Source organism: Coregonus lavaretus (genome assembly GCF_964263955.1).
Source record: "Coregonus lavaretus genome assembly, chromosome: 10".
Classification (NCBI taxonomy): domain Eukaryota; kingdom Metazoa; phylum Chordata; class Actinopteri; order Salmoniformes; family Salmonidae; genus Coregonus; species Coregonus lavaretus.
Window position 1 is genome coordinate 45619183 of NC_139997.1, and position 72089 is coordinate 45691271.

The 72089-nt window shown below is 43.7% G+C and overlaps 2 protein-coding genes across 2 annotated transcripts in view; one reads left to right on the plus strand and one right to left on the minus strand.

The window, feature by feature from the left end:
* Nucleotides 1-334: 334 nt before the first annotated feature.
* On the minus strand, nucleotides 335-41820 carry LOC311136022 (autism susceptibility gene 2 protein homolog). Its single transcript, XM_084170085.1, has 19 exons — nucleotides 40622-41820; nucleotides 24963-25169; nucleotides 22873-22965; nucleotides 22717-22743; nucleotides 21292-21321; nucleotides 17043-17091; nucleotides 15008-15332; nucleotides 14688-14905; nucleotides 14273-14526; nucleotides 13367-13417; nucleotides 13063-13167; nucleotides 3588-3650; nucleotides 3456-3485; nucleotides 3288-3359; nucleotides 2960-3095; nucleotides 2518-2589; nucleotides 2337-2420; nucleotides 1997-2225; nucleotides 335-1800 (listed from the first exon to the last, which is right to left on the minus strand). The coding sequence occupies exons 1-19, from the start codon at nucleotides 41057-41059 to the stop codon at nucleotides 771-773; spliced, it is 3513 nt and encodes a 1170-aa protein (XP_084026211.1). The 5' UTR covers nucleotides 41060-41820; the 3' UTR covers nucleotides 335-770.
* A 25130-nt stretch (nucleotides 41821-66950) lies between these two features.
* LOC311135697 (polypeptide N-acetylgalactosaminyltransferase 9-like) overlaps nucleotides 66951-72089 on the plus strand; it is a gene marked incomplete at both ends in the record, with an annotated part of 21566 nt that continues 16427 nt past the window's right edge. The window contains 2 exons of the mRNA XM_084169716.1: nucleotides 66951-67191; nucleotides 70400-70589. Coding sequence (XP_084025842.1) covers nucleotides 66951-67191; nucleotides 70400-70589 — 431 coding nt within the window. The remainder of the gene's footprint in view (nucleotides 67192-70399; nucleotides 70590-72089) is intronic.

Consider the following 72089-nt stretch of genomic DNA (forward strand, 5'->3'; position numbering starts at 1 on the left):
TAAAATACTAAACTATATTGCATGCTTAAACAAAATGGAAATTATATTATTTTATACTAATGCAATTGCTCAGAGAAAGAGATTGTTTAGCAAGTTATTTTCTTAAAAAAAGGTAGGTCAAATTGATTGACACCCGTTTTTAATACCTTTCAATACCTCACCTAGCGAGGATAATGGCACTGAGCTTTTTTCTAAAATGTTTTATGAGTTGAGGAACACATTGAGGGGGTTCTTAGACCATTCCTCCATACAAAATCCTTGAACAATTATGATAAATTAAGATTACAAGGAGTACTGCTGATGCAAGTGAAAATAAAACAATGACTTTTCGTTTAAATAGACATTCTTTATAGAAACAAATGACAGGTTATGTGAATATTTACAGAAGGTAAAAGTCAATAACATTTTCAGGTAAGAAACATTGTTACATTAACCTAAAAACTATCAATCAAGAGGAGAACATATTTTTTCAGATGTACCTATTGATAAATAATGTGTAATAAAGGTGTAACAAACAAATGTACAAATTCATAAAATCTACTTCTGTACACAGAAAGGGAATATAAATCTTACAAACATAAAAAATACTCATATATTACTATCAAATAACATTATCCAACATAAGTTATTCAACAGTTTCTATGCAGACTCACTACTTAAACTTGTTATTTATTAACATATAATCTACAATACACAATTTTTACTTAATGTCATCAAATTGAGTGTGTACTGTATAGAGTCTTGTCACTTATTTCTGAGAGACTTCCATGCTACTGTGCCTCCACCTCTTTGGGATTGCAGGATGGGGTGGGGTCCCCAGAGGGTGGGGCACTTGTGGGCGTGGTCTTTCGAGGAGTGGCAGGTATGCCAGGGGCTGTGGTGGTGGAGATGGGCACCAGAGGGGGTGGGGCACTGACAGTGGCAGTGGGAGGAGTCCTGTTCAGATGACCACTGTGTGGAGCTGAGGGGCTGAGCCTGGGGTACATCACCCCACCCAGGGAGGACATAAAGGTGGGTGTGTGGGCTAGGTGGCCCTCCATGGGAGAGCCCTGGAGCTGGTGCATCCTGGCCCTCTCCTCTGCCTGCCGGTGCCTGTCCTGTAGGTGCGGCTGTGGGTGGGGGTGTTGCTCCCGCTGCTCCCGCTGTCTGTGGCCTCTCTCAAGGTCATAGGTAATATGCACCTGCTGGCTCTGCAGGTACAGGCCTCTGTAGGGGTCTCGAAGTGGGTCCCAGGGGCCCGAGAGGTGAAGGGGCACACGGTGGTCTCGAACTGTGGCTAGTGGACTGACCCCCATGAAGGGCTGGACACGGGCTCGCTCCATTGCACTGAGGCTGCTCACTGGGTGCATGGGGCTCATGGAGAGGGGTAGAGAGTGAGGTAGATGGCTGCTCTGAAGCATGCCTGCAGTGCTTTGATTTGATGAGGGGTGTGGCGCCTGAGAGTGAGGGTGGCCTGGTGGGAGTAAAGGGGTAATCTCCAGTGGGCCACCCATAACCTCTGGCTCATCTCTGTGCTCCTGCTTTATGTTTAAAGGTCCCTTCAGGGTTTGTGTGCTCTCGCTGGATTGGTGGTTCTTCACTGTGTTGTAAGGGTTTGAGGATCCCCTATCCTGCACCTCCAGCGCTGGAGATGAGCTTTGCTTCACTTGGACCCTCCCCAGCGAGGTGCCGTCCCTCTCTGCCTGACGGCCCTGATCAGGGCTGCTCCTCTTCCTCCCTGGGCTGCTGCTGCCAATCAGATTACTAATCTGAAAGCCTGAGGATGTGTGGGTGGACTGATGGCTTCTTTCCAGATAATTTCTATGGAGAGGGGGGTGGGGGGGGGGGGGGGGGGGGGGGGTTAACAGCTGAGAAATATCATGACATCTAGCCTCTTTGTGGTTGGAAAACTAGGCAATTCTTTGAATATCAGATGCTGTTTCAAAATATAAAATCACAACTTTTGAAGGCCTTTCAAGATGGGAAATGCCATCTCTGCACCAGGGCTGTCACTGACCTGTCTCTCTCTGACTCCTCCTTCATAGCAGAGTGATCCCTTTTCTTAGCTTCCCTTTCCCTCTCGCTGCTCTGGACTGTGGGCTTGCGGGCCACATCAGCAGGCCTGGACAGTGCTGGAGGCGTGGGGAAGGAGGGGGGCATTCGGTTCAGGCGGTTCCAGGCTTCCTGAGGGTGGCTGACAAAACCTGGCACATGGCCCTGCCTGTCACCAAACTGGCTGCCTGGGCCTGAGCGATGAAGGATTGATGTAATTTCAATAAAATCAATCAATTCACCAATTTAGTTGAAACAGTAGGTTGCATTATGTTGAGGTCAACTATTTGAGAGCGAAAACCTACCAAGAGATGGGGCACCTAGGCCGCCAAATGCATTAGTTGCCAGTTGTCCAAGGTTTCCATAGTGACTGGCTCGACCAAATGGATCTGAGGAGCATCACAAGAGGAGCACCTCTTAATGGCTGTTGTCTTGTACTTCAAACATCATTATTTCGACGTTGCACCAGCAGCCTATGGCTCTTACCAGTAAGGTGGCTAGCAGGTAGATAGTGGGCGTGATGCGTGGGGGCACTGAATGGTGAGGCAGACAAATGACCTGTGGAGGGAGAAAGAACAGTAGTGAGCGAATCAACCACACTAACATGGACATACAGAAGCTAAGGAGTGGAGTAAACCAACAAAAGCAGTTCCTACCAAGACCGTAACAATATCATCATAACTGTACAATATCATAACCGTACAATATCACCATAACTGTACAATATCATCATAACTGTACAATATCAGCATAACTGTACAATATCATCATAACTGTACAATATCATAACCGTACAATATCATCATAACTGTACAATATCATCATAACTGTACAATATCATCATAACCGTACAATATCATCCTAACTGCACGTACATCCTCATTTAATATCCACAGTAATGAATAGGACATGGAGTGGGCAGGCTAACCTGAGGAGGACAGGAGAGGTTGGGCCAGGTCATGGCCATAGGACAGTCCAGGAGGAAGACCTGGTGCAGCTGGCCGACTAAACAGGTCCATCTTCACCCCACTCATATTCAGCTGATGTGGATCAAAGCGCATGTGCTGTTAAAGATAGATAGATAAAGTGGGGAGGAGAGTGATGGACAGAGAGAGAGTGAGATTAAAAGCTTAATAGAGATTGAGAGGTGAAGGGGTTGCTGAGACAGGGGAGGATACAGATAGCATTACTTCACTGATTATCGATTTTGGAACTTTCGCTCCAATGAGTGAAATTAATGAACACATCTCGTTCACCTTCATTCTCTGCTGGTGGTGATGAATCTGCCACGCGATCTGGCCATGCATTAGACACCATTTACCAGCCTTCTGCAAGAATAGAAGGAATATAATTTGATTAGTCTTAAACCCAAGGGCTGGAATGCTGTCAACAAGCTTACAGAACGGTGAATGTCATATTCTTACCCTAGCTGATGATCTGAATGGATCAGTTATCTGTGAACAGAGGGAGAACAGAAGGAGAACACAGGAAGGTTAATATCTGAACCTCTACTACTGTGTTTAATTAATAATTTAATGGATAGAGAAGAGGCCTACCCGTGGGTCCTTTGGTAGTAGATTGTGAGGGACTTCTCCTGGCCGTGTCACTGCATCCATAGGCTAGGGAGGGATGGTAAGTCACATGTTTAGATTGACAATTATGTGTGTGGGGTTGGTTAACACAGGGTAATGAAGGAGACAGACAGTCAGACAGTCAGACAGACACACAGACAGACAGACAGACAGACAGACAGACAGACAGACAGACAGACAGACTGAAAGACACACAGACTGAAAGACACACAGACAGACACACACACAGACAGACAGACACACACACAGACAGACAAACACATAGACAGACACACAGACAGAAAGACAGACAAACACAGACAGACAGACAGACAGACAGACAGACAGACAGACAGACAGACAGACAGACAGACAGACAGACAGACAAAAAGACACACAGACAGACACACACACAGACAGACACACACACAGACAGACACACAGTCAGACACACAGTCAGACAGACAGACACACAGACAGACACACAGACATAAAGACAGACAAACACAGACAGACAGACAGACAGACAGACAGACAGACAGACAGACAGACACACAGACAAAAAGACACACAGACAGACACACACACAGACAGACACACACACAGACAGACAGACACACAGTCAGACACACAGTCAGACAGACAGACACACAGACAGACACACAGACATAAAGACCCACAGACACACAGACAGACAGACAGACAGACAGACAGAAAGACACACAGACAGAAAGACACACAGACAGAAAGACACACACAGACACACACACAGTCAGACACACAGTCAGACACACAGTCAGACACAGACAGACACACAGAGACAGACAGACAGACAGACAGACACACAGACACACAGACACACAGACAGAAAGACACACATACAGAAAGACACACAGACAGACAGACAGACACAGACAGAAAGACACACAGACAGTCAGACACACAGACACACATACACACAGTCAGACAGACATAAAGACACACAGAGACAGACAGACAGACAGTCAGACACACAGTCAGACACAAAGTGAGACAGACAGACACACACACAGACATAAAGACACACAGACATAAAGACACACAGACAGACACAGACAGACAGACAGACAGACAGACACACAGACAGAAAGACACACAGACAGTCAGACACACAGACACACATGCACACAGTCAGACAGACAGTCAGACACACAGACAGACAGACCCACAGACAGAAAGACAGACAGACAGACACACAGACACACATACAGACAGACAGAAAGACAGACACACACAGACAGAAAGACACACAGACAGAAAGACACACAGACAGAAAGACACACAGACACACAAGACAGCTCAGACAGACACACAGTCAGACACAGACAGACACACAGACAAAAAGACCCACAGACCCACAGACAGACAGACAGACAGACAGACAGAAAGATACACAGACAGAAAGACACACAGACAGTCAGACACACAGACAGACACAAAGTGAGACAGACAGACAGACACACAGACAGACAGACACACATACATAAAGACCCACAGACAGACACACAGGCACAGACAGACAGACAGACAGACAGACAGACACACCGACACACATACAGAAAGACACACAGACAGTCAGACACACAGACACACAGACAGACACACAGACAGACACACAGACAGACAGACAGACACACACACAGTCAGACATACACACAGTCAGACACACACACAGTCAGACACACAGTGAGACACACAGACAGAAAGACACACAGAAAGACAGACACACACAGACAGACAGACAGACAGACACACAGACAGAAAGACACACAGACAGAAAGACAGACAGATAGAAAGACAGACAGACACACAGTCAGACACACAGTCAGACACAGACAGACACACAGAGACAGAAACACACACAGACAGAAAGACACACATACATAAAGACCCACAGACATAAAGACCCACAGACAGACACACATACACAGACAGACAGACAGACACACAGACAGTCAGACACACAGTCAGACACACACAGACAGAAAGACAGACACACTGACACACAGACAACAGACACACAGACACAGTCAGACACAGTCAGACACACAGACAGACACACAGTGAGACAGACAGACAGACAGACAGACAGACAGAAAGACACACAGACAGTCAGACACACATACACACAGTCAGACAGACATAAAGACACACAGACACACAGAGACAGACAGACAGACAGTCAGACACACAGTCAGACACAAAGTGAGACAGACAGACACACACACAGACATAAAGACACACAGACATAAAGACACACAGACAGACACAGACAGACAGACAGACACACAGACAGAAAGACACACAGACAGTCAGACACACAGTCAGACAGACAGTCAGACACACAGACAGACAGACACACAGACAGAAAGACAGACAGACAGACACACAGACACACAGACACACAAGACAGCTCAGACAGACACAGCAGACACAGACAGACACACAGACAAAAAGACCCACAGACACACAGACAGACAGACAGACAGAAAGACACACAGATAGAAAGACACACAGACATAAAGACACACAGACAGACACAGACAGACAGACAGACAGACAGACACACAGACACACAGATAGTCAGACACACATACACACAGTCAGACAGACAGTCAGACACACAGACAGACAGACAGAAAGACAGACAGACAGATACACAGACACACATACAGACAGACAGACAGACACACACAGACAGAAAGACACACAGACAGAAAGACACACAGACAGAAAGACACACAGACACACAAGACAGCTCAGACAGACACACAGTCAGACACAGACAGACACACAGACAAAAAGACCCACAGACACACAGACAGACAGACAGACAGAAAGATACACAGACAGAAAGACACACAGATAGAAAGACACACAGACAGAAAGACACACAGACAGTCAGACACACAGACAGTCAGACACACAGACAGACACAAAGTGAGACAGACAGACAGACACACAGACAGACAGACACACATACATAAAGACCCACAGACAGACACACAGGCACAGACAGACAGACAGACAGACAGACAGACAGACACACAGACACACAGACAGAAAGACACACAGACAGTCAGACACACAGACAGACACACAGACAGACAGACACACAGACAGACACACAGTGAGACACACAGACAGAAAGACACACAGAAAGACAGACACACACAGACAGACAGACAGACAGACACACAGACAAAAAGACACACAGACAGAAAGACAGACAGATAGAAAGACAGACAGACAGTCAGACACACAGACAGTCAGACACACAGACAGACACAAAGTGAGACAGACAGACAGACACACAGACAGAAAGACACACAGACAGTCAGACACACAGACAGACACACAGACAGACACACAGACAGACACACAGACAGACACACACACAGTCAGACATACACACAGTCAGACACACACACAGTCAGACACACAGTGAGACACACAGACAGAAAGACACACAGAAAGACAGACACACACAGACAGACAGACAGACACACAGACAGAAAGACACACAGACAGAAAGACAGACAGATAGAAAGACAGACAGACAGACACACAGTCAGACACAGACAGACACACAGAGACAGAAACACACACAGACAGAAAGACACACAGACATAAAGACCCACAGACATAAAGACCCACAGACAGACACACATACACAGACAGACAGACAGACAGACAGAGACAGACAGACAGACAGAAAGACACACAGACAGTCAGACACACAGTCAGACACACAGACAGACACACACACAGACAGAAAGACAGACACACTGACACACAGACACACAGACAACAGACACACAGACAGACAGTCAGACACAGTCAGACACACAGACAGACACACAGACAGACAGACACACAGACAGACACACAGTGAGACACACATACAGACAGACAGACAGACAGACAGACAGACAGACAGACAGACAGAAAGACACACAGATAGAAAGACACACAGATAGAAAGACACACAGATAGAAAGACACACAGACACACAGACAGACAGACACACAGACAAACAGACAGACAGACACACAGACAGACACACAGACAGACACACAGACAGACAGACACACACACAGTCAGACGTACACACAGTCAGACACACACACAGTCAGACACACAGTGAGACACACAGACAGAAAGACACACAGAAAGACAGACACACACAGACAGACAGACAGACAGACAGACAGACAGACACACAGACAGAAAGACACACAGACAGAAAGACAGACAGATAGAAAGACACAGACACACAGTCAGACACACAGTCAGACACAGACAGACACACAGAGACATAAACACACACAGACAGAAAGACACACAGACATAAAGACCCACAGACATAAAGACCCACAGACATAAAGACCCACAGACAGACACACATACACAGACAGACAGACAGACAGAGACAGACAGACAGACAGAAAGACACACAGACAGACACACAGACAGACACACACACAGACAGAAAGACAGACACACTGACACACAGACAACAGACACACAGACAGACACACAGTGAGACAGACACACAGTGAGACAGACAGACAGACAGACAGACAGAAAGACACACAGATAGAAAGACACACAGACAAACACATAGACAGACAGACAGACAGACAGACACAGACAGACAGACAGACAGAAAGACACACAGACAGTCAGACACACAGTCAGACACACACAGACAGAAAGACAGACACACTGACACACAGACAACAGACACACAGACACAGTCAGACACACAGACAGACACACAGACAGACACACAGTGAGACAGACAGACAGACAGACAGACAGACAGACAGACAGACAGACAGACAGAAAGACACACAGACAGTCAGACACACATACACACAGTCAGACAGACATAAAGACACACAGACACACAGAGACAGACAGACAGACAGTCAGACACACAGTCAGACACAAAGTGAGACAGACAGACACACACACAGACATAAAGACACACAGACATAAAGACACACAGACAGACACAGACAGACAGACAGACACACAGACAGAAAGACACACAGACAGTCAGACACACAGTCAGACACACAGTCAGACACACAGACAGACAGACACACAGACAGAAAGACAGACAGACAGACACACAGACACACAGACACACAAGACAGCTCAGACAGACACAGCAGACACAGACAGACACACAGACAAAAAGACCCACAGACACACAGACAGACAGACAGACAGACAGAAAGACACACAGATAGAAAGACACACAGACATAAAGACACACAGACAGACACAGACAGACAGACAGACAGACAGACACACAGACACACAGATAGTCAGACACACATACACACAGTCAGACAGACAGTCAGACACACAGACAGACAGACAGAAAGACAGACAGATACACAGACACACATACAGACAGACACACACAGACAGAAAGACACACAGACAGAAAGACACACAGACAGAAAGACACACAGACACACAAGACAGCTCAGACAGACACAGTCAGACACAGACAGACACACAGACAAAAAGACCCACAGACACACAGACAGACAGACAGACAGAAAGATACACAGACAGAAAGACACACAGATAGAAAGACACACAGACAGAAAGACACACAGACAGTCAGACACACAGACAGACACAAAGTGAGACAGACAGACAGACACACAGACAGACAGACACACATACATAAAGACCCACAGACAGACACACAGGCACAGACAGACAGACAGACAGACAGACACACAGACACACAGACAGAAAGACACACAGACAGTCAGACACACAGACAGACACACAGACAGACAGACACACAGACAGACACACAGTGAGACACACAGACAGAAAGACACACAGAAAGACAGACACACACAGACAGACAGACAGACAGACACACAGACAAAAAGACACACAGACAGAAAGACAGACAGATAGAAAGACAGACAGACAGTCAGACACACAGACAGTCAGACACACAGACAGACACAAAGTGAGACAGACAGACAGACACACAGACAGAAAGACACACAGACAGTCAGACACACAGACAGACACACAGATAGACACACAGACAGACACACAGACAGACACACACACAGTCAGACATACACACAGTCAGACACACACACAGTCAGACACACAGTGAGACACACAGACAGAAAGACACACAGAAAGACAGACACACACAGACAGACAGACAGACAGACAGACAGACACACAGACAGAAAGACACACAGACAGAAAGACAGACAGATAGAAAGACAGACAGACACACAGTCAGACACACAGTCAGACACAGACAGACACACAGAGACAGAAACACACACAGACAGAAAGACACACAGACATAAAGACCCACAGACATAAAGACCCACAGACATAAAGACCCACAGACAGACACACATACACAGACAGACAGACAGACAGAGACAGACAGACAGACAGAAAGACACACAGACAGACACACAGACAGACACACACACAGACAGAAAGACAGACACACTGACACACAGACAACAGACACACAGACAGACACACAGTGAGACAGACACACAGTGAGACAGACAGACAGACAGACAGACAGAAAGACACACAGATAGAAAGACACACAGACAAACACATAGACAGACAGACAGACAGACAGACAGACAGACACAGACAGACAGACAGACAGAAAGACACACAGACAGTCAGACACACAGTCAGACACACACAGACAGAAAGACAGACACACTGACACACAGACAACAGACACACAGACACAGTCAGACACACAGACAGACACACAGACAGACACACAGTGAGACAGACAGACAGACAGACAGACAGACAGACAGACAGACAGACAGAAAGACACACAGACAGTCAGACACACATACACACAGTCAGACAGACATAAAGACACACAGACACACAGAGACAGACAGACAGACAGTCAGACACACAGTCAGACACAAAGTGAGACAGACAGACACACACACAGACATAAAGACACACAGACATAAAGACACACAGACAGACACAGACAGACAGACAGACACACAGACAGAAAGACACACAGACAGTCAGACACACAGTCAGACACACAGTCAGACACACAGACAGACAGACACACAGACAGAAAGACAGACAGACAGACACACAGACACACAGACACACAAGACAGCTCAGACAGACACAGCAGACACAGACAGACACACAGACAAAAAGACCCACAGACACACAGACAGACAGACAGACAGACAGAAAGACACACAGATAGAAAGACACACAGACATAAAGACACACAGACAGACACAGACAGACAGACAGACAGACAGACACACAGACACACAGATAGTCAGACACACATACACACAGTCAGACAGACAGTCAGACACACAGACAGACAGACAGACAGATACACAGACACACATACAGACAGACACACACAGACAGAAAGACACACAGACAGAAAGACACACAGACAGAAAGACACACAGACACACAAGACAGCTCAGACAGACACAGTCAGACACAGACAGACACACAGACAAAAATACCCACAGACACACAGACAGACAGACAGACAGAAAGATACACAGACAGAAAGACACACAGATAGAAAGACACACAGACAGAAAGACACACAGACAGTCAGACACACAGACAGTCAGACACACAGACAGACACAAAGTGAGACAGACAGACAGACACACAGACAGACAGACACACATACATAAAGACCCACAGACAGACACACAGGCACAGACAGACAGACAGACAGACAGACAGACACACAGACACACAGACAGAAAGACACACAGACAGTCAGACACACAGACATACACACAGACAGACAGACACACAGACAGACACACAGTGAGACACACAGACAGAAAGACACACAGAAAGACAGACACACACAGACAGACAGACAGACAGACACACAGACAAAAAGACACACAGACAGAAAGACAGACAGATAGAAAGACAGACAGACAGTCAGACACACAGACAGTCAGACACACAGACAGACACAAAGTGAGACAGACAGACAGACACACAGACAGAAAGACACACAGACAGTCAGACACACAGACAGACACACAGATAGACACACAGACAGACACACAGACAGACACACACACAGTCAGACATACACACAGTCAGACACACACACAGTCAGACACACAGTGAGACACACAGACAGAAAGACACACAGAAAGACAGACACACACAGACAGACAGACAGACACACAGACAGAAAGACACACAGACAGAAAGACAGACAGATAGAAAGACAGACAGACAGACACACAGTCAGACACAGACAGACACACAGAGACAGAAACACACACAGACAGAAAGACACACAGACATAAAGACCCACAGACATAAAGACCCACAGACAGACACACATACACAGACAGACAGACAGACAGACAGACAGAGACAGACAGACAGACAGAAAGACACACAGACAGTCAGACACACAGTCAGACACACAGACAGACACACACACAGACAGAAAGACAGACACACTGACACACAGACACACAGACAACAGACACACAGACAGACAGTCAGACACAGTCAGACACACAGACAGACACACAGACAGACAGACACACAGACAGACACACAGTGAGACACACATACAGACAGACAGACAGACAGACAGACAGACAGAAAGACACACAGATAGAAAGACACACAGATAGAAAGACACACAGACACACAGACAGACAGACACACAGACAAACAGACAGACAGACACACAGACAGACACACAGACAGACACACAGACAGACAGACACACACACAGTCAGACGTACACACAGTCAGACACACACACAGTCAGACACACAGTGAGACACACAGACAGAAAGACACACAGAAAGACAGACACACACAGACAGACAGACAGACAGACAGACAGACAGACAGACAGACACACAGACAGAAAGACACACAGACAGAAAGACAGACAGATAGAAAGACAGACAGACACACAGTCAGACACACAGTCAGACACAGACAGACACACAGAGACAGAAACACACACAGACAGAAAGACACACAGACATAAAGACCCACAGACATAAAGACCCACAGACATAAAGACCCACAGACAGACACACATACACAGACAGACAGACAGACAGAGACAGACAGACAGACAGAAAGACACACAGACAGACACACAGACAGACACACACACAGACAGAAAGACAGACACACTGACACACAGACAACAGACACACAGACAGACACACAGTGAGACAGACACACAGTGAGACAGACAGACAGACAGACAGACAGACAGACAGACAGACAGACAGACAGACAGACAGACAGACAGACAGACAGACAGACAGACACACACACACACAGACAGAGGGAGTGATGTGGTATGGACCTTGGGCTGGAAGGCTCCTTGCAGAGAGCTGAAAGGTCCTGGGTCTCCTGAGTGGGGGTGCAGGGCTGGCATGCCTGGCATCGCTGGGGGATAGGAGGGGTAGAACTGGGCAAGACCAAACACAGGTTAAGATAAGAAGGAATGAAGTAGAACTTCAGGAGAAACAAAAGGGTAAACAAACACTTTGTACGGCCAGAGTAGATCTGTGACTGTACTGCTGATGCTGAGTAAATGGCATATAACTGAATTCATTGAGAACCATAATATGTTACAGAATAATGCCTTTCTGAAAGCAGTAACTTACATTTTGATGTCTTAGGTAAGGGTTTTCCAGTTTTGCTGAGTACTTTTCCAACTGAAAGACAATACTTTTGTGAGAACACATCAGTAATATTAACAACATTAGACAATAATATAAGCATTACACAAAGAAGAAAAAAATGTAAAAATGCTACAAATTATTGTTAAATTTTTAAAATAATAATAATGAACGTCCTGTTCTAGACCTCACATTACAGTGCCAGGAAGCTATGCATGCCAATGACTATGCACAGCACAGTACATTCTCCTCAGCTCATTGACTGTTTAACAGATGCATGTACACACTTCAGATGGCTATGTTCAGAGTTTCCATATCTTGGCTGCTTAATCCTTAACTTAAGCCCTGCCAATGCCGGCACAAGCATCCATGAGCAATTACCCACGATCAAAAGCACTCTAATGACCTCATTCCTTCTGCTGAGGCACAGTCATGTGTCCTGACAGCAGGGCTTTGAGTGTGTCAAAACAGCCATGAGATCCATTTACACTGCCTTTACCAACTGCCAGTGGAACAGCCAACCATTTCAGGGCTCACACATTTTATTTTCTCTATGATGAAATATATCAAAATGTTCCCTGGTGGGTGGAAAAAAGTTTCAAACGGCTGAAAGCAAAAATTTTGCTCTCTTGGGGACTGTATCTGATATTTCTGTTTGATATTTGAGATGTGAAAGTAACACACACAAGGTTTCCCCCAGAGTACAGGAGGCAGATGCTGAGCCTGAGGCTACTCTATTAAGAAGGCGAGTTTGGAAAGCAGCAAAAACAAAGCACACTGTAATCTCTCTGGTTTCTGGGTGACCTAAAATGTTCCCCACAATGAATGTGGGTTTTGATAATAACATTAACTCGTATGAAGCGGTTTGTAGTGGCCATGTGCTGGACTTACATTTAGGGCAGCTGTGCGACCCATATTTGGGGGTGTAGAGACTATGCCTGGTTGAGGAGGCAACCCGTTGGGGTAGGGTGAGAAGGTGAGCTGGTGTTGGTGCTGGTGTTGGTGCTGGTGTTGGTGCTGGTGCTGGTGCTGGTGTGTGTGTTGGTGGAACTCTGCCCTCAGTAGAGGTGGCCCAGAGCCTGCCCCTCTCTCTGCAGTCTGTGCCAGGAAACGGTTGTTCAGTTCCTGGCGAAGCAGGTTGTGCTCTGTTGTGGGGGAGAGGTGCGAGGTTAAAGGCCATACTCTATGATGACTACTGCTCTTTCTCACCCACAACCCCTATCACCACCTACACCTGTTGTACATTAAACACCAATGTATCCTATATTGCTCCTTCAATATCTCCTTTACTGTTCATGCCTCTTACCTGAGCAGCCTGCTCCAGTGGACCGTCCTACGGTGCCGTTGGTTGGTAATCCCACAGGGCTAGTGAACACGGCAGGGCGGCGATGCCCGTGACCTGGCAGGAAGAAGTGGGGTGTGGTCAGCTCTGAGACAGACAGGGGGAGGGCCGGCGAGGGAGAAGAATGGCGCCCGAGGTGGGGGGATGGGGGGAGGGTTCGCTTGCGGGACCCCTCTATGCTGCTGTGGAGAGGAGAAAGGAAAGGTTGTAAATAAATATCAACCTCCTCTAGGATATAGTATTATTACATGGTTTGAACAAGTCCAGTCAATGCCATGTCCTACCTGTTGTGGAGACCAATGTACAGGGGATGGCCCTGGTGATGTGACAATGGTTCTCTCTTGACCTGGGATAGGCCTGGCCCTGGCAGAGTTGGCGTGGTCGGGTTGTGAGGGGACGTCCTCTCCTTCTTTACATACACAGCAGGAGGTGGGGTGGTGGTGAGAGGGGCTGCAGGGGCAGGGCTGCCTGCAGGCTGAGAGCCAGGGGCGGGGCTGGCAGCGGGCAGATCAAGGGGTGAGTCGCTGCTCTGCTCTTGGCTGCGTTGTAGACCTGACACTCTGGCAGAGCTGCACACCTTCGCCTCATCTCTCTCATCAACACCTATGTCTATTACCAACAAGAGAACATAGGTTACTAACCACAGTTTGACAGAACTGACAGAGTCATTTAATATTCTTTCCCACTTCAGATAAATACTGACACTGATGTGTCCATGCTTAGCTGAAACAACCTTCAGTCAGAGTGGTGAATAGCTCCTAATCGCTGTTGTACTAGGCCTACTTCTAGAAACAACAAATGAAGCAACTAACGAGCAGCTTCATAACAGCCAGTGGGTTCATGTCTTTGGAAAATGAGCATGTTCATATTACAAAGTGCTTACAATTTGTTATTTGCACCATTAGATCTTCCATTCACTGCCAGAAAATGATCATTAAATTCAACAAACAGCCTATTTCCCAGCACCAAACACAACCCTAGTCTCTATTCCCTGCAGTCTTTGAGCTCTGACAAGAGCCGAGGGCCCTAGGGAGAGACTAGTGGTGTGTTTACCATTATTTGTAATCATAACGTTCAATAGGCTGAACTCCAGATGGCTTATTGGGAGACTGAAGAGACCTCCAAAGCAAACAACAAATGCCCTCTCCAAAGCCCACCACAAGCAGCTTGGAGGTAGGGAGAGTTAAATGGGGAGCTCCTAATCGCGTTCACACAAGGCATATTAAACCCCTGGCTCAGCTCTAAAAAGGTTCTCACCGCCAGCCAGCCGGTGGGATTAGAGCAGGCTTTATGCTGCCTGGCCCTGGATGTGCGTCTCCTCTTGGCTTTTACAAGCCAAATGAGTTTGAGAAATCGTGGGTTTTGAAGGGAACACAATCTATCAAGCTGCCCCTATAAGGCCAAAGACCTCAGTCGGGTAAAGAATACTGAATGGGAACAACACCATTCAGTGATGTTGCTTTCAGCACCATTCTTTTGGGTGAAAATTGCATTTAATTGTTGAATTTCAGCACAGGAGGCTGCAGAGTGGAAAATGGCTCATAATAATGGCCGGAACAGAGCCAATGGAATTGCATCAAACACCTGGAAACCATGTGTTTGATGTATTTGATACCATTTCATTAATTCCACTCCAGTCATTACCACAAGCCCGTTCTCCCCAATTAAGCTGCCACCAACCTCCTGTGAATTTCAGCTATAGTTAGATCACAATATGGAATTGATGGTAAGGATGATAATAGGGAACATTGCAGTAGATTACAAAATTGCTTGAGCCAATAGTCTCATTGAGCATGAAGTGTGACTAACCCGTTCCTAGCCCCAACAAAGCAGCTAAGCCACTGGGAGTGGAGGTTCAATCCAATTCATAGCTAAAATGTTGTGTAGAAAACATTTATCAACTATTTCACGCAACTCAACACATATACAAATGCACAAATATCTCTGACAAAACACTGCATCATTATTCGGTTTTACTTCCAATATAATAAATCCCTCTAGCGCAGAGACTTTCCACAGGGTAAAGTAACGTTCGATGTCATTCCCACATTGTGTAATTAAGAGCAAGTATGTGAGTATCCTAAAATGACAAAGGCCATAACACTTTGACAACAATTTGGTAATACTTGATAACTGTGTGGCTTGAAAGAGGATGTTTCCCTTAGTCGAGTGAACAGAAATGGAATGCCATAAAAAGCATGTCAAGTGCATGTCACTAAGAGAGACATATCTATTCTGTAAATAACAACAGCTAAACGAGGACAGAGAGTCAAAAGCATACATGCGAAGTACCAAAAAATCCAGAGGAAATATTCTTACCAGTAGTTTTCCTTAGTGTGAAGAGTTTATCAGACCCAATCCCTGAAACCTGAGTTAAAATGAGAAAAGAAAGAAAATAACAAAAATGTTAGCCTAATTAGAGGCTAAATGAGGATTTTGTAGGTGCCGGTAGTGGAACTGTCCAGAAAAGTGCTTGCTTTTCCATCTTTAACAGCACTCTATCAACAGGACTGTTCTGTATACTGGCTCTTGTTCCACTCCCAGACTCGATGTGCGCTTTGTCACTCAAGGTGGGTGTGTTCAATTTCCCAATGAATGTAAATGAGATCAGAGGGACAAAAGGTGAGCCATAACTCTTGGTGAACCCAGTCCAAAGTTTCGAAATGAACTGAATGAGATTAAATCGAAACCATTCTTAAATAATTTAATGTAGTACGTGACAGCTCAATGAAAGCATCTTGTTGACAGGAGAATAAAAAGCATCTCAACATAGATTACATATTAAGACGTAATTTATGTAATCATGTCATGGGCCTCTCACTCCACCGGGTTACCACCTTAATTTTCTTCCACTCTGCTCACCACTCTCTCTACTCAGCCTAACTAGCTCCACCTGTCCCTGCTCTGCTCTGCTCTAATTACTCTGCCAGCTGCGCTGCATTACCCACTACCTCTCCCAGTATTTAAGGCCCTGTCTTTCAGCTCTCCGGTGTCAGATCGTCTGCAAAGCTCACACCCGGAACCTGTTTGCTCGCGCTTCTGGCTCACCCTGGTTTTGTGACCCCGGACCTGCCTGTTTTTTGGATACTCTTCTGCCTCAGGAGATCCAGACCTGCTTCTGCCATTACGACTCCTGACTACTCTTCAATCCCGGTAACTCTGACCAGCCTTCTGCCTTGCTACTACGTATTTTGGATTTCCCTTGAACTGTACTGCTGCCTGGTTTCATTCCGCCCTGTTGTGTCTGTGTCTCCCCCCCCCAGGACTTCTGGACCACCCACCACCGGCTTCATAGGACGCATCGCTGCCACTGGGGGGGGCACAGACCCAGCGCATTGGACGGGATCCCTGTTACCCCTGGAGCCTTCATTCACTCCCTACTTCCCTTTTCCCTTAAGTTTAATAAACTTTCTGGTGTGACGCAATTGTGGTCCTCTGGTCGTCTGTCTGAACCGTGACAAATCAGTCATATCTTCCCTGTAAGAGCACTCACTAGAAATATACATAAATGCCCATGACATTTACCTTGTGAAAAACTAATTAGAAAATAGATGAGACAAATTAAGTTAGTGAGTATCTTTTTTTTATTGTATTTTTTTTATTTTAATTTAGGGGGTAGATCAGTTAGTGAGTATCTTATTACAATCAATAAATTACATTACCAACAGTCTGTTTCTGATTACATTGCTGAATATTGGCCAGATTATAATAACAGGCAGCAAAGGACACGCACACACACACGGACACGCACACACAAACTAGACTAATTAGCCATTTTCACTTGAATAATATATGTGGTGAGATCATCTTTAAACTTTATGTTCTTTGTAAAGTCATAGGGATGCTGTGAAACCACCTGATTATAAACTAATGGCATCAAATAAAGACGAATCAAACCGACCAGACTCAATTGCTAAATCAAATTGTTGATTTACTGGGTCTGAACTCAGCTGAAATTCAGCTGTGTTAAACCATCATGAGGTTCCTTTGGTGTTGCAAATGTAAGGACCTTTTTCCAGATATTCCTGGAATCCATCAGTCGATTAACAACCTTGCAAAATGCCACAATACTGTAATCTGGTTCATATGACCTCTATCATGAGTTCAATTTCAAGTTTTGGAGCCTCCAGATTTAATTTCAGGTTTCTGACAAAGTAAATAGATCATATGGAGGAAACAAGAGACAAGTTGTTATTATCAGAACGTCTTGACTTTCGTAAGAAGGCCTAATGATATTCACAGTGTAATCAAGTTATCTTCAGCAAATTCCTTAGATCAAATCCAATAATGAAATCAAAGAGAGCTGGTATTATTAACATGTAGACATTTATAACAAGGTTAAATGAGTATAATGTCCTCGGACACACAGACTGAACCTATCACTCACAAACCAGTAACAAAACACAAGTTAGAGTTATTTGTGGCCATTTACCCTACTTGACTTCGACTACAGTGAGGGAAACAAGTATTTGATCCCCTGCTGATTTTGTACCTTTGCCCACTGACAAAGACATGATCAGTCTAATTTTAATGGTAGGTTTATTTGAACAGTGAGAGACAGAATAACAACAAAACAATTCAGAAAAACGCATGTCAAAAATGTTATGAATTGATTTGCATTTAAATGAGGGAAATAAGTATTTGACCCCTCTGCATAACATGACTTAGTACTTGGTGGCAAAACCCTTGTTGGCAATCACAGAGGTCAGATGTTTCTTGTAGTTGGCCACCAGGTTTGCACACATCTCATGAGGGATTTTGTCCCACTCCTCTTTGCAGATCTTCTCCAAGTCATTAAGGTTTCGAGGCTGACGTTTGGCAACTCGAAACTTCAGCTCCCTCCACAGATTTTCTACGGGATTAAGGTCTGGAGACTGGCTAGGCCACTCCAGGACCTTAATGTGCTTCTTCTTGAGCCACTCCTTTGTTGCCTTGGCCGTGTGTTTTGGGTCATTGTCATGCCCATCCACGACCCATTTTCAATGCCCTGGCTGAGGGAAGGAGGTTCTCACCCAAGATTTGACGGTACATGGCCCCGTCCATCGTCCCTTTGATGCGGTGAAGTTGTCCTGTCCCCTTAGCAGAAAAACACCCCCAAAGCATAATGTTTCCACCTCCATGTTTGACGGTGGGGATGGTGTTCTTGGGGTCATAGGCAGCATTCCTCCTCCTCCAAACACGGCGAGTTGAGTTGATGCCAAAGAGCTCAATTTTGGTCTCATCTGACCACAACACTTTCACCCAGTTCTCCTCTGAATCATTCAGATGTTCATTGGCAAACTTCAGACGGGCATGTATATGTGCTTTCTTGAGCAGGGGAACCTTGCGGGCGCTGCAGGATTTCAGTCCTTCACGGCGTAGTGTGTTACCAATTGTTTTCTTGGTGACTATGGTCCCAGCTGCCTTGAGATCATTGACAAGATCCTCCCGTGTAGTTCTGGGCTGATTCCTCACCGTTCTCATGATCATTGCAACTCCACGAGGTGAGATCTTGCATGGAGCCCCAGGCCGAGGGAGATTGACAATTATTTTGTGTTTCTTCCATTTGCGAATAATCGCACCAACTGTTGTCACCTTCTCACCAAGCTGCTTGGCGATGGTCCTGTAGCCCATTCCAGCCTTGTGTAGGTCTACAATCTTGTCCCTGACATCCTTGGAGAGCTCTTTGTTCTTGGCCATGATGGAGAGTTTGGAATCTGATTGATTGATTGCTTCTGTGGACAGGTGTCTTTTATACAGGTAACAAACTGAGATTAGGAGCACTCCCTTTAAGAGTGTGCTCCTAATCTCAGCTCGTTACCTGTATAAAAGACACCTGGGAGCCAGAAATCTTTCTGATTGAGAGGGGGTCAAATACTTATTTCCCTCATTAAAATGCAAATCAATTTATAACATTTTTTACATGCGTTTTTCTGGATTTTTTTGTTGTTATTCTGTCTCTCACTGTTCAAATAAACCTACCATTAAAACAATTTTTTTTTTCTTTTTTTGGGGGGGGGGGGGTATATATATATATAGACTGATCATTTATTTGTCAGTGGGCAAACGTACAAAATCAGCAGGGGATCAAATACTTTTTTCCCTCACTGTATGTCCCCAAAATAGCTTGAGGACCAACACTGAGACTAAAGACATCCCACACACTGTTTACGCTGCCCTTATGTAAATAAAATGGTCAGCCAAAAGACCTGACCCCATCACAACCCTCTCTGGCATTTGGAGGACCCCCTTCCTCTCAGTGCAATACAGCCTGGCCAGTTGACAGCGCAGATGGGAATACATGTGTAACCGGTGTGAAATGACTAGCTAGTAAGCGGTGCGCGCTAGTAGCGTTTCAATCGGTGATGTCGCTTGCTCTGAGACCTTGAAGTAGTTGTGGAGCGATAAGTAACGATGCTTCGTGGGTGGCTGTTGTCTGTGTGCAGATGGTCCCTGGTTCAAGCCAGGTTGGGGCGAGGAGAGGGACGGAAGCAATACTGTTACACATGGTTGAATGACAGAACATGTAGAGCACTGATAACTTATTATCAGTGATAACAGTTGTGAAAAGTGAGAATGTTTATCTTGCCTTGTCATCGATGTCACTCTCACTGTCACACTGCGTGAGAAAGGATGTAAAACACTGCATTAATTCATGAGAATGTATCAACACCTTCATCCATCACAAACACTCAAACTGGAAGAGAGTTGTTTACATTTCTGCTATGATCTGCCTACAGTCATATCAATATTACCCACAGGAACAAAAAGTGTTATTATCTGTCGAGAGATTATAATGAGACCTTGATTCAAGGTCATGACCTGTGTTTTGGGTGACACCTCCATGTTTACTCATACTCTATTGGCAGGGAGAGAACAGCAGTGGATACCGCAAGACTAGAGGCAGTAGCATGAAGTCATAAGATAACGGCGATTCAATAGCTGGCAGTGTCCTGCATATTATCCATATTACAATTAGATCAGTGCTTAACAGCCTGATAAAGAGCCTTCTTTCCTCCTTTCAAAAATATTATTTTATTTAAATCTCATTCCTGCTTACTTAGGCTTCTTTATTTGTGTGCCAACAGATGGTAATATGAATCCCTGCTGGATGCCAACGAGTCGGTTTGAAAGATCCCAATAGTTCCTGGTACTGTATTGTACTGTATGTCTGTGACTGATGGGTGTTTACAGTAAGCTCCACAGCAGTATTTATCTTCATTAACTAAGTTTTCATTACAATATTCTGTTACATGAAAACATGTCTTGAAAGAAATTCACATCACATGTAAATGCAATCAGTCTCTATTAGTTAATCTGTCACAAATGTGTAAATCGAACCATTACACTAATTAAAAAATAAGATTGTGGATGAAGAAACTTGACTCCAATCATTTAATTTAGTATGTTCAATGAAATCTTGATAAATATGTGCTGTATTTACAAATAATGCATAAAGAAACATTGAGATTCATTGAGATCAACTAATCATGGTTAGATTAGGACTAAAAACTGTGGTTATGTCTAGTACTAATATCACAAAAACAGTCTGTTTACAAATCGAGAGAGAGAGAGCGAAAGAGAGAGAATTATTATCCATTATGTCTGTCAACTTGTTCCTAGTGACAGACTTGTGTTTAACTGCTGGGTGAATTGAACTGTCTGCTCTAAGGGATTCATCATGCCAGGCGACACAGCAACACAACTGTGAGCTACTATGTCAGCCAGTCAATTTATACTGAAACCACTGATAACTCATGTGTCAAGTCCTGCTCACTGTCAACATGTCAAGATTACTCAGATCCACAAATCACTAATCCATGTTGACATGACACCTGTTTAGCTACATTACTAAATATCAGCCTGTTAGCTTTTGAGAACATTTTGTCACAGACTGTTCTTGTTCTCAAAATGCATAAGATAATCACTGACCCGGTTTTGCCCTCATACTCTGAGAATGACCATATGCAGATCATGGACATTAATTCTGTCAGAAAGGATTGAAGTCACTCACCGAATATCCCCGACTAGAGAATGAACTCTGTGGAAAGGAAGGATAATGTTAATGAGCAAGGGCTTATGATAGATTCTGATAAATGCCTTCTGTAATCACTCAATATGATGTTGTTTGCACACAAACATCCATTTATCCAGACAACACTGCTCATACCGCACTATGGTGTTCTTTGGAGTTGCTTCTCTGAGGCATGCCCTGTGTTTTGGTGACTTCAGCTCTGTCTTGCCTTCCCAGAAGCCCCTTCACCTGAGGGACAGACCAATTATCTTCCGTTCTTTGAGTTCAGGGTTATCTACATAACATTGAATTGGTAGACAGTGAATGTATCAACCCAGAAGAGAATCTGGACCACCAGAGGGCACTGTCGTATTACAGACATCAGTGAGTGATCACACATCAGTGAGGACATCAATTTCAATGACACAGTTAACCTGATTTAAAACAAGCAGAGATGATGTCCAGACTCATTGACTGACCGTGATGGGCAATTAGCACTAGGCCTGGGTCTGGCCCATCTGAGAGCCGGAGGCAACATGAATGCAGGTATACAGCGCATACATAAATAGGCGCACGCACACATAAACGCATGCACACACACACACGGATAAACGCGTGCACGCACAAATGCACACACACACACACACACATACCATTGTGTTGGAATGGAAATCTTGAATGACAGATCCATGCAGCATAATGCATATTCAAATATTGATTCAGGAAAGAACAAGAGAGAAATTATATTGACTGAAAGCTTAGCACGTAGTGATGATGACACAGGAACAGTATGAAAAAAATGTATGCACTCACTAACTGTAAGTTGCTCTGGATAAGAGCGTCTGCTAAATGACTAAAATGTAAAATGTATTGATCTGAGGTTTGATGGTTTAAAGCTACCGTTCCATTGCATTCAGCCCGTTCCCGTAGTGTTGGCTGCTACACTTCACTGCTTTGACAGTCCAGCCCAGGACACTGCCTTCTTCTGTGTGTGTGTTAGTGTAAAAACGATTCACTTAAATAGCATAGATGGTGTTTCACAGTGGCCGTGAACATGTCAAACATGCATCCTCCAGCAAAAGTCTCATGACTTGATTTAACACAGCCAGTGTGCTGTGTCAATGTGCAATGAGCTGCAGCAAAATACATGCTCTTTCTGGTGATCAGGTGAAACAGAAGAGAGGATGTTATCTGAGGTCCCTCTACTTCCTAGAGAGCACTCTAGAGGTTGCTTCAATGACACAATTTAACTGCTCTTGATTGAATCAAGTGTGCGTAGGTTTCATCCATTTCGTAGAGTAGATACCATCTACATACAGTGTGCTTAGATAAACAGTAAATTCAAGGAACAAAAGACACTTTGAAACAAACCCGATAATAGCTCTCTTCTGTATTGCATCGGAGGCTTCCATCCAACATACTGTTTTGCATACTGTTCAGTAGCGGAAACATCCACAAGCCAGGGGATATCTAGGCAATACCTTACAACAGGGATGTAGCTCAGTTGGTAGAGCATGGTGTTTGCAACGCCAGGGTTGTGGGTTCGATAAAAATAATGTATGCGCTAACTGTAAGTCGCTCTGGATAAGAGCGTCTGCTAAATAACTAAAATGTAAATGTAAGTAGTATGTGGTCTACACAAACAGATAAGGGTAGGGGAACTGGTTAGGCCAGGGACTGATATGGAAGCGGGCCTGTGTGTGTGTGTGCCTGGTGTGCTCTCTGTTACAAACACAGACATATCGTTGGCTGAGGAGGAAGCTCTTCACAAAGCACCTTATCTCATCACATATCTTTATTGGCCCTTGTTTCCTGTGTGGCTCCCCCCTGACTTCCTGCACAACAGACAGGCTTGTGCAAGGCAATTACTAGACCAGGATGGGAACCTTCGGAAATAAACCTGATAACAGAGTTCATTGACTGGCTGGTGCCAACAATTAACACCTAATGATGGAGACAGTTGTTTAAAACTGACAGAAACAGGATCGCCATTAGAAAAATAAAACTGTGGGATTGAAAGGGGATGACGTGAAACAGGAAGAAAGAACTCAAAATAAAACAAGCCTAGATTCTAAGTTACGCAAACAACCAAAAAGAATACATCCGCTGTAAGACCTCATTACTTCACTGGGCAAAACCCCCACACATGTGGACACACACATTACCAGGTAGACAGGTTTTGGTTTGTAGGAGAGCATATTCATTCAAAATATAATGAAGGTTAATACCACAGATCCAAAGGCTACCTGCTTGTTCTTCTTTGAGTTGTTTTTCACCTTCCCCCGCTCCTTCTCTCCATCCTGCTCATGTTCAAAGTCAGCTCCATTGTCAGTGAATCCATTCACAGGGATCTCAGCCCTCTCAGAAGCCTTTTGTTTCTTCAGCATCCGGCTCTCCCACTTCTTCTTACCCTCCTGCGACCTCAGGCTCTTTGTGGTCTTCCTCAGAGCCACCTACGAGAGAGCAAACACAAAAGAGGCTTAATATCTACAGCACAGAAAGAAAGAGACCTTGGTGTGGATGATGATAATGCTTAGACTGAATCAATATGACAAGGTGGCAAGGGAATCCTTGCTAAAACCTCAAAAAATTAAATAAAAACCAATCTTAAAGACAAAGAGAATAGAAATAAAACCAAAGCTCATGATGCTTTGGTTTGTGTATTGAGGTCATATCCAATCTGGTCTCAGAGCATTTCATATTATGTTGTACTTAAATCTGAGACACTCCATTTGGTATTATATGTTACGTTTCGTATGGTATGTATTAATTTGTGTATGTCCATCACCCATTTTTAATTATATGTTATGAATTACAATTTGTATTATATGTTAGGATTTGCAAAACGTACAATATGTTACACATTTGCAAACATACTATATGTTACGAATTTGCAAAACATATGATATGTTTACGAATTCTAGCTAGGTAGCTAACGTTAGCTAGCTGGCTAATGTTAGCTAGGCTAGGGGTTAGGGTTAGGGGTTAGGGTTAAGGTTAGGGTTAAGTTTAGGAGTTAGGTTAAAGGGTTAAGGTTAGGGTAAGGGTTAGCTAAAAGGGTTAAGGGTTAGGGTTAGCTAACATGCTAAGTAGTTGCAAAGTAGCTAAAATGTAGTAAGTAGTTGAAAAGTTGCTAATTAGCTAAAGTTATCCATGATGAGATTCGAACTCGCAACCTTTGGGTTGCTAGACTACTTTCGATTTTGCCTTAAGTAACCATCTGTCTTATGTAACCATATAAAATGTAACATATCATACTACTTTGAGTGTCCCAGATTTATGTTTACTATGTTATGTCTAGTATATGAGACCAGGCTGTCATATCCTATGAGTCAGGCCTGTGAGACTAGAATGTGGGCGGCCAGCTGCTGCCCATTGTCAGGCTGTGGATGTGGGGTCTGGTAGTCCGAGCTAAATGCCCTGTGCCCGGACTAACACCAGTGGCCTGGGGGGAGGTGAGAGGAGGGGGGGTTGCCTATGGCGTTGATACACATGCCATCAAGCACAGTGGAGGCAAGCAATAAACATGAACAAGAATCACTTACGGGTAATCTAAGACACAGATGTCTATGACAACTTGGAAAGGAGCAACGCAATAAATAAACCCCTACGCTGGTGGCTTTTAGGGATTAGTTTTTTATTATAAATTTTTTTCCCACCTTTATTTAACCAGGTAAGCCAGTTGAGAACAAGTTCTCATTTACAACTGCGACCTGGCCAAGATAAAGCAAAGCAGTGCGATAAAAACAACAACACAGAGTTACATATGGCGTAAACAAAACATAAAGTCAAAAATACAAACAGAAAATATATATACAGTGTGTGTGAATGTAGTAAGTTATGGAGGTAAGGCAATAAATAAGCCATAGTGCAAAATAGTTACAATTTCGTATTAACACTGGAATGATAGATGTGCAAAAGATGATGTGCAAATAGAGATACTGGGGTGCAAATGAGCAAAATAAATAACAATATGGGGATGAGGTAGTTGGGTGGGCTAATTTCAGAATGGCTGTGTACAGGTGCAGTGATCGGTAAGGTGCTCTGACAACTGACGCTTAAAGTTAGTGAGGGAGATAAGAGTCTCCAGCTTCAGAGATTTTTGCAGTTCGTTCCAGTCATTGGCAGCAGAGAACTGGAAGGAATGGCGGCCAAAGGAGGTGTTGGCTTTGGGGATGACCAGTGAGATATACCTGCTGGAGCGCAGACTACGGGTGGGTGTTGCTATGGTGACCAGTGAACTAAGGTAAGATGGGGATTTGCCTAGCAGTGATTTATAGATGACCTGGAGCCAGTGGGTTTGGCGACGAATATGTAGTGAGGGCCAGCCAACGAGAGCATACAGGTCACAATGGTGGGTAGTATATGGGGCATTGGTGACAAAACGGATAGCACTGTGATAGACTACATCCAATTTGCTGAGTAGAGTGTTGGAGGCTATTTTGTAAATGACATCGCCGAAGTCAAGGATCGGTAGGATAGTCAGTTTTACGAGGGCATGTTTGGCAGCACGAGTGAAGGAGGCTTTGTTGCGAAATAGGAAGCCGATTCTAGATCTAACTTTTGATTGGAGATGCTTAATGTGAGTCTGGAAGGAGAGTTTACGGTCTAACCAGACACCTAGGTATTTGTAGTTGTCCACATACTCTAGGTCAGACCCGCCGAGAGTAGTGATTCTAGTCGGGTGGGCGGGTGCAAGCAGCGTTCGGTTGAAGAGCATGCATTTAGTTTTACTAGTGTTTAAGAGTAGTTGGAGGCTACGGAAGGAGTGTTTTATGGCGTTGAAGCTCGTTTGGAGGTTTGTTAACACAGTGTCCAATGAAGGGCCAGATGTATACAAAATGGTGTCGTCCGCATAGAGGTGGATCCGAGCTTCACCAGCAGCAAGAGCAACATCATTGATATATACGGAGAATAGAGTCGGCCCGAGAATTGAACCCTGTGGCACCCCCATTGAGACGGCCAGAGGTCCAGACAACAGGCCCTCCGATTTGACACATTGAACTCTATCTGAGTAGTAGTTGGTGAACCAGGTGAGGCAGTCATTAGAGAAACCAAGGCTATTTAGTCTGCCAATAAGAATGCGGTGGTTGACAGAGTCGAAAGCCTTGGCCAGGTCGATGAAGACGGCTGCGCAGTACTGTCTTTTATCGATCGCGGTTATAATATCGTTTAGGACCTTGAGCGTGGCTGAGGTGCACCCATGACCAGCTCGGAAACCGGATTGCATAGCGGAGAAGGTATGGTGGGATTCGAAATGGTCGGTGATCTGTTTGTTAACTTGGCTTTCAAATACTTTCGAAAGGCAGGGCAGGATGGATATAGGTCTGTAACAGTTTGGATCTAGAGTGTCACCCCCTTTGAAGAGGCAGCTTTCCAATCTCTGGGGATCTCAGACGTTACAAAAGAGAGGTTGAACAGGCTAGAAATAGGGGTTGCGACAATTTCGGCGGCTAATTTTAGAAAGAAAGGGTCCAGATTGTCTAGCCCAGCTGATTTGTAGGGGTCCAGATTTTTCAGCTCTTTCAGAACATCAGCTGTCTGAATTTGTGTGAAGGAGAAGCGGGGGGGGGGGGGGGGGGGGGGGCATGGGCAAGTTGCAGCGGAGGGTGCAGAGCTGGTGGCCGGGGTAGTGGTAGCCAGGTGGAAAGCATGGCCAGCCGTAGCAAAATCTTTGTTGAAATTCTCGATTATTGTAGATTTATCGGTGGTGACAGTGTTTCCTAGCCCCAGTGCAGTGGGCAGTTGGGAGGAGGTGCTCTTATTTTCCATGGACTTTACAGTGTCCCAGAACTTTTTGGAGTTAGTGCTACAGGATGCAAATTTCTGTTTGAAAAAGCTAGCCTTTGCTTTCCTAACTGATTGTGTATATTGGTTCCTGACTTCCCTGAAAAGTTGCATATCGCGGGGGCTGTTCGATGCTAATGCAGTACGCCACAGTTGTTCAATGGAAACTAACTAATCTCACTTACCCAACGAGTGTGAACTGTGAGCATTCCCTGCTGAGCGTCCCCCCTGCCTACAGCTTCAGCTATCCATGAAAACAACTGATCTAATGGTACAAGTGTAAAGTGCTACCTTGAGTTAATCTCCAAAACCATTGCCATAGTGATATTAATATTCATGGTGCTGCTGAAAGACTAGCGGCGTGAGGTAAATTATGTCTTATTCTGTTTCTCCACCTCCCTGGACTGTTACACAGCCTGTCTGATCAAAACAATCACAGCTAGCTTGGCTCTGAATTAGCATCAGGTGTACACATCTGTGGAGAGGCAGGGGGAAAGGGGGAGAAAGGAGGAAGAGAGAAATATCCAAAACCAAATACCAAACAAGGGGTGAATGAGAGAGAGTGGGTGAAAATAATCTGGGGTAGATCCGTTTTGCCAACTACACTGTATAGAATAGGGTGAACCCAGCTAAATCCAGGTTTGCGGTGTGCATGGCTTTGAGAATAAACACTGGATCTAAGTCCCAGGTAAAGCCCAGCGGCTTACAAAGGATTCAGTGGATGGAATGCTCTCATCTAGTTCCACTATCACAGCTGTACCTCCATCCATTCACTCTCACCATCCATGAAGCCACCAGTGAATATGGCAGTAACATGCATGTTATAACACAGTCTATCCTCAATTAACAGAATACATGAGAATCAAGCTATTAACAGCTCATGTGCCACAGCCTCTGCAGTCAGACCTTACATATGAGCTCTCACTAGGCAGCTGAACACACCCTGGGCCTGGACTGCAAATGTTCCACAAAGGACATGAGATACAAGAGGCCAGAGAAACAAGGGGGGGATGTTATGCTATTCAAATCCAATTTGTGTCTGCGGGAAGACAGTGCAAAGGGCATACAATCAGCTAATGCCACAGTAAGTGCTGCTTCAGCCTCCATTAACTGCTCTGCAAAGGTGCAACACAAGTAGGGGTACAACAGAGAGTCAGTCAGTTATTTGTATAAAGCTAACAGCATCGGCTAACATGCCTTTATCAGAGTAATAGATACAGTGAGGGAAAAAAGTATTTGATCCCCTGCTGATTTTGTACGTTTGCCCACTGACAAAGAAATTATCAGTCTATAATTTTAATGGTAGGTTTATTTGAACAGTGAGAGACAGAATAACAACAAAAAGATCCAGAAAAACGCTTGTCAAAAATGTTATAAATTGATTTGCATTTTAATGAGGGAAATAAGTATTTGACCCCCTCTCAATCAAAAAGATTTCTGGCTCCCAGGTGTCTTTTATACAGGTAACGAGCTGAGATTAGGAGCACACTCTTAAAGGGAGTGCTCCTAATCTCAGCTTGTTACCTGTATAAAAGACACCTGTCCACAGAAGCAATCAATCAGATTCCAACCTCTCCACCATGGCCAAGACTAAAGAGCTCTCCATGGATGTCAGGGACAAGATTGTAAACCTACACAAGGCTGGAATGGGCTACAAGACCATCGCCAAGCAGCTTGGTGAGAAGGTGACAACAGTTGGTGCGATTATTCGCAAATGGAAGAAACACAAAATAACTGTCAATCTCCCTCGGCCTGGGGCTCCATGCAAGATCTCACCTCGTAGAGTTGCAATGATCATGAGAACGGTGAGGAATCAGCCCAGAACTACACGGGAGGACATATACATGCCCGTCTGAAGTTTGAATCATTCAGATGTTCATTGGCAGAGGAGAACTGGGTGAAAGTGTTGTGGTCAGATGAGACCAAAATCGAGCTCTTTGGCATCAACTCAACTCGCCGTGTTTGGAGGAGGAGGAATGCTGCCTATGACCCCAAGAACACCATCCCCACTGTCAAACATGGAGGTGGAAACATTATGCTTTGGGGGTCTTTTTCTGCTAAGGGGACAGGACAACTTCACCGCATCAAAGGGACGATGGACGGGGCCATGTACCGTCAAATCTTGGGTGAGATCCTCCTTCCCTCAGCCAGGGCATTGAAAATGGGTCGTGGATGGGTATTCCAGCATGACAATGACCCAAAACACACGGCCACGGCAACAAAGGAGTGGCTCAAGAAGAAGCACATTAATGTCCTGGAGTGGCCTAGCCAGTCTCCAGACCTTAATCCCATTGAAAATCTGTGGAGGGAGCTGAAGGTTCGAGTTGCCAAACATCAGCCTCGAAACCTTAATGACTTGGAGAAGATCTGCAAAGAGGAGTGGGACAGAATCCCTCCTAAGATGTGTGCAACCCTGGTGGCCAACTACAAGAAACATCTGACCTCTGTGATTGCCAACAGGGTTTTGCCACCAAGTACTAAGTCATGTTTTGCAGAGGGGTCAAATACTTATTTCCCTCATTAAAATGCAAATCAATTTATAACATTTTTGACATGCGCTTTTCTGGATTTTTTAGAGTTTGGAATCTGATTGATTGATTGCTTCTGTGGACAGGTGTATTTTATACAGGTAACAAACTGAGATTAGGAGCAATCCCTTTAAGAGTGTGCTCCTAATCTCAGCTCGTTACCTGTATAAAAGACACCTGGGAGCCAGAAATCTTTCTGATTGAGAGGGGGTCAAATACTTATTTCCCTCATTAAAATGCAAATCAATTTAGATTTTTTTGTTTGTTGTTATTCTGTCTCTCACTGTTCAAATAAACCTACCATTAAAATTATAGACTGATCATTTCTTTGTCAGTGGGCAAACGTACAAAATCAGCAGGGGATCAAATACTTTTTTCCCCTCACTGTAGCTAATATCAGAGAGCTAATTTCTCATGACAAGATATCGTACAAGACAGTAGCCTACAGCTCCACATAGAGATCCAGAAAGATCTGTTAGAGTGAAATATATTCCTTCCTATGCTCATTTATTAAAGCACTGTATGAGTGTGGACCCAGCAGATCTGATGTTCCTGGGTGTTGCGCCATTAGATACATGATGGATTCCTAAACTGTGTGTAAAGCTACAGGTCAACAGATAACACAGCTGCTGCTAATCTGTTAAACAGCTTAAGTCCTATAGAGACCTGAGGAGATCCAGTCATGGCTGTAGATAATCTGAATTGATATGCATGATTATTTATGTCTTTATCCTACTGACCATGACAGAGATAATACTGCAAACAGCCTATCCATAGATCAAGGTCTCCATTCATTCCCAGCTAGTGCTCTTTCTGTCATTCTGAACTGTTCGATCACAAGCAACTATAGGTTCACCTTAAATGCCCCTGACTTCTGTAGAGAGGCTGCAGATACAATAGGTTCATAATGACTGGATTATTTGAATGCTGAAATGGAGTTGGCGTGTCATTTCCCACAGTGTGTGACACACAAATACGTGGTAAAGGTAATTAGACACTTAACACTCTATTCCCATTACACGTTCTGCCTGTCCAACAGCCTGAGGTCACAGCAGGTCCTGCCACTGAATTACGGGAGCTGCACTGACTGGGCAATGAGTCGAGCAATCTATCCACCAGTAATGGACTTGAGACAAGTCATAAATAAACTCACACTGCCATGGCTCTGCCTTACAAATTTAAATGTGTACTTTGTTACATAAATGTGATAATTGTAATAAAACATACTGTAAATGTCACTTTTCTTGTCTCAACCTACAGTAATGATAAAGACGAGAGGGCTGAAAATGGAGCCAGTTTATTATCGCCTAGATTCATATGTAAACACTACAGTACATTCTGTCCACATAGCATAGTATCTAGACTATCTACAGTCCCTGGACAGCTGCTGTGTTCCATTCTTAGAGGAAGAAATTCCCCACATACCTGTGTGAAACGATGAGTGATTTCATCATGGAGCTTCTCTTTCTCTGTGCAGTACAGCGCAGCTACAACTTTTCTGCCCAGTATAGACCCATTCAAGGATACTCAGTGATTTTATAGACTGATGTTGTCATTCATAAGAGTGAGGTACAGTAAATCTGTCAATATCATCCATCATCAGAATCCTGTCTGATTTACTGTTCATCAACTCAATACGTTATCTGCACTGCCAGCCCAGGAAAATCAGATGGAGACAGTCTGACAAGTGATTATGATCAGAAGTTTGACTAGATGTTCGGCTGACAAAAGCTGATCTAGACAACAACATAACATCAGCAATTCTTGAGAGCCTCATTACATTCACTCTTCAGACAAGATTATTGATATTAATTTATTTTCATAAGTCTTATCTCAAAGTACTTATCACATGCTACTGTGGTAGAGGTTAAATCCTGGCAACAACATACACTGAGTGTGAAAAACAATTGGAATACCTGCTCGTTCCATGACATACTGTAGATTGACCAGGTGTCACTTGTTAAATCCACTTCAATCAGTGTAGATGAAGGAGAGGAGACAGGTTAAAGAAGGATTTTTAAGCCTTGAGATAACTGAGACATGGATTGTGTATGTGTGCCATTCAGAGGGTGAATGGGCAAGACAAAAGATTTAAGTGCCTTTAAACGGGGTATGGTAGTAGGTGCAAGGTGCACTGGTTTGAGTGTGCTAAGAACTGCAACGCTGCTGGGTTTTTCAAGCTCAACAGTTTCCCATGTGTATTAAGAATGGTCCACCACCCAAAGAACATCCAACCAACTTGACACAACTGTGGGAAGCATTGGAGTCAACGTGGGCCAGCATCCCTGTAGAACGCTTTTGACCCCTTGTAGAGTCCATGCCTTGACGAATTTAGGCTGTTCTGAGGGGAAAAGGGGGTGAAACTCAATATTAGGAAGGTGTTCCTAATGTTTTGTAAACTCAATGCATATTTTGGCAAAGATGACATGTAATAAAAAATGAATGTGCTATCGGCTGACGGCTGTATATAGTTGCTTGATTAATGCCCATGCTCCCCTCGCCTGCCAGGTACTAAAACAATTAGATTACACACCATCAGTAACTAATGAGGACTTTTCTTCAAAGAGCCTATTCACAGTGGCCTCCTGATATTACACTGGGATAATCTCCTCAGCTATGGGCATTGTAGTGGAACCCTAACCTAACTGCAAAGCAGTAGAGCTCAACATCCAACAGACACAGAGGGGAGGCCAAAAAGAAAGGGACAGAGATAGAAAGACAGTGTAAAACGAGAGTGTTGTTTGCACTGCCCCTGAATTGGAACTCTAAATTTGGAACTGTACCATATTTGGCAGAGAGCCCTACTTATCATGGCTAAATAGTAATCTATCCACAAAATGGGGCCAACAGTCACTATTAAGCCAATGGATTGAGGTCATGCAGTAGCAGCACATTCTACATCAGGGCCAGCCCTAGCCTTCGCGGCAAAACATTTTAGTGGCCCCCCTTTTGGCGGCGGTGAGCAAATTTGAAGTTTTAAAGTTAATTTCCTGCAATTCTACACATTTTGCCAATGGGCGGAGAGAAAATGTTGCAGTTTTTTTAAAGCAACTTTTCTGCAATTCTACACATTTTGCCATGGGTGGAGAAAATAAATTAAGCAATTTAGAACAAGTTTCATGCAATTATACAAAGTTTGCCATGACTTATACCTTGTTAATGTAATATCTGAGTGAGAATGACTAACAAAATCAATGGGGGCCCCCGGGAGGTCAGGGCCACTGGGCACGTGCCCTACGTGCCAGGGTAGGTATTCGGCTACAAGTTTAGATAGCTGAATCAAAAAATTGGTAGCTGACATGTCTAATTGAGTGACTGTCAGTGACTGACATAACAAGAGAAAAACTGCTGATGCACAACCACATTTCGAAATTGCACTTGGTGTATTCTACGATTCTTAAACTCAATAGTAAGTTGAGACCCCTACTGAGTTCCTTTAAAAAAAAAAATGTTGTTTTAATAACAAATATATGCCTGGGGCCAGCCCTGTTCTACATATTCACTTTCTAAATACAACTTGCTGCCTCTCTGTCTGTCAGCACAATGCAACAGACAGACATGATGGTGTTCCATGTTAGTTCCAGGCCGTTCAGGGCGACTGATGGTTTATTTACAGCACAAGCGGACAAGCAGCAGACAAAGGCTAGGAGATCTCAGAGGGGTTTTATGGCAGGGAGAGTCTGAGTCTGAGCCTGTTTTCTGTCTCTCTCTCTCACACACACACACACACACACACACACACACACACACACACACACACACACACACACACACACACTCACTCACTCACTCACTCACTCACTCACTCACTCACTCACGTTTACAACTGCGGGCTGCGGCTCCGCAAGTTTTCCATTATGTGGAACTGCAGCGAACAGGGGTAAAACATGAAACGTTCAGCATTATCTGGCTGAATGAAGTCATTGTGCTACCAACATGCTTAAGAGAGGAGAAGGTAATCCTTGGACATAAGAGGCTAGCTGTTGTGGAGACTAGGGGGGATGGCAAGGCCAGATAACATAGAGGGTACATCAATGCGTGCACATTCAGGCACACTGAACAGGCCACAGAAATATGGCAATGGAAAGGTCATTTCAGTGTTCCTAGAACTAGAACATTGAACATTGATCCTACTTTACAAAAAGGGATGAAAGCAAAAGCACAGCTTTCCTGAAAGCACACCCTATCATCAGCTGCCAGTGAACACTTTCACATACACAGACAAGTGACACCTACTTGTTTAAAAATCCTTGAAGGTCCCCTGAAAGCCAAGCACTTCTCAATCTTGTCCACACAAGCTTTTAAAGAGCGTTATCCAAACAGACAGACAAACACCACAAAGAGACAAGGAGCTGTGGAACAGCAGCCTTTCCCCCTCTTGACCGCCTGAAGAGCTGGGCCAGAGGTCTGGGAGGCTGGCGCACATTAACTATGCAGCAGGGCCCTGGCTGTCATAAAGAAGCACTTACCAATCAATAGCTGGAATATTTCAATTTCATGCTTCTTGAGAAAATAAGACCACTGTCCCACTCACTGCCTGAACAAGTTAAGCCATCATCTTGAATACAGCAAAACAGACAATGGGCGTAGAATGCTCTGTGACAGTGTTTTGCAGCCTATTAAATTAACCTTTAGCTTTTGACACACTGGTAGTGTTTATCAAACAGTTACTTAGAGGACATCACCTCTGGGGTATACAGTAAAGTACACACCTGACCGGGAGGACGGACTCCAAGAGAACATCAAACATATCATTCTATTTACGCAAATAGGGTGTTGAAATGTCTGCTTGGGGGCTCTAATGCAGTAGGATATAAAAAACTTGTAACAGTCTGACAGCTCGCTCTATAAATGACTAATCCTAGATTTAGTATTAATGAAATTCTATCCGGTGGAATCCTAGAAGCTCAATCATCATAAAAGAGGGAGAGCGGGGAGAGAGTTTCTCTGCTAGCAGAGCTAGAGAAGAGAAGCATGCCTTATTAAAGGGAACAGACTGTATAACAAATAAAAGTTTCACAGTTTAAAGGGTAGAGCTGCTGCATGCGTCACCCATTCATACATTAAGCTAGACTAGTGACAAGCCAGACAAGCTGGTTACAGAGCTAATGAAGTCAAATAAACATGCAGTGGGTCAGCACATCCAAGAATCCCTCCCTGGTGAGTTATATTGTCTAGGTTACAGAACTCACTCACTGCAACAATCATTATACAATTATGTAAGCCTCCTCTATTACAATCCAGGCCAGGGTCATTTTGAGCTGGAGTCATTATAAGTCTACAGTCATCCTCATCCAGAATGTTGTGGAAATCATGTTGGCAATATGCAACAGCTGTATGAAGCAGCTGTTTCTACAGTGATTAATGTACAGTGAGCTGGTCCATCATGACTACACTACAGTGACTATATAGCGCAATAGTAATGGCATCTTTTTGTAGGCACTAACTCCGCCATGGCTCGTTTGCCACCAAAGCCTATTGGGAAATAAATTGTTTTTTGTTTTGTTTTGTTTTTTATATGTGGTAAAGCTTAGGAGATTTTATACATATCGTTCTATAAGAATCTTCATCAGGTAACATAACTTTTTGTGAATCTTGAAGCATTTATGTAATCTAAAGTTTCAAGTTTTAATGTCACATACAGTTGAAGTCTGAGTTTTACATACACTTAGGTTGGAGTCATTAAAACTTGTTTTTCAACCACTACACAAATGTCTTGTTAACAAACTATAGTTTTGGCAAGTCGGTTAGGACATCTACTTTGTGCATGACACAAGTCATTTTTCCAACAATTGTTTACAGACAGATTATTTCACTGTATCACAATTCCAGTGGGTCAGAAGTTTACATACACTAAATTGACTGTGCCTTTAAACAGCTTGGAAAATTCCAGAAAATGATGTTATGGCTTTAGAAGCTTCTGATAGGCTAATTTACATCATTTGAGTCAATTGAAGATGTACCTGTGGATGTATTTCAAGGCCTACCTTCAAACTCAGTGCCTCTTTGCTTGACATCATAGGAAAATCAAAAGAAATCAGCCAAGACCTCAGAAAAAAATGTGTAGACCTCCACAAGTCTGGTTCATCCTTGGGAGCAATTTCCAAATGCCTGAAGGTACCACGTTCATCTGTACAAACAATAGTATGCAAGTATAAACACCATGGCAACACGCAGCCGTCGTACCGCTCAGGAAGGAGACGTGTTCTGTCTCCTAGAGATTAACGTACTTTTGTGCGAAAAGTGCAACTCAATCCCAGAACAACAGCAAAGGACCTTGTGAAGATGCTGGAGGAAACAGGTACAAAAGTATCTATATCCACAGTAAAACAAGTCCTATATCGACTAAACCTGAAAGGCTGCTCAGCAAGGAAGAAGCAACTGCTCCAAAACCGCCATTAAAAAGACAGACTACTGTTTGCAACTGCACATGGGGAGAAAGCTCGTACTTTTTGGAGAAATGTCCTCTGGCCATAATGACCATCATTATGTTTGGAGGAATAAGGGGGTAGCTTGCAAGCTGAAAAACACCATTCCAACCGTGAAGCACAGGGGTGGCAGCATCATGCTGTGGGGGTGCTTTTCTGCTGGAGGGACTGGTGCACTTCACAAAAGGAAGGAAAATTGAGGAAGGAAAATTATGTGGATATATTGAAGCAAAATCTCAAGACATCAGTCAGGTAGTTAAAGCTTGGTTGCAAATTGGTCTTCCAAATGGACAATGACCCCTAGCATACTTCCAAAGTTGTGGCAAAATGGCTTAAGGACAACAAAGTCAAGGTATTGGAGCAGCCATCACAAAGCCCTGACCTCAATCCTATAGAAAATGTGTGGGCAGAACTTTAAAAGCGTGTGCGAGCAAGGAGGCCTACAAACCTGACTCAGTTACACCAGCTCTGTCAGGAGGAATGGGCCAAAATATACCCAACTTATTGTGGGAAGCTTGTGGAAGGCTACCCGAAACGTTTGACCGAAGTTAAACAATTTAAAGGCAATGCTACCAAATACTAATTGAGTGTACTTTTGACTCACTGTGAATGTGATGAAAGAAATAATAGCTGAAATAAATCATTCTCTCTACTATTATTCTGACATTTCACATTCTTAAAATAAAGTGGTGATCCTAACTGACCTAAAACAGGGAATTTTTACTAGGATTAAATGTCAGGAATTGTGAAAAACTGAGATTAAATGTATTTGGCTAAGGTGTATGTAAACTTCCGACTTCAACTGTACACAAGTACATTGAAATACCTTTCCTGCAAACTCAAAACCCAACAATGCAATAATCAATAACAATGTATTACTAGAAAAAAGCACACGAGAAATAAGAATAAGAAATTTGAAATACACAATAAAGTAAGTAAATAAGAATACTATATACAGGAAATATTTAAAAAGTCAGTTCCAATATCATATTTACATGTGCAGGCATGCTGGAGTGATGGAGGTAGATATGTATAGGGGTAAGGTGACTAGGCAACAGAATATAAGATAAACAGAGTACCAGCAGTTTGCATGTAAGTGAGAGTGCGGGTGTGTAGAGTCAGTATAAATGTATGTGCATATTATGTGTGAGTGAGTAAATGATGGAGTGAGTGTTTGTGTGTGTGTTGGAGTGACAGTTTGTGTGAGTGTGTAGGGCCCTGTGAGTATGCATAGAGACAGTGCAAATACTAAAATAAAAGGTCAATGAAGATACAAGGTAAACTCGGCCCGTGTAGCTATTTTGATCGCTATTTATCAGTCGTATTGCTTGGGGATAGAAGCTGTTCAAGAGCCTGTTGGTGTCAGACTTGGTGCACCTGTACCTCTTGTTGTGCAGCAGCAGAGAGAATAGTCTATGGCTTGGGTGGTTGGGGTCTTTGATGTTTTTCCGGGCCTTCATTTCACACCGCCTGATATAGAGGTCCTGGATGGCAGGGAGCTCGGCCCCAGTAATGTACTGGGCTGTCCACACAACCCTCTGTAGCGCCATGTGATCGAGGGCGGTGCTATTGCCATACCAAGCAGTGATGCAGCCAGTCAATATGCTCTCAATGGTACAGCTGTAGAACCTTTTCAGGATTTGAGGGCCCATGCCAAACTTTTTCAACCTCCTGAGGGGGAAGAGGCACTGTCGTGCCTTCTTCACGACTGTGCGTGTGTATTATGACCATTTTAAGTGCTTAGTGATTTGGACACCGAGGAACAAGCACACAGAGCACATAAAGCCTTCATAATGCATAAAGGTAATGTTAATTGACTGATAGTATCTCATAGAACAAAATGTATAAGATCTCCTAAACTTGGTTTAACCTCAGACCTTTTTTTGGCATTTATCCCAAAACCTCATTTCTCCATTAATTTCCCCTGCTGGCACTCTCTATAGTGTAGTCACGTAGTAAAGCAATTCCTTGAGTTTACACCTCTGAGAAGCAAGGGTTGACAGGAATAGATAATGATCATCATCACCATCAATGAGAGTTGACTGTATTGTGTCATGTTTTGTTTTTCGCCCCTGACATTTGGTATAACAATAGGTTTCTCTTTCTAGAATGTGAATGTCATAACAGGATTCAGACAGTATCAGAATGATTTTGAGTCTTCTGTCTGGGACATATGCACCATTCACTTTGCGTCAGCTCTGGCTTTTTACTGCCAGGTTGTCTTTCACACAGTGTCACTTAACTACCATTTATCATGTTTACTGGTAGTCACCATCTGGCGGAAAGCATTGAGAGAAAAGGGTCCTTTTCAATCATTTCAGGCACTTGGTTTGCTTGAACATAAAAGTATCAGATGCTTTTATTATTGTCTCTTTTGCATCTATTTTCAAAACACATGTCCCTGTGTGTGTGGACATGCTGTGAGGCAGGAGGGGGCACATTAAAACTAAAACTCCAGCTGATGAACACTGCACCTGGGAGCATTTAAGAGCAAGAGAGCAGCTTTCTTTAAAATAGGTCAAGTCTAGGCCTAGAGTTTTTTGGTTTTCCATTTGTGTACAACCAGCAAATCAGAACATATTCAAAATGTGTGACATATTCAAAATCTACCCGTTTTTCTCTGACAAACACCAGCAACGATCATGACATTGACCAAACCAGCCAGTGTGCACCCATAATTACCTGTATTCCAGAAACACATCTGGTGGATTGAAAGTGAGTCTGATTTATAGAAACACATGGACTGAGTGACACCTCATAGCATCATAATGGTTGTTGTTGGGATAAATCAATAGTAACCTAACAGTATATTATCAGCTGTCAGCCTCACAGCATATTGGCCCTGCAAACCAGTGTGTTTACAGCAATATCCTAGGTCCCTAAAACCTAGGCAGGTAGGTAATTACAGTGTAATTACAGTGTAGATTGCCTATATATTGTTACAATGGTTATTATACAACTTTTACCCAACATTTGCAAATAAACTCACAATGGAGACAGCTGGGTAAACTGCACATGACCCTGTCACAGCCCATGAGCCATGAGGCCCACACAGGGTGATTTAAGCGACTTATTTACTTATGTATCATGTCCAAATAAACAAACGTGTGTCAAAAACAATATATATATATACATAGCCCTACTGTAGGCCTACGTTCTTACCTCTAAAGAATCCAGATTGAGAAAGCTGGCTATGACAAAGCCATCAATAATGTCCTCCTCCTGAGACACTGACACCCGTCTCTTTCTCCGAGAGGGACGCGGGGGCCGGACATAATGCAAGTTGGTAATTTTTCCATAATTACACAGGGCCTTATCCCTGAACGGACTTTGCCCCCGGTCGGAGCCAGATGATGGACTCCGGTTTTGATCATTCCTGTCAATCACATCCCTTCTCCGCACGCGGTCTCGTTGAGATCTTGACCTCCGGCTGCGCTTTATTTCCCCTTCCATTTTAGAACTCCGAGGCGAGGCGAATACCATACCACACTGAGAAATGTGTTCTATGTCCATTGAAAGTAGCAGTGTGCAGAATAGCCCTTGCTTTGTTTTACAAAGTTTTACAACGATCTGAGAGAATCCTCGATCCAACAATAACATAAACAGACAATAACATTTTCGAAGGATGGTTTCGATTAGAATGCGAACCGTGGCTGCCCTTCTAATGGCACCACCAAGACATTAGATTGTTAAATTACTCACAATAATATTGACTTGTTCTGCAACTTTGTTACAATTGTTGTCTGACTGCTACAGTGCGACCTGCCAGACAAAGCTATGACGCTGTATCATGTCGGACTGTTCTTCTACTTCCATCACCGCCCAATCCATGGTCAGGCCACTGCCATAGCCTCCCCCCAAAACGTTTGTGCTTGGCTAGAGGGATCCCGTTTATTCAACTAAAATATAAATAGCCCAAATAACTCTCTTTGAATGTTGATTGCCCGATTGATTGATTGTTACTTATGGGCTTTGAAATGTAAACGAGATCCCACATTAATAATACACACAACGCAATAAATTCCGTGATGTGTATAATAAACCATCCATTGACAGATAAAACCATCCATGCGCAGGCTATTTGTTCAAAGCGTGTCAATCTTCACGCCAAAGTCCCCAAACCTCAGCCAGAAAACGACTCGCCTTTATCCTGGGTCGTCTTCATAATATATCCAGCTTCGAATTCTTCTTTCCGTGGTTCCTTAGTTGATATGGTTTGTTCCTTGGTTCGAAGGTTCCGTTGATCTTGAGTAAATCGTTGGGTAAATGGTATTAAAGAGACACATTAGATTTAAAACCCACTCCCCACTTCGCCCTTCATTTCATTTTCGTTTGTAGCCTAGATTAAATCCCAATAGCCTGAACAACTGACGTATTTCCGCAACCTCTGCACGGAAGTGTCTGAAATGATCATCCACTTGACAGTGACGGGAGGAGGTGAATGATGGGACTTTACTTTGACCCTATTTACTGCTTTAAAATGTTCGTTCTGTCCTTGATACTGTATTAAACAGAAGTTATTACGGCTACCAGGTTATTAAAACTGAGTATAGCCTATGCTGAGAATAGCATACAGATTGATTCTTGGAAAAATTAGTTAGTGATGGTGAAATAAAGGGGTTTGAGGAAATGTAATTCATATATTTCATCATTAGTCATGAATAAATGCAAACAAAACTGTTTTTCTATATACATTATTGATTTTGCATAATAGCCTACTGCTAATGGGAAAATAGAGCCTAAGGTGTGTGTTAAAAGGCAGTGTTAAATTAATATTCTTGATATGATGTAGACCTAATCCTACTGCACAAGCATGCTTGGCATCAGCGTTCCTGTGCCAAGAAAACAAATAAACCCCCATAGCTGTAGGACCGACAGTACATATTCACTGTAAAGTAGTGTTCAGTGTCCTGCTACAATTGCCTTAGGAATAGGAAGTAGTAGAAAAGCTTCCTCAGGTTGCCATTATCAGTAACATCCAGCCTTTATTGTGGTTTGCATCTCTCCCATAGGAACCTTAGCACAATGTTAAAAGATGCATGAAGCATGTATATGCTCTCATCATCCTCTTGGTTGTCCTCTGGGTTTCTGAACAAAGTTGATCTGATAACAGCTTTATGATTGCAGTTCTACATGAAGCTCTGTTATCACATAACTTCCTCCAAACTCTGTTGAGTGTAAGTAAACCTCTTTAATTTCCTATATTTGTATAGTGAGGGCTGTGCTGCAATAGTTACTACATTCCCCCATTCCCCAGTGTCTCAGATCTCAAGTGGTGCACTGACAGACTCTGTGGGTTTTCCATGATTAAGTGTTCCATTTAGAAAGGTCCTGTAAGTTGAGTGCACCACTAGGCTGCTCGGGAGAGTAGGTTCTAACCTCCCCAGGGCACCAGGAGTCCATTCAATACTCATTAAAGGCCCAATGCAGCCGTTTTTATCTCAATATCAAATCATTTCTGGGTAACAGTTAAGTACCTTACTGTGATTGTTTTCAATTAAAATGGTCAGAATGAAACAAAAATAGGTTATTAGCAAAGAGCCATTTCTCAAGCAAGAATTTTGCTAGGACTGTCTGGGAGTGGTCTGAGTGGGGAAAACTGAAAACTAGCTGTAATTGTCAGAGGTTTAGAACTCTCTTTCTTATTGGCCTATTAACTAATTTACTGCTGGTGATGTCACCAGGCAGGCCAAAACTCCATCCCACCAAAACAGGCTGAAATTTCAGGTGGTCTTTTCAAACAGCTCTTACGCTAAAAGGGCATTATCATCATTTTCATAATTTCACAGTATTATTCCAAAACCCATAGTGTGGAAATATAGAGAATGCCAAGAGTGTGCAAAGCTGTCATCAAGGCAAAGGGTGGCTATTTGAAGAATCTCAAATATAAAATATACTTTGATTAGTTTAACACTTTTTTGGTTACTGCATGATTCCATATGTGTTATTTCATAGTTTTGATGTATTCACTATTATTCTACAATGTAGAAAATAGTAAAAAATAAAGAAAAACCCTGGAATGAGTAGGTGTGTCCAAACTTTTGACTGGTACGGTATAAAACACAGGAAAATCACATTTTTGACTGCACTGGGCATTTAATGTCAATTTGCTTCCTTGTACTCTTATTTCCATCCAACTATTAAATTAGATGCAATGGTAATGCTAGCTGGTTATGGTCTTTTACATATATTTGTTTTACTCAACTGAGGCTCTCCTTTTCTTGTTGTCATTCCCAGATGCCAATGCATTGAGTCTAAAAGCACACTCCAGATTAACCTTTGTGATGGGATCAATTGTCTACTTTCTCATTAAATCTGACTGATGAGTTGCAGTGAAATTATATGACACACAGAACAGAGGAGGGACAGAACTGAAACCACCTTTTGTGAGAAACAGTGAGGAACATTGGAGTGGGCCTTGTTTTCTTTGTCGTACTTCACACTGTGTTTTCACAGATCTGAGAGATCACAGGGCACATTTGTGCAACGCTATTATTCAATGTTATGTAATACTAAGAGGGCCCAGTCACCACAGCCATTTCATTTTGTGTTACACTGCCATCTGCTGGCGTAATACCTGGCTCTTTGAAAACCCCTTGAGAAACCAAAAACATGTCTGTCGGTAGAGGGCAGCACAGGTCTATCCCAAGTCACTTATTGTGCTGTTGGATCCAGTTGTCCAACCTTTACATTGTAACTTTTACTTCGGGATGGATGGTTTAACCACAACCTCCACGTTCCCCTTTATACATATTTGTTTGTGTGCACATTGCACAAGATCTATCAGAACTACCTGACAGAAATGCTCTCATCAAAATAATCTTGTCATCTTTAGTTACATTTCCAATGCAGACGTTTTTATCTCAATATCAAAACATTTCTGGGTAACAATTAAGTACCTTACTGTGATTGTTTTAAATTAAACAGTCAAAAATAAATAAAAATAGCTTCTTAGTAAAGAGCAGTTTCCCAAGCAAGAAATTTGCTAGGACTGTCTGGGAGTGGTCTGAGTGGGTAAAACTGAAAACTAGCTGTTATTGGCAGAAAGGTTTGGAACTCTCTTTCTTATTGGCCTATTAACTAATTTACTGGCAGGCAGGCCAAATCTCCATTCCACCAAAACAGGCTGAAATTCCAGGCATCATTTTCACAGTATTATTTCAACCTCACATTTTTGACTGCACTGTGCCTTTAAGGACGAAATTGAATCTTTTCAATGTTCCCATATGGTAGAAATATTTGCTAAGCAAAAAAACTATACATTTATTCCAAAACTGATCAAGGAAAAGAAGATAGAACTTCAGCTTGTCTGTATCAATTGTCTCCCACCCCCATCTCAGAGTTCAAAGAAACAAATGCCATTGAAACATGTTAGGTAGACTTCCTAAATTCTGTTTGCCTATTGCAATGAGGCAAGGAACTCTTTTATTGTTATTCTCACCATCTTTCTCCTGCCTGTGATGTGCTGTATAATGTGCTGTATGTCCACAGCCGCTGCAACCTGAAGGCCCTCATGAAGCTGTTCATCTGGCTAAGAGAGTGCCACTGGCTCTGAATAGGATGTGATGGCTTTGGACATTTCCTAATACAGAGGCAGGATTGCCTGGGAAATGTGTTTGGATTAATTCACTGGGAAGGCCAATGCGAGAGAGAGAGAGAGAGAGAGAGAGAGAGAGAGAGAGAGAGAGAGAGAGAGAGAGAGAGAGAGAGAGAGAGAGAGAGAGAGAGAGAGAGAGAGAGAGAGAGAGAGAGTGAGAGTGAGAGTGAGTGAGTGAGAGAGAGAGAGAGAGAGATGGTGAGAGTGAGAGTGAGAGTGAGAGTGAGAGTGAGAGAGAGAGAGAGCAATGGGGTGTAGTGTTGGTTTACAGAATAGCTCCGGGATATTGCTCTTGAATGGTTTAAGATAGAAATACCAAACCAACGTAAAAATGTGCAGACAGGCTGCCTTTTGCTAGTGTCAAATATATCTTAAGGGACACTTTATGTTGCTAAAGGTCAGTGTATATATATATATATTTTTACAATATCAAGTTTAATGGAAGATTCCTTGCCTTAGCCTATTGTCCTGGGCACTTTATTGCATAATTCAGTGAGAAAATATGAACAGTTGGCATTTCTGTTCTGTGCAGACATTTTCATTCGTCACTTTGCTTAAAATAAATATTGTTTTGGTCCCAAATCAACTTTTGTTAGGAACATTAAGCTGCCCTCAGCAGTTTTCACCCAACATGTAAAAGATCTTATGAAGTCAGGTTTATGCTGATGGTTGTAAAGCTGTACATTAATATTCTTTATGGACAATTTGGTTTGTCTGCATTTCCATATGGTCAATTTCACCAAGCAATGGAATAACAGTTTTGCTAATGTTGTTAGATGCAAATAAGGGATTTGCCAGATCCACCTATCAGATTGTAAAGATTACATGAATGTACTCCATGACATTAATGTACTCAGACCATGACAGTTCTTGGATAATTTTGGTCAAGTAAATAGAAGTATTGCCATTGGGCTCTGGAAAACATGCATGTTTCTATTCTTGACTTTTTCTAGTTTACGGTGCAGCTTCTTCAATGCATAATGCTACTGTAGTATTATTTAAGGAGATGGCTTCAGTCCTTTATTACTGCAATATAATTGTTATGATGTCATTTCATAGTGTTGTGTGAACCAGGTTAAAGTTAGTAGATAAGTGGTTTGGTGCCACAGAGTCTGCATTCCATTATGTCAAGGGAGATTACTGTTGTTTATCGTAGAATGGTTGATGGACATGATATACTGACTTGGGGGAAAAGGGAATAACATCAGAGAAGGGAGTGCCCAATGATGGTTACCAGATGTGGTTGAAGAAACGTGTAACAGAGGGTATATAAGTGAGAGGGTCTCTTTGTCTAGTTAGTTCGAAATGGCAAGAGGCAAAGCACTGTCTGTTTGTTATGCGAACCATGGTACCTATTAAATATTTATATGAACTCCCCAGCTAAGTGTTAAATATCTTCTTGCATCATGAATTACTTGATACCAGAGAAACTCATCATAACAGATTGGCGTCTAAACGAACAGGATGCAGTTTACAGCTGAACTAACAGCTAAGCAGACTTTCATTTTTTTGATTATGTCAAATTCTGCTTATCTGTGGTGAAGCTGAGCTGTAGCGAACTTTTAAAATTCAATATTTTTGAGGGGGATGATGAGTGGTATTGAGTTATTTAGTGAGATGTAAGGAGAATTATCAAATTAGACAATAACAGGGTGCTATGATTCTAAGAAGGGTTTGGTCCGAGTAATGTCTAAAAACAACAGAGAAGAAGGAGAATGGGTGTAACAATATTGGGCGTAGGGTCTTTTAATGTGTACGACATTATAAAATAGGTCAGAGGTTCGAGTCCTCAACATGACGAGATTATGGCGTGTACGACATTATAAAATAGAATAAACATTGTTCATAGGTTCAAGTCCTTGGTAGAAGGTTATAAAGGCCATATAAGGTATTTTGGTGTAGGTTCGAGGCCTACGGTTGAAGGTTAAAATCCTTGGTTGAAGGTCACAGTCCTTAGTAGAAAGACGATACTAAAAAGGTGAAAAGTTGTGAGGTTCAAGTCCTCAACAGATTAGGAATAAAGGTTAGAGTCCTTTATTGTGATGTTCAAGTCATAATGGTTAAAAGCATTATAAATGAGTGGGTTTGAGGCCCTTTGATGTGTACAAATTAAGGAGGTTCAATCCTCTGAGAGATAGAGTAATGTGGTGAAGAGAGAATTAGTATTTAGTGAATTACTCAAAAATGGCCAGGAGAGGGAGCCAATGCAATGTAACATATTGAATCATAGCACCAAAAAGTCAAAATAGGCAAACGACATTTTAGTACAGAATGGGGATTTGATTTAAGTATTTAATTATTAATATTGCATGAACTAATAGCAGTAATGAATGGCCAGTTTAGTAGACCGGTATCTGGAAAAACAGTCACCATTAAGAGTAAAGAAGAGCTTCATTTAACTCAAAGAGAGAAACAGGAAAGGAAATGGCAAAATTATTACAGGCAAATCCGTATTTAGAATAAGTCTCTTGTAAAAGTAATAGATGTTAAGTAAATTAGGATTTTTCAATGGGGGACCATATCTTGGTGATTTATCCGCATGGACATATAATGAGTAAGGTTTTTTAAAAAGGGATAAGTTACAGATAGTGTGAAAATATGTCATTGACAATATCGTTGTAAGCAACACGAAATGGGATTTACATTATATGAAAGAGGCGTATAAAGCATGCGATTTAATGAGCGCACGATGGCAAGGAAATATTTACATTTACATTTAAGTCATTTAGCAGATGCTCTTATCCAGAGCGACTTGCAGTTAGTGAGTGTATACATTATTATTATATATATATATATTTTTTCATACTGGCCCCCCGTGGGAAACGAACCCACAACCCTGGCGTTGCAAACGCCATGCTCTACCAACTGAGCTACACCCCTGCCGGCCATTCCCTCTCCTACCCTGGACGACGCTGGGCCAATTGTGCGCCGCCCCATGGGTCTCCCGGTCGCGGCCGGCTACGACAGAGCCTGGATTCAAACCATCTCTAGTGCGATGCAGTGCCTTAGACCACTGCGCCACTCGGGCAATAAGGAGAAAAAGTCAGCTAACAAAGTTAAGTAATTGAATGGGACAACATGGGCTATCTTATGAACAAAGAGAAGAAAGTAATTTGAATCTGAAGGGTGCATAATAAGTTATAAAAATGGGTATGATAATTTGATATAAGTTTGGATAAGAAGTTACAATATATAACAGCATACAGTCTATTTTGTTTTTGGTCAGCTGGGAGTATGTTGTAAAGGTGATTTGTGTCGATTGAGAAGTGATTAGAAAAACCACGAAGGGATTATTTGATGTGAGTACCTAGAAGTTTCTAACGTTATATAGGTATTAACTTGCTCACCCAAACGTAGACGTACGTCATGGATGGGGAAATAATGAATACATGTTTTCTAAGTTGTACCGTTGTTGGATAATGTGATAGAGATAAGGTTTAAGGAATAAACTGACCATAAGTAATGTGGTTAAAGACGTAAGTTATAATATTGTATAAAGCCAATTTAGGGTTTCCATTAAACTAATTATCAGTGTGGAGCTAAGGTGATGAAGTGAAGGAACTTCATTTTGTATCAGATGGTAAGACGACAAACCATTGTAATTGCGCTATTTGTGGGATTTATTTGTCATTTCAATGGCATAGAGTAAAATCTGGGTTTCTGAGTGTAATTCAACTGCTGGTATGTGTTGCTTGAACGGATACAACAGAGTATTTAGTTTGGTGATGTCGAAGGGAAGGTTTGAAGCGTGCGTGGTTAAAAATGGAAAGACTAACTTATTTAACAGGAATAGCGAGAACATTTTTTTTGTTGCCTAAGGGTTTGCTAAATTAAACGATTGAGAATGGTGGTATAATGTCAATCCATAAATTGGATATTGATACTATGGATATAAATTAAATATATACTGATCAACTACAGCAAGTGTTTGGTATTACTTGTAGCCTACTTAGAAAGGACAGTTACCTACATCTACTGTATTCTAATAATAAATAATACTTGTTTTATTTATTATTCTAATAATGGCGGATTGGTGGTTTCAGAAGAGCTGTGGCTAAGATCTGAGAAACAAACACCAGGAATAATGAAGCAGTGTTGGAAGGAAGCAGAGTATGAAAGATAACATTGACTGAGGAATATAGCAAATTTTGGGTTGAGGTAACTACAGAAGTATTACTGACACAATATCGTAAAAGATAAACTGAACCAAACATGAAGCTACTACAGCAATTTAGGATTGTTAATGTTGTTAAGTTCGTTTTTAAACCCTACGATAGAGGTAAATGCAGAACGCTGTTTGAGAATGTGTTTTATTTGGTCTATTAGTAAAAAATGGAAGAGTTTCCATGTTTTTGTCTGCGGGGGTTAGCCATTGGGGCTCGCTGAAACATGAGAGAGCTGTAAGGGACATTATGGGTTACGTTTGGTGTACAAGGATCAATGGTTGCTGAGGAGAAGGAAGTCAAAGGGGGTTGAATGTTACCGGTGTCAAAGGGCCAGTGTTGCCAACTCCTCAGTAAGGAAAGTAGCTATTGGCTGTCCTAAAAGTCGCTAGAAGTTGCTAAATGATATCATCACCTAATTTGGCCATGTGCATGTAATTGTGATGGACGCTGTAGGAGAGAGGAATAATGTCGTGGGAGAGACAAAAAGTGAGTAAAAAACACCCTACATTTACATCCCACCCTGAATGTAAGCCAGGGCGGGATCAGCCAGCGGCGGCTTCCCGCATGCGCGATTCATTTGCAGTCTGGACGCGGAGGGGTGAACATCTCCTGCTCTGACTGCAGCTGGGAGGGACTGCTGCGTGAGGACTGGGCCGCCTGTGAGTGCTTTGGGACGGGGGTAACAAAGCACCCGCTGCACGTTGAGAAGAGTAAGAACGAAACGTGCTTTCACGTCAGAGTCTCCAAAAGTCTCCAATAACACCAGAAAAAGTAGCTAGATTTGTCGCTAGTCGCTTTTTTGAAAATGTGTCGCTAGAGGGGTCTGAAAACTCGCTAAATATAGTGACAAAGTTGCTAAGTTGGCAACACTGGAAAGGGCTAGCTAGTTAGTGGTGCGAACTAGTGGCGTTTAGAGTGGTGACGTAACTTGCTCTGCGACGTGGAAGTAGTTGTTTAACTTGCTTTGCAAGGACTGCGGATTTTGTGGAGCGAAGGGTAATGGTGTTTTGAGGGTGAATGTTGTCGATATGTGTAGAGGGTCCCTGGTTCAAGCCTATGTAGGGAAGGAAGCAAAACTCTTACATTGATGATGTTGACGTGAAGTACTGGTTTAATTGATAGACTTATACGAAAGAGATTGTCTTACCAACCCATAGCGGATAGTATAACATAGTAATTAAAGTTGCATCTCTGTGAATAGATGTTTTGTTAGTTTTGACAATAACTTCACAATAATTTGTAATCTGTTGAATTACCGTTAGATGGAAAGTCAGCGGTAGAGAATTATAGATATTGTTGAGGGTTTTCTGTGTTAGAAGGATAAGTAGGTTAATTGGGTGATGAGAAATGTTGAATTGGATTGTTTGAAGAAGGATAAGTATGGTCATTGGGATATGTGAAATGTTGAATTCGATTGTTTAATAGACTGGTATTAAAATAATTATTTATATTTAGGTTAATGAAAATATGTTATTAGATAGTAGTGGTTTATGGATATAATTTACTAATGACATGATTTAGTAAGAGGGTGAAAAAGAGTAGTGCTCGTTGGGCTATATTGACATATAAAGGACGCATTGGGATAATGTGGAGCACATGTCTAAATAGTTGAACATAGAACGTTCTTTGATAATTTTTAATTATTATTCTTAAATTCTGTAGTTTGTTTAGACACCAATGAGTTACGCAGAAAGTTCATTAATTCTAAAAACGATGATCTGTTTCTGGTACGTTGAACAATGGGAGGTTGTTTTTACTATTAGGCTGACATGTTTTGTAAGTTCTGAAGTTATTAAACAATAGATTGTTATTTTACAACATCAATGCAACAGGTTGCGATGATTTAATTACTAGAAAGGGGTTATAGGTTTATATTAGGAGGTGCAGTGAACTTAACGAAACGTTGTATTATCTGATATGTTCTGAGTAGGAGTTTTCTTTTCCAGGATTGATGGAAATCCCCTACAGTATATGTTAAGGGTAAGTAGGAGACAACGTATCAAACCATTTTTTAAACAGATGCCTGGGATAAAATATCACGGCTTACTTACGTGGAGTAAGTGATTATATTGGCAAATGAATGAAATATGACATTTAGAGGGGTGACAATATAAGGGGAAACAGATATTTCCTATGTTGTTGATTAAGTAACGATACTTGGATAATTTCATATGGGATAACATGGAGCAGATTTAGGGGTTGACTAATCATTACTAAGTATTACAGAGGATGAAGTCTGAAGAGTCATCAATTAAAAATACTCATTATAAACTCAAAGAACTTTGAGTGGTTTTCATCTTTTGAGAGATTTTATATAATCTTCTTATGGAGTAGTTATGAGGAATTAGATTGATACCAACGATTATAGATGAGATAGGAAGGTGTATATATGCATCATGTTTTCTGTGTAATTACTATCTTTGGATTACTGATTGTAATTGAATGTTAACGAAATGTATAATTTCTCTTCCAGGAGAAAGGGGATTTCCTTGTCTCTCATTGGGATGTTACCCAGGGCTAGGGGGAGCAGTTTAGTAAAATTAGTCAGTATTAGGTCGTAAAAGGGAGCTACCAAATTAAAAAAGGCCTGGCTATTTTTGTTTGTTGTTTTCCAAAAAGGATTTTTCAAAAACCAATTTTGCAGGTTTTCCTACTTACAAAGCATGTAGAGGTCTGTCATTTTTATCATAGGTACACTTCAACTGTGAGAGACGAAATCTAATACAAAAATCCAGAAAATCACATTGTATGATTTTTAAGTAATTAATTTGCATTTTATTGCATGACATAAGTATTTGATCACCTACCAACCAGTAAGAATTCCGTCTCTCACAGACCTGTTCGTTTTTCTTTAAGAAGCCCTCCTGTTCTCCACTCATTACCTGTATTAACTGCACCTGTTTGAACTTGTTACCTGTATAAAAGACACCTGTCCACACACTCAATCAAACAGACTCCAACCTCTCCACAATGGCCAAGACCAGAGAGCTGTGTAAGGACATCAGGGATAAAATTGTAGACCTGCACAAGGCTGGGATGGGCTACAGGACAATAGGCAAACAGCTTGGTGAGAAGGCAACAACTGTTGGCGCAATTATTAGAAAATGGAAGAAGTTCAAGATGACTGTCAATCACCCTCGGTCTGGGGCTCCTTGCAAGATTTCACCTCGTGGGGCATCAATGATCATGAGGAAGGTGAGGGATCAGCCCAGAACTACACGGCAGGACCTGGTCAATGACCTGAAGAGAGCTGGGACCACAGTCTCAAAGAAAACCATTAGTAACACACTACGCTGTCATGGATTAAAATCCTGCAGCGCACGCAAGGTCCCCCTGCTCAAGCCAGTGCATGTCCAGGCCCGTCTGAAGTTTACCAATGACCATCTGGATGATCCAGAGGAGGAATGGGAGAAGGTCATGTGGTCTGATGAGACAAAAATAGAGCTTTTTGGTCTAAACTCCACTCGCCGTGTTTGGAGGAAGAAGAAGGATGAGTACAACCCCAAGAACACCATCCGTGAAGCATGGAGGTGGAAACATCATTCTTTGGGGATGCTTTTCTGCAAAGGGGACAGGACGACTGCACCGTATTGAGGGGAGGATGGATGGGGCCATGTATCGCGAGATCTTGGCCAACAACCTCCTTCCCTCAGTAAGAGCATTGAATATGGGTCGTGGCTGGGTCTTCCAGCATGACAACGACCCGAAACACACAGCCAGGGCAACTAAGGAGTGGCTCCGTAAGAAGCATCTCAAGGTCCTGGAGTGCCCTAGCCAGTCTCCAGACCTGAACCCAATAGAACATCTTTGGAGGGAGCTGAAAGTCCGTATTGCCCAGCGACAGCCCCGAAACCTGAAGGATCTGGAGAAGGTCTGTATGGAGGAGTGGGCCAAAATCCCTGCTGCAGTGCGTGCAAACATGGTCAAGACCTACAGGAAACGTATGATCTCTGTAATTGCAAACAAAGGTTTCTGTACCAAATATTAAGTTCTGCTTTTCTGATGTATCAAATACTTATGTCATGCAATAAAATGCAAATTAATTACTTAAAAATCATACAATGTGATTTTCTGGATTTTTGTTTTAGATTCCGTCTCTCACAGTTGAAGTGTACCTATGATAGCAATTACAGACCTCTACATGCGTTGTAAGTAGGAAAACCTGCAAAATTGGCAGTGTATCAAATACTTGTTCTCCCCACTGTACACCTTAGCCAAATACATTTAAACTCAGTTTTTCACAATTCCTGACATTTAATCCTAGTAAAAATTCCCTGTCTTAGGTCAGTTAGGATCACCACTTTATTTTAAGAATGTGAAATGTCAGAATAATAGTAGAGAGAATGATTTATTTCAGCTTTTATTTATTTCAGCACATTCCCAGTGGCTCAGAAATTTACATACACTCAATTAGTATTTGGTAGCAATGCCTTTAACTGTTTAACTTGGGTCAAATGTTTCTGGTAGCCTTCCACAAGCTTCCCACAATAAGTTGGGTGAATTTTGGCCCATTCCTCCTGACAGAGCTGGAGTAACTGAGTCAGGTTTGTAGACCTCCTTGATCGCACACGCTTTTTTAGTTCTGCCCACACATTTTCTACAGGATTGAGGTCAGGGCTTTGTGATGGCCACTCCAATACCTTGACTTTGTTGTCCTTAAGCCATTTTGCCACAACTTTGGAAGTATGCTTGGGGTCATTGTCCATTTGGAAAACCCATTTGTGACCAAGCTTTAACTTCCTGACTGATGTCTTGAGATGTTGCTTCAATATATACCCTTTTTCCTCCAAACATAACTTTGGTCATTATGGCCAAACAGTTCTATTTTTGTTTCATCAGACCAGAGGACATTTCTCCAAAAAGTACGATCTTTGTCCCCATGTGCAGTTGCAAACCGTAGTCTGGCTTTTTTATGGCGGTTTTGGAGCAGTGGCTTCTTCCTTGCTGAGCGGCCTTTCAGGTTATGTCGATATAGGACTCGTTTTACTGTGGATATAGATACTTTTGTACCTGTTTCCTCCAGCATCTTCACAAGGTCCTTTGCTGTTGTTCTGGGATTGATTTGCACTTTTCGCACCAAAGTACGTTCATATCTAGGAGACAGAACGCATCTCCTTCCTGAGCGGTATGACGGCTGCGTGGTCCCATGGTGTTTATACTTGCGTACTATTGTTTGTACAGATGAACATGGTACCTTCAGGCGTTTGGAAATTGCTCCCAAGGATGAACCAGACTTGTGGAGGTCTACCATTTTTTTCTGAGTTCTTGGCTGATTTCTTTTGATTTTCCTATGATGTCAAGCAAAGAGGCACTAAGTTTGAAGGTAGGCCTTGAAATACATCCTCAGGTACATCTTCAATTGACTCAAATGATGTCAATTAGCCTATCAGAACTTCTAAAGCCAGAACATCATTTTCTGGAATTTTCCAAGCTGTTTAAAGGCACAGTCAACGTAGTGTATGTAAACTTCTGACCCACTGGAATTGTGATACAGTGAATTATAAGTTAAATAATCTGTCTGTAAACAATTGTTGGAAAAAATACTTGTGTCATGCACAAAGTAAATGTCCTAACCGACTTGCCAAAACTATAGTTTGTTACCAAGAAATGTGTGTAGTGGTTGAAAAACGAGTTTTAATGACTCCAACCTAAGTGTATGTAAACTTCCGACTTCAACTGTATACAGTGGGGGGAAAAAGTATTTAGTCAGCCACCAATTGTGCAAGTTCTCCCACTTAAAAAGATGAGATTGTAGGATTTTTTATGAATTTATTTGCAAATTATGGTGGAAAATACGTATTTGGTCAATAACAAAAGTTTCTCAATACTTTGTTATATACCCTTTGTTGGCAATGACACAGGTCAAACGTTTTCTGTAAGTCTTCACAAGGTTTTCACACACTGTTGCTGGTATTTCGGCCCATTCCTCTAGAGCAGTGATGTTTTGGGGCTGTCGCTGGACTTTCAACTCCCTCCAAAGATTTTCTATGGGGTTGAGATCTCGAGACTTGCTAGGCCACTCCAGGACCTTGAAATGCTTCTTACGAAGCCACTCCTTCGTTGCCCGGGCGGTGTGTTTGGGATCATTGTCATGCTGAAAGACCCAGCCACGTTTCATCTTCAATGCCCTTGCTGATGGAAGGAGGTTTTCACTCAAAATCTCACGATACATGGCCCCATTCATTCTTTCCTAAACACGGATCAGTCGTCCTGGTCCCTTTGCAGAAAAACAGCCCCAAAGCATGACGTTTCCACCCCCATGCTTCACAGTAGGTATGGTGTTCTTTGGATGCAACTCAGCATTCTTTGTCCTCCAAACACGACGAGTTGAGTTTTTACCAAAAAGTTCTATTTTGGTTTCATCTGACCATATGATATTCTCCCAATCCTCTTCTGGATCATCCAAATGCACTCTAGCAAACTTCAGACGGGCCTGGACATGTACTGGCTTAAGCAGGGGGACACGTCTGGCACTGCAGGATTTGAGTCCCTGGCAGCGTAGTGTGTTACTGATGGTAGGCTTTGTTACTTTGGTCCCAGCTCTCTGCAGGTCATTCACTAGGTCCCCCCGTGTGGTTCTGGGATTTTTGCTCACCGTTCTTGTGATCATTTTGACCCCACGGGGTGAGATCTTGCGTGGAGCCCCAGATCGAGGGAGATTATCAGTGGTCTTGTATGTCTTCCATTTCCTAATAATTGCTCCCACAGTTGATTTCTTCAAACCAAGCTGCTCACCTATTGCAGATTCAGTCTTCCCAGCCTGGTGCAGGTCTACAATTTTGTTTCTGGTGTCCTTTGACAGCTCTTTGGTCTTGGCCATAGTGGAGTTTGGAGTGTGACTGTTTGAGGTTGTGGACAGGTGTCTTTTATACTGATAACCAGTTCAAACAGGTGCCATTAATACAGGTAACGAGTGGAGGACAGAGAAGCCTCTTAAAGAAGAAGTTACAGGTCTGTGAGAGCCAGAAATCTTGCTTGTTTTTAGGTGACCAAATACTTATTTTCCACCATAATTTGCAAATAAATTCATAAAAAATCCTACAATGTGATTTTCTGGAGAAAAAAAATCTCAATTTGTCTGTCATAGTTGACGTGTACCTATGATGAAAATTACAGGCCTCTCTCATATTTTTAAGTGGGAGAACTTGCACAATTGGTGGCTGACTAAATACTTTTTTTCCCCACTGTATGCACCGGGAGATCGGGTCTGGCTCTTGACCCGAAACCTGCCCCTTCGCCTGCGCTGCCGGAAGCTGGGTCGGCGGTTTGTGGGGCCATTTAAAGTCCTGAGGAGATTGAACGAGGTATGCTATAGGTTACAACTGCCCATTAATTACCGCATTAACCCCTCGTTCCATGTGTCTCTCCTCAGGCCGGTGGTGGCTGGTCCACTCCAGGAGAGTGAGATACGAGAGGCTCCTCCGCCCCCGTTGGACATCGAGGGGGCTCCGGCGTACTCAGTCCGTTCCATCTTGGATTTGAGGCGTTGGATGGGGGGCCTGCAGTATCTCGTGGAGTGGGAGGGGTACGGTCCGGAGGAACGGTGCTGGGTCCCTAGGAGGGACATCCTAGATCCTTCCATGTTGAGGGACTTCCATCTGAGTCATCCGACTCGCCCTGCTCCGCGTCCTGGCCGTCCCCGAGGCCGGGGTCAGCGCACGGCTGGAGCCGCGCGTCAAGGGGGGGGTACTGTCACGGAATCAGCCGAGGCTGCCCCTCCTCCTTGCTCGGGCAGGCTTCGGCGTCGTCGTCCCCGGAGTACTAGCTGCCACCGATCTATGTTTCGGTGTTTGTCTAGTTTGTCCTGATTGTTTTCACCTGTTTACCATTATGTTATATTGTATTCCCTTTATAACCCCCTGTCTCACATTGGTTATTGTGTGTGATTGTTTTCCGTGAGATCGGCAGTGTTCGGGTGTATGCGTGTTTTGTTTCCTCCTTGTTTGGAGGTTTTGTTTGTATTTTGATTACTGTGCTAGTAAAGTTTGTCTGCCAGTAGCTCGGGTGGCTTGACTTCGCTCACCGTATACACATCGCCCTGACAAGTTGGAACTGTATAACAGGGAATTTAAGGTTTACAGGATTGAAGATGTGGAAACAAGACTATCTCAGTCGATCAGATAGCGCCCCAAGTGAACAGAGAAAAGCTTGGGGTTCCTCTGAATGAACATAGATGAAGACTGATGTTATTTTTATTGAGATATATTCATCTGACTATATTATAATCTCCATGTAACTTAGAAAGTGTCATGTATCATTGTATTTGTGTGGATGATGTCATGGTAAGAATGTATTTCTATGTATGTTTTTCTTGGTAGCATGTCTAAGAGGATGGGTATATTTGAAATGTATGTATACAAGGGTGTCATTTAAACAACACGGATGTCTATGTGGGATTTTTCCTTATATAGCAGTAAGGTTTTGACTACATAGATTTTTAGCATGAATATATAGTAGTTAATAATGTATTGATATTTTACTCAGACTGACTACATAAACGTTTGAGAGGTTTGATTGTGCATGAGATAGATGACTGAGAATGTATACCTTTGTTGATTAAATATATTGAGAATCTGGTTGGATTCAGGTATAGGAGAGAGGGGGATGAATTCTCAGTTATCTAGCATAGTTTAGACTCTAATCATATATCTACAGTATACTACTGATTGGAGAACATTTGATTTCATATGAAGTTTTATGTGAATTGTTGGGGTTAAGTAATGTTATATCTGAGGAATGGTACTTACCACAAAGAGAGATAAAAAAGGAGGATTGTTATGATGTCATTTCGTAGTGTTGTGTGCACCAGGTTAAAGTTAGTAGATAAGTGGCTTGGTGCCACAGAGTCTACATTCCATTATACATTTAAATTTTAGTCATTTAGCAGACGCTCTTATCCAGAGCGACTTACAGTTAGTGAATACATATATTATTTTTTTTATACTGGCCCCCCGTGGGAATCAAACCCACAACCCTGGCGTTGCAAACGCCATGCTCTATCAACTGAGCTACATCCCTGCCGGCCATTCCCTCCCCTACCCTGGACGACGCTGGGCCAATTGTGCGCCGCCCATGAGTCTCCCGGTCGCGGCCGGCTGCGACAGAGCCTGGATTCGAACCAGGATCTCTAGTGGCACAGTTAGCACTGCGATGCAGTGCCTTAGACCACTGCGCCACTCAGGAGACTCATTATGTGAAGGGAGCAGCGCGCCGACCCCAGCCTTGGGGATGGCCAGGAGGACGTGGAGCAGGGCGAGCCGGATGGCGACGGTGGAAATCCCGCAACAGGGAGGGATCGAGGATATCCCTCACCGGGACCCTGCACCGTTCCTCCGGACCGTACCCCTCCCACTCCACGAGGTACTGAAGGCCCCCCACCCGACACCGCGAATCCAGGATGGAATGGACAGAGTACGCCAGGGCCCCCTCGTTGTCCAGAGGAGGTGCAGGGACCTCCTGCACCTCAGACTCCTGGAGCAGACCAGCCACCACCGGCCTGAGGAGAGACACATGAAACGAGGGGTTAATACGGTAATCAGGAGGAAGTAATAACCTATAGGTGACTTCGTTGATTCTCCTCAGGACATTGAACGGCCCCACAAACCGCGGGCTCAGCTTCCGGCAGGGCAGGTGGAGGGGCAGATTCCGGGTCGAGAGCCAGACCCGATCCCTCGGTACGAAGACCGGGGCCTCACTGCGGTGGCGGTCAGCGTTGGCCTTCTGATGATGCGCAGCGCGTTGGAGGTGAACGTGGGCACCGTCCCACGTCTCCTCCGCGCGCCGAACCAGTCATCCACCGCAGGAGCCTCGGTCTGGCTCTGGTGCCACGGTGCCAGAACCTGTTGGTAACCTAAAACACATTGGAATGGCGTTAGGTTAGTAGAGGAGTGGCGGAGTGAGTTGTGGGCATATTCTGCCCATGGCAAGAATACCGACCACTCCCCCGGCCGGTCCTGGCAGTAGGACCGCAGGAACCTACCAACATCCTGATTTACCCGTTCCACCTGCCCATTAGACTCGGGGTGGAACCCAGAGACCCCCAGACGTTCCATGAACGCCTTCCAGACCTTGGATGTGAACTGGGGACCTCGGTCAGACACTACATCCTCTGGTACCCCGTAGTGCCGGAAGACGTGTGTAAACAGGGCCTCCGCAGTTTGCAGAACCGTGGGGAGACCGGGCAGAGGAAGGAGGCGGCAGGCCTCGGAAAAGCGGTCCACAACGACCAGGATGGTGGTGATACCTTGGGAGAGGGGAAAATCAGTCAGGAAATCAACACTTAGGTGAGACCATGGTCATTGTGGAACTGGTAAAGGTTGTAACTTACCCGCTGGGAGGTGCTTAGGTGCCTTACTCTGGGTGCACACCGAGCAGGAGGAGACATACACCCTCACGTCCTTAGCCAAGGTAGGCCACCAGTACTTTCCGGTCAGGCAGCACACTGTACGACTGATACCTGGGTGACCAGAGCATGGTGACGTGTGTGCCCAGTAGATCAGACGATCACGGATAAGAGCAGGCACGTACCGCAGCCCAGCTGGACACTGAGGTGGAGATGGATCTGTGTGTAATGCCTGCTCTATATCCGCGTCCATCGCCCATACTACCGGCGCCACAATGCAGGAGGCCGGGAGTATGGGGGTGTTGTCTCTGGGCCTCTCCTCTTTGTCATACAGCCGTGACAATGCGTCTGCCTTCACGTTCTTCGTACCCGGGATGTATGACAGTGTAAAATCGAACCGGGTGAAGAATAGGGCCCACCTGGCCTGGCAAGGATTCAGCCTCCTTGCTGCCCGGATGTACTCCAGGTTACGGTGGTCCATCAAGATGAGGAAAGGGTGTTTCGCCCCTTCGATCCAATGCCTCCACACGGTCAAGGCTCGGACAACAGCCAACAGCTCCCGATCACCAACGTCGTAGTTCTGCTCTGCCGGGCTGAGCTTCTTAGAGAAGAAGGCACAGGGGTGGAGCTTGGGTGGCGTGCCCAAGCGTTGAGACAGGACAGCGCCTATCCCTACCTCGGACACATCCGGAACCGTGGTTGGAGTCGGCCAATTACGCACGGCTGAAATGCGATCTCCCTCCTTCTCCACACCTGAGGTGGTAATGCGGTATTCGAGGAAGGAGACGGACTGCTGGAAAAACATACACTTCTCTGCCTTGGCATAAAGGTCATTCTCCAACAGTCGGGCCAGCATTTTGCGAACCAGGGACACATGCTCGGCGCACGTAGCGGAACACACCAGGATGTCATCGATGTATACCACTACACCGCGACCAAGCATGTCCCGAAACCTCGTTCACAAAGGACTGGAAGACGGATGGAGCATTAATCAAACAGTAGGGCATCACCAGGTATTCATAATGCCCCGTGGTTGTTCTGAATGCTGTCTTCCACTCATCCCCCTCTCGGATACGCACCAGGTTGTACGCACTCCTGAGATCTAATTTGGTGAAGAAGCACGCCCCATGCATTGACTCGATCACTGACGGAATGAGGGGGAGAGGATAACTAAATCTGATCGTCTCCTTGTTCAGTGGTCGATAATCAATGCACGGGCGCAGACCGCCGTCTTTCTTCTTCACAAAGAAGAAACTTGAGGAGGCGGGTGAAGTGGAGGGACGTATATACCCCCGGCGCAGGGACTCGGTGACGTATGTTTCCATAGCCGCCATTTCAGCCTGCGACAGGGGGTACACATGACTCCTGGGAGGTACAGCATCTACCCGGATGTTTATCGCGCAATCCCCCGCCCGATGAGGTGGTAACTTAGTAGCCTGCATTTTTGAAAACGCGTGCGCCAAATCGAGGTATTCGGGGGAATGCGCACGGTGGAGGTACTGTCTGGACTTTCCACCGTGGTTGCACCAACGGAAACACCTAGACACCTACAGTGAGGGGAAAAAGTATTTGATCCCCTGCTGATTTTGTACGTTTGCCCACTGACAAAGACATGATCAGTCTATAATTTTAATGGTAGGTTTATTTGAACAGTGAGAGACAGAATAACAACAACAAAAAATCCAGAAAAACGCATGTCAAAAATGTTATAAATTGATTTGCATTTTAATGAGGGAAATACGTATTTGACCCCTCTGCAAAACGTGACTTAGTACTTGGTGGCAAAACCCTTGTTGGCAATCACAGAGGTCAGACGTTTCTTGTTGTTGGCCACCAGGTTTGCACACATCTCAGGAGGGATTTTGTCCCACTCCTCTTTGCAGATCTTCTCCAAGTCATTAAGGTTTCGAGGCTGACGTTTGGCAACTTGAACCTTCAGCTCCCTCCACAGATTTTCTATGGGATTAAGGTCTGGAGACTGGCTAGGCCACTCCAGGACCTTAATGTGCTTCTTCTTGAGCCACTCCTTTGTTGCCTTGGCTGTGTGTTTTGGGTCATTGTAATGCTGGAATACCCATCCACGACCCATTTTCAATGCCCTGGCTGAGGGAAGGAGGTTCTCACCCAAGATTTGACGGTACATGGCCCGTCCATCGTCTCTTGTCCTGTCCCCTTAGCAGAAAAACACCCCCAAAGCATAATGTTTCCACCTCCATGTTTGACGGTGGGGATGGTGTTCTTGGGGTCATAGGCAGCATTCCTCCTCCTCCAAACACGGCGAGTTGAGTTGATGCCAAAGAGCTCAATTTTGGTCTCATCTGACCACAACACTTTCACCCAGTTCTCTTCTGAATCATTCAGATGTTCATTGGCAAACTTCAGACGGGCATGTACAGTGGGGAGAACAAGTATTTGATACACTGCCGATTTTGCAGGTTTTCCTACTTACAAAGCATGTAGAGGTCTGTTTCCACCTCCATGCTTCACGGTTGGGATGGTGTTCTTGGGGTTGTACTCATCCTTCTTCTTCCTCCAAACACGGCGAGTGGAGTTTAGACCAAAAAGCTCTATTTTTGTCTCATCAGACCACATGACCTTCTCCCATTCCTCCTCTGGATCATCCAGATGGTCATTGGCAAACTTCAGACGGGCCTGGACATGCGCTGGCTTGATCAGGTGGACCTTGCATGCGCTGCAGGATTTTAATCCATGACGGCGTAGTGTGTTACTAATGGTTTTCTTTGAGACTGTGGTCCCAGCTCTCTTCAGGTCATTGACCAGGTCCTGCCGTGTAGTTCTGGGCTGATCCCTCACCTTCCTCATGATCATTGATGCCCCACGAGGTGAGATCTTGCATGGAGCCCCAGACCGAGGGTGATTGACCGTCATCTTGAACTTCTTCCATTTTCTAATAATTGCGCCAACAGTTGATGCCTTCTCACCAAGCTGCTTGCCTATTGTCCTGTAGCCCATCCCAGCCTTGTGCAGGTCTACAATTTTATCCCTGATGTCCTTACACAGCTCTCTGGTCTTGGCCGTTGTGGAGAGGTTGGAGTCTGTTTGATTGAGTGTGTGGACAGGTGTCTTTTATACAGGTAACGAGTTCAAACAGGTGCAGTTAATACAGGTAATGAGTGGAGAACAGGAGGGCTTCTTAAAGAAAAACTAACAGGTCTGTGAGAGCCGGAATTCTTACTGGTTGGTAGGTGATCAAATACTTATGTCATGCAATAAAATGCAAATGTATTACTTAAAAATCATACAATGTGATTTTCTGGATTTTTGTTTTAGATTCCGTCTCTCACAGTTGAAGTGTACCTATGATAAAAAAATTACAGACCTCTACATGCTTTGTAAGTAGGAAAACCTGCAAAATCGGCAGTGTATCAAATACTTGTTCTCCCCACTGTATATGTACTTTCTTGAGCAGGGGAACCTTGCTGGTGCTGCAGGATTTCAGCCCTTCACGGCGTAGAGTGTTACCAATTGTTTTCTTGGTGACTATGGTCCCAACTGCCTTGAGATCGTTGACAAGATCCTCCCGTGTAGTTCTGGGCTGATTCCTCACCGTTCTCATGATCATTGCAACTCCACGAGGTGAGATCTTGCATGGAGCCCCAGGCCGAGGGAGATTGACAGTTCTTTTGTGTTTCTTCCATTTGCGATTAATCGCACCAACTGTTGTCACCTTCTCACCAAGCTGCTTGGCGATGGTCTTGTAGCCTATTCCAGCCTTGTGTAGGTCTACAATCTTGTCCCTGACATCCTTGGAGAGCTCTTTGGTCTTAGCCATGGTGGAGAGTTTGGAATCTGATTGATTGATTGCTTCTGTGGACAGGTGTCTTTTATACAGGTAACAAACTGAGATTAGAGCACTCCCTTTAAGAGTGTGCTCCTAATCTCAGCTCATTACCTGTATAAAAGACACCTGGGAGCCAGAAATCTTTCTGATTGAGAGGGGGTCAAATACTTATTTCCCTCATTAAAATGCAAATCAATTTATAACATTTTTGACATGCGTTTTTCTGGATTTTGTTTTGTTTTTCTGTCTCTCACTGTTCAAATAAACCTACCATTAAAATGATAGACTGATCATTTCTTTGTCAGTGGGCAAACATACAAAATCAGCAGGGGATCAAATACTTTTTTCCCTCACTGTACCCTGACACTCTCGCGACCACCCCGTGAGAACCCTCTGCGGCCATGAGAAGGTGGGGTTGTGGAGTGCTAACCAAGGGATACCTAATACCACAGGGAAAGTAGGAGACTCAATAATAAAAAAAGTGATCTGCTCACAATGAGTCTCTTGGGTAATCATGGTGACTGGTGCAGTAACTTCCTGAACAAACCCGGACCCTAATGGTCGACTATCAAGTGCTCTGATGGGGAGTGGAATGGATAGGGGAACCAATGAAATGCTTAGACGGCGTGAGAATGACCTGTCCATAATGTTCCCAGCTGCGCCTGAATCGTATAGCGCTTTACACTGGGGAACTACCATGTGATCGGGAAAGTAGATAGGTAGGGTACAGTGCGCAGCAGAGGGCTCTGAACAAGTGTGGGTGTTCGATACCTGGGGTGATGCGAGAGTGCCCTGCCTGCCGCCTCCAGACCCAAAAGAGCGTTGACGACAACGTGTGATGTACTGTCCCTTCGTGCCACCAGAGTGGCACTGTCGCTGTCGTCCTCCGCTCTCTCGGACGGCGGCTCCACCAAGCTCCATCAGCTCGAGATCCGAGCAGACCCCTTCCCGGACGTCCTCTGGCTGCCAGTTCCGTGAAGGACAACATGGTGTCCCGGCAGGCTAGCTCCTGTCGGACATCCTCCCGCAGATGGCACCAGAAATGGTCGATCAGGGCCCGCTCATTCCACCCGGACCCCGCTGCAAGAGTCAGAAACTCCAAAGCGAAGTTCTGCGCGGTCCTCGTCCCCTGCCTCAGGTGGACCAGCCGCTCGCCCGCCTCTCGACCTTTGGGTGGGTGATCGAAGACAGCCCAAAAGAGGCGAGCGAACTCCCCGTAGTTCTCCAACGCGGCTTCTCCTTCGTTCCAAACCGCGTTGGCCCACTCCAGGACTTTCCCAGAAAGGCAGGAAACGAGGGCGGACACCTTCTCCCGCTCCGATGGGGCCGGCCTGATGCTGGAGAAGTAGAGCTCCAGTTGAAGGAGGAATCCTTGGCAGAGCGCCGCCGTCCCGTTGGTCGGGATATCTGGATCCCTCCGGGTGCTGGGGTGTGGGTGGCTGGAGCCGGTTGACCAGCTGGTCTCGACAGATCGGGTCCTCTCCTCTCCAGGCGTTGGACGACCTGAAGAACCCGATCCATCGCTTCCCCCAAGGTGGCCAGCATCGTGGAATGCTCCTGGACCCGTGCCACGACTCCAGGCATTCGCTCCTCTCCCGCTGACTCCATAGCGGGTGGGTGATTCTGTGATGAGTGTGATTAGAAGGAGTCAGGCACAGGGGAACAATCTACCCCGGAGTCTCCCACATGCCTTTTGGCGAACACCAAACGTGTTTGCTTATTTTTTTCTTTAAGCAATGGCTTTTTTCTGGCCACTCTTCCATAAAGCCCAGCTCTGTGGAGTGTACGGCTTAAATTGGTCCTATGAACAGATACTCCAATCTCCGCTGTGGAGCTTTGCAGCTCCTTCAGGGTTATCTTTGGTCTCTTTGTTGCCTCTCTGATTAATGCCCTCCTTGCCTGGTCTGTGAGTTTTGGTGGGCGGCCCTCTCTTGGCAGGTTTGTTGTGTTGCCATAGTCTTTCCATTTAAAAAAATTGATTTATAACCCAACCCTGATCTGTACTTCTCCACAACTTTGTCCCTGACCTGTTTGGAGAGCTCCTTGGTCTTCATGGTGCCAATTGCTTGGTGGTGCCCCTTGCTTAGTGGTGTTGCAGACTCTGGGGCCTTTCAGAACAGGTGTATATATACTGAGATCATGTGATAGATCATGTGACACTTAGATTGCACACAGGTGGACTTTATTTAAATAATTATGTGACTTCTGAAGGTAATTGGTTGCACCAGATCTTATTTAGAGGCTTCATAGCAAAGGGGGTGAATACATATACACGCACCACTTTTCCGTTATTAATTTTTTTTAATTTTTTGAAAGAAGTTATTTTTTTCATTTCACTTCACCAATTTGGACAATTTTGTGGTATGTCCATTACATGAAATCCAAATAAAAATCCATTTAAATTACAGGTTGTAATGCAACAAAATAGGAAAAACGCCAAGTGGGATGAATACTTTTGCAAGGCACTGTATGTGGTAGTGGAATAGGGGCTTGAGGGCACACACTTAGTGTGCTGTGAAATCTGTTATGAATGTATTGTAATGTTTTTAAAAATGTATAACTGCCCTAATTTTGCTGGACCCCAGGAAGAGTAGCTGCCTTGGCAGCAGCTAATTGGGATCCATAATAAATACAAATACAAATTCAAATAGTCAGAGCTGCAAAATTACAAATTGCACCAGATTAAAACAAGTTGTTACTTCAACTGATTAAAACAAGTTGTTACCTCAACTGATTAAAACAAATTGTTACCTCAAATCTTGGTCAGCTTTGAACACTGACTGTAATAGGGCTATTCGTGAGAATGTGGCTTCCAAGCATCACAGCCAGTCAATGGAGAGAAAGAGACGGAGAGAGAGAGAGATCGAGATGGAGAGAGAGAGAGAGAGAGACAGAGACACACAGAGAGAGAGAGAGAGAGAGAGAGAGAGACCGAGACCTGTAACAAGAACGCTTTCCGTCTCTCTGTACAGAAACATTGCATCGGGCGGATATCAGACATACCTTGGTTACTGGTAGCATATGTCAGCCCTTTTTGTCTTTACTTAACAGTCTTCATCAAGCGAGCAAGATAAAATGCGATTAAGGATTACATTCACTTCTCATTAGCAACGCCTTGGTGTTTGTTCATGATTTTATAAAATCATCTTAAGTGGGGTGACTGAGGGAAACCAGATGGGGTATTAGCCTAGGCTACTCTCGCTTCTTTTGTCCTCGATTGTACAACTGGCAACGAGATATATTGCCATGCTGCTAAGGAGTAAGCAATCAGTGGCTGAGTAAGCAATCAATTGGGGGGCAGGAGTTCGCCCGACAATATCTTCTGTCTTGGGACCACTTTGGAGAGGATGCCCTGGGCAATAGAATGGAAATGTGATTCTACATTGGCTTATTGTTTTTGACAGCCTTCTTGCCTACTATAATCCCCGCCGCGAGGGTGATGGTGATGAATGGACAGATAATTTTCTGCGCGGTGCCTATGATGAGAATACGTGCCCATACACATACACAAAGATTGGTCACCAAACTTGGAGTGTGCGTGTTTATCTTTCACGGGTAGATGCTGTAGTTTTCCCCTCGGTTTCATGGCTGGGGCACGGCGGATAAAAACTTTGTTGACTGTAAACATCTGCGTGTTTGTGGGCATTATACTGTTCTCGATTTACTGCAGAATTCAGGATCGCTCAGAGGAATTCAGGAAAAACGGCAGGACCACTGAGCAAAGATCTAACCATAGAAATGGAAAAGTCACTAACTTTGTGGACAAGCAGGCTATTCTTCAGAGGCTTGAGCATCTTGAGGACGTGGTCTACCATCAATTAAACGGTAAATGATTGATCGATGTGATCATGAACATCAAGAGTCAGCTCGGTGTAACTTCATTTCACCCCATGTCAGTGCTTTATTCATTAATTGTATAGTGCTTCGAGTAAATCATGCATTTTACATTGTTTCGTGGATTTGCTACATCTCAGCTGTCATATAACCCATGGGTTTCGTACTTCTCTTATCTTGGAATAACCGATCAAACAGGCCCGCATCTACCTCATCCATATTTACAGTACCATTCCCAGCATCACCTTCAGCCACATGTCTACCCTGCTTTTCAATCATCCCAAAATAACCTAGACAAAGGGCTCTGTTTTTCTTCCAAAAGTTTGGCATTATACAAGTCTAATCCATATGGAGAGTTATAGTTTGTTTTATATAACATATAATTGTGGATAATTAACACTATTACAGTATATAGACTGTGTGATTGGCCATAATTATATATTTTTTACTAGATCAGGGGTGGCCAACACTCTTACTGGAGAGATACTAATAAGGTGCTCATCAGCACCTTGATTAGCTGAATCTGAAGTGTTTTAGAGGACTGTCTGGAAACAAAAGCCTGCACATCCAATAGCTCTCCATGGGTAATGTCCATGGCCCCTCTTTTTAGCACCTAAAATATTGAATAACATTGTCTTTGTGGAGCATAATTAAAATCCATTACCAAGCAGTTTAGAAGGATGGATGGTGTGTCAGCCTTAATTGATGGTTCTTAGTCTAGTTATCCTGAAATATCACCTCTTCTTTTGCTGCACAAGGACTAAGGACTAAAATCAATGAATAACAAAGTCACCCAAGAAGAAATCTCTATACCCCACTGTCCTGAGGTTATATAATAATAAATCAATAATAATACATTTAATTTGTTTACTGCTTTTCATTACAGTGTTGTCTCAAAGCTCTACATAGGCAAAAATACAAACAATGATAATAAAATAAAAAATACAATGTAAACATCATACATTTAGAATCAAGGCAGGAAATAGCAATTATAAATCCTAAAATGACTTTCCAGATTAGGACTATAAGAAAGAAAGTCAGTAGAAATGTGTTGTTTAAGCAGGGACGCAACTTTCACTGGGGACATGTCCCCCCCACATTCTGAAATTGCATTTTTGTCCCCCTCTAGTTTTATCATTGGAATGTGATACAAAACGAGGCAACGGTGTGCTTTAGGACCATGCGGACGCCTCTGAGTGGTCGGGTAGGCTGTTTGGAGTGTTAATCCGACTGGAAAAAAACGAATATATATATATATATATATATATATATATAAAAAATACAATGTAAACATCATACATTTAGAATCAAGGCAGGAAATAGCAATTATAAATCCTAAAATGACTTTCCAGATTAGGACTATAAGAAAGAAAGTCAGTAGAAATGTGTTGTTTAAGCAGGGACGCAACTTTCACTGGGGACATGTCCCCCCCACATTCTGAAATTGCATTTTTGTCCCCCTCTAGTTTTATCATTGGAATGTGATACAAAACGAGGCAACGGTGTGCTTTAGGACCATGCGGACGCCTCTGAGTGGTCGGGTAGGCTGTTTGGAGTGTTAATCCGACTGGAAAAAAACGAATATATATATATATATATATATATATATCGTCCCCCCCCCCCCCCCCCCCCCACACTTCTAAAACCAAAGTTGCGCCCCTGGTTTTAAGGCCCGTTTTATATGTTCCGATTGATGAAGCAGCTCTCAGATGGTCAGGGAGAGCATTCCATAGGTGAGGGGCAAGGGAGCAGAAGGCTCTGTCCCTCATAATACGGAGAGTGCGAGGTGGCTCATTGATAGAAATTAGGTCGCTGATGTAGGTGGGAGTCAATCCATTCAAGGCTTTAAACACTAGGAGGAGGATTTTAAAGTAGTTGACCGGTAGCCAGTGGAGTTCAGCAAGGATGGGGGTGATGTTGGATGACTTCTTGGTCCTGGTCAGCACTCTGGCAGCAATATTCTTGAGAAGTTGTAGCCTCTAAAGTGATTTGGCTGGATGGCCCTGATCAGAGCGTTGCCATAGTCAATCCAGGAGACGATGAAGGCGTGGATGAGTTTCTCTGCATCTGGCTGGGAGAGCGATGGTTTGAGCTGGGTGATGTTTCTTAGATGGACAAATAATGTTTTGCAGATATGTTTTATATGGGCATTAAAGGACAGAGAAGGATCAAACTTGACTGCCAGGTTATATATCAGATATAACGTTTATATATCAGGCCTTAGGGATGAAATTCAAGCCAGATGGTGACATTTCTGCAGCAGGTTTGACTATTAAGGATGTAGGATCTTAATTTGATCACTCTTTTGTTGCAGATAATTTTCCTGAACCGCAGGATATGCAGATGGACTTCGTGATTTACATAAATTCACTGAAAACCTGCACTGTAACACACGGTTATATTAACAGTATTGCACTGTTCATGTAGCCTACTTTTGGCCAGCTAATGGCCTAACCACCGATCAAGCAACATTATAGACTAAACGTTCAAATCCTGTTGATGCAGGATTATTGTACTGTGACAATATAGGTCAAATTAAGGTCCTACATCTGTATACCACATTTACTGATTCATCTTCATTATCCAATGTGGTGTTTGTCTGATCCATTTGCTTTCTAAAATCCACCTCAAGGGACAAGCTAATTTAATCAATTAATTCATGCAATAATTAAGTTTCAACTATGTCACTTTGACACTTATAATCAGTGTTTAAATGCATAATCAGTTCAGAAGATGGATTAGCAAGATGCCAGGTCCTGCTGTAATACTGACAGTATAAGCCATTCTACTGAAATTACAAGTCAATCATCCTGTCCCCTTTTTGTGTATTCCTCTCCACTAGTATAGTCTATGTAAAGAATAATAATAACAACCTTGAGCTTCCTTCTACCTGGCTCTCCTGTTTGTCAGTCAGACTGGGAGTTTCTAAAGATGACTTTTAGTATTATTTCATCCAACGTCATCCTATCTTTAACAGGGAAGGTGCTGTCAGTAGACATGTAAATTATTTCCTCTGTCTACACTTCAATTGCCAACTCTCCAATTCATGCTCACATTTTGTATAGTTTCTCAACAGAAAAGAGACAGTTAAAATTATTGACAAATTGAGATGAAAGGTGTAACAGCTTGCTTGCTTTTGTGATCCAGGGGCACCTCAGACAGCAAAATGAGTCTGACATTTTCCTCTGAATTTCCACAGGGCTGGGAAAGTCGGTTGGATTACTGGAGGGACAAGTGGGTCTGAGACAGGGGCAGGCCAGGACCCCTGCAACCCTGAGAAACCCTGTCCGTGACCCAGATGGGGGAAAGTATGAAGAGTATGGCTACAACGCACAGCTGAGCAATCAAATCCCACTGGATAGATCCATTCCGGACTACAGGCCGAAAAAGTTGGTCCTAAACCCTGCCCTCACAGCTTGAAAACCAGAAAGTAACATTTGAGTTTAAAAATTGTAATAGAGGAGTCGAATAATGGAGCACCCGATACTAGCAATGATAGGGATTGTAATATTAAATAACATTTATAGTAAGTATAGTATTTTATAAAAGGATAAAACGATATAACAAGAAAAGATAACAAGTAGAATAATACATACAATACATAAATACAAATAATTAGAACATGGCTTTTTTGGCGGGAGGTTGTTGTTTTGGCGGATGGTTGTTGTGGTTGGTCCTGTGTTCTCTCTGGCGTCCTTTCCCCCTTGCGGCAGATGTGGATGCGGGTCCATACATTTCTTCCGCAGTCAACCATGTGGTGTGCATTTTTGTGTTTGAAGAGGTGCAGCGTTAAGTGAGTGAGAGGGGAAATGGTTGCATGTCCCAGAGCTGACGGGGGTCTATGAGCAGGGGTAGTGAGAGAGAGCTTTCAATTTTGTGTAGATGAGGGATATACATTTTTAAATATAGTATACATCTAATCAAATTTTTTATTGTCCTATCATGATGGAAAGATCCCTAACCCTATAACCTGGACACCCACCTGAGCGACCCATACACCAAAGAGAAGTTCCCATCTCTTTTATGGACCTGCTGTGAGTATGCAGCCTAAACAGAGAAATAAATGCGGTCAGAGACCTACTTGAGCAGCAACACCCCCTCAAGATTCTGAGCCTGCCTGGCAGGGTTGGTCCTACAAAGCCAGAGCCCCCTGATGGGGGAGCATAATATACAAGGAAATTCTCAAAGCTGCTAATGAGAACCTTGACGACCTTTTACCTAGCCAGTGGGGATTCCTGTGGGGTACGCCCACCCAGGTAGTGGCAGTGCTGGCAACACTGGCTGCAGTAACCCATGGGGAGGGGGTCACACTCGGACAATCAGAGAGGGGGTTTATCATTGTGGCCCAGGTGGCACAAAATAATCAAAGGTCTGACCGCACGGAGATGCTTGGGGAAATGGTTACAACAGGGGATCAGAGTGTTTGTGTCTCAGGTGAAGAGGGTGGATCTGATCTCCATCACCTAGGACTTGACATAGATTAAGTATATTAATCAAATCTCACATTGTTGTCAATTTCTGCTCAATCTGCAAGCTTTCTCAATCAGCTTTAACTGTATGTGCACTCGTAAATCATGTTCTTTCTTGAGTTGGGCTCTGGGATATAACAGCCATTGAGTATCTGATTTTATGGTGGATTGTGGAGGAGGGGGGTTGAGTGTGTTGGAGTATGTGAGTATGTGCGTGTGTGTTTGTCCGGCATCTGTTGTGGGGGTGTGGGGATGTTGGGGGGTGGGGGGGGGGGGGGGGGGGGGGGGTATGGGATGGACCACGGGAATTATTTGCTAGGATAATAATTGCTTGTCAATAAATTAAATGTAATACAATGGCAATCCGGGTTATATGTTAAAATCCTACGCATGAACTGCCGACATTATTACGCATATTAA

Bases quoted from the DNA above. Each gene is read 5' to 3' on its own strand.
- LOC311136022 (XM_084170085.1), bottom strand. From the start codon at position 41,059: ATGTTATTGTTGGATCGAGGATTCTCTCAGATCGTTGTAAAACTTTGT. The intron at 22,744-22,872 runs GTATGAGCAGTG...TCCTTTCCACAG, and splicing joins CCAAAGAACACCATAGTGCG to AGTTCATTCTCTAGTCGGGG. The intron at 2,226-2,336 runs GTAGGTTTTCGC...TTCATCGCTCAG, and splicing joins CCTAGGTGCCCCATCTCTTG to GCCCAGGCAGCCAGTTTGGT.